This window comes from Centroberyx gerrardi, chromosome 18, assembly GCF_048128805.1.
Source record: "Centroberyx gerrardi isolate f3 chromosome 18, fCenGer3.hap1.cur.20231027, whole genome shotgun sequence".
Classification (NCBI taxonomy): Eukaryota; Metazoa; Chordata; class Actinopteri; order Beryciformes; family Berycidae; genus Centroberyx; species Centroberyx gerrardi.
This window is the reverse complement of record NC_136014.1, coordinates 23881462-23953550: the sequence shown is the minus strand read 5'-3', so window position 1 is coordinate 23953550 and position 72089 is coordinate 23881462. Positions and strand designations below refer to the sequence as shown.

General features: G+C 41.6%; 3 protein-coding genes across 6 annotated transcripts in view; 1 reads left to right on the top strand and 2 right to left on the bottom strand.

The window, feature by feature from the left end:
* meis2b (Meis homeobox 2b) overlaps nucleotides 1-10348 on the bottom strand; it is a 20205-nt gene extending 9857 nt beyond the window's left edge. For 2 of the 4 annotated variants that reach the window (XM_071908645.1, XM_071908646.1), the window contains exons 1-7: nucleotides 10337-10348; nucleotides 9650-9882; nucleotides 8724-8865; nucleotides 8246-8296; nucleotides 7878-7928; nucleotides 7521-7667; nucleotides 3399-3513 (exon numbers count right to left, since the gene is read on the bottom strand). In XM_071908645.1, the coding sequence (XP_071764746.1) occupies nucleotides 3399-3513; nucleotides 7521-7667; nucleotides 7878-7928; nucleotides 8246-8296; nucleotides 8724-8865; nucleotides 9650-9882; nucleotides 10337-10348 (751 nt within the window). Of the gene's footprint in view, nucleotides 1-3398; nucleotides 3514-7284; nucleotides 7297-7516; nucleotides 7668-7877; nucleotides 7929-8245; nucleotides 8297-8723; nucleotides 8866-9649; nucleotides 9883-10336 lie in introns of all 4 variants that reach the window. The other 2 variants (XM_071908647.1, XM_071908648.1) reach the window with 2 other exon arrangements.
* Nucleotides 10349-29435: 19087 nt separating this feature from the next.
* kcnk10a (potassium channel, subfamily K, member 10a) lies at nucleotides 29436-51013 on the top strand. The gene is made up of 7 exons (XM_071908652.2): nucleotides 29436-29490; nucleotides 32007-32392; nucleotides 42418-42535; nucleotides 45777-45937; nucleotides 47684-47876; nucleotides 49253-49395; nucleotides 50336-51013. Exons 1-7 carry the CDS (start codon nucleotides 29436-29438, stop codon nucleotides 51011-51013), a joined length of 1734 nt encoding a protein of 577 aa, XP_071764753.1.
* Nucleotides 51014-66902: 15889 nt separating this feature from the next.
* LOC139919056 (B2 bradykinin receptor) lies at nucleotides 66903-67988 on the bottom strand. Its single transcript, XM_071908643.2, has one exon. The coding sequence runs from the start codon at nucleotides 67986-67988 to the stop codon at nucleotides 66903-66905; it is 1086 nt and encodes a 361-aa protein (XP_071764744.1).
* Between the last annotated feature and the right edge of the window lie 4101 nt (nucleotides 67989-72089).

The following is a 72089-nucleotide window of genomic DNA, read 5'->3' as shown; positions in this document are numbered from 1 at the left end:
CGTCTCAATTAGGGACGATATAGCAGCCCAGCTTTGTGATCCAAGCTGATAAGATGGGTGTGTTTTTACATAAGAATCTTGACTAGTGCAGCTTTAAGAGCAAAAATGAACAGAGCACTGAACCCTCTCCAACAATATACACTACTATATCTCTCTCTCTACCTCTACATACATATTATCTTTCTCTCTCTGCCCTCCCTCTGTCCTCTCTCTGTTTCTCCCTCTCTCTCCTCCCACCTCCCCTTTTTTTTTACATTTTATTTCTGAGATCCACGGCATGACAGATGCTAAAGGGACATTAGCCCGCGGTGTCACTGAGCTGTGATGTCATTGGCATGTCACCACCTCCACCTCCACCTCCACCACATTCCTCCTCCCTGTGGACTCCCCGGCTGTGGACGGATGCGACAAAAAAGATGCAACACATCCTGTTCTTCGCATTCCGTTTTTTTTTCCCAGCACAAGTGCACAGGGATCTTTTTCCGAGTCATTCCCGCTCTCTTTTGTTTTATTTCTGTCTTTGTGATGGACATACCAAGCCTCCCCCGACCCCCCCCCCCCATCCCCCATCCAAACATTCCTTGGATAGCTCAACCCCTTTAGCTGCGGTCAACAGCAGTCACCCCGGGGGTTGAGGTATCAAAGAGAGCCCTCTGCATATCACACAGCTTACAAGGCAACAACCAAAGACTATAAGCCTATTGGTTAACTCCACAGAGGGAAAGACACCCATAACCCAAACCGCCAGCCACACGGTGTATGGTATCAACTACCTGTGGTTACGCCAAGCCGCCACTTTAGCGCTCCCATAAGACAGTGGATTTTAAAATGTTCCATCAGACCGGGGAGGCGTGACTAATGACCGTCCCGCTACAGTCAGGACAGCAGAGTCGCTCCCTATCTTCTGTTGGAATCTGAAAACTCATCTCTTCATAAAAAACTTCACATACCCCCCCCCCCCCCCCCCCTCATATCTTCCTCCAGCACTTGCTTTATCTAATATGCTCTTTTCTGAAGTTCTACAAAATCATTTTACCTCTGTCCTTGGCTGTTATTTCTGTTATTTATTTCCCTTACACCTCTCTCTATCTTACATGATCATTTTAGAGTCGCAGGAATATTATCAGGACAGTACGACTCTGATGCTTCCACTTCTTTCTGGTGGTTGCTTGTAATGTTGGAGCTCTAGAAATTTAAGTACATCAATGAAAAGTGCATAGAGCTTGAGTCAGCCTGGATAACAGTGTCGGCTAAAAGCCCTGCAGTGTAACTCACACTCACAGTAGCAGGTGCTTTGAAGAGCATTGGTCATCTCCAGGCTCAGTGTTGCTAACATAAGATCCCGGTTTCCTTCTTATAGTATAAGTGTTTACTTTACAGAACTTACAGCTACACAAGGCAAAAGTTTTATATAAAAATACACCCATATCTTCAGCTCAAGTGGGGCTGCAGCAGAGAAGAGCGTCCCATCCCCCCTGATTGAGACGTTGTAGATTCGCTCTATTTGCTTAAATGAAATTCTGGTGTCGGGTAAAGTCACTTCTCTGCCCACAGGCAAGCAAAATACAACCACTTAAGAGCAAAATATAAACAGCCTGTTGCCATGCAGTTTACTGACGGCATGTTACATGATTTCTGGTTATTGAAGTTCAAATCTTTCAAACGAGTCACCTCTCATTGCCATTTGGAGTTGCTTAGTAAATAAAACGAATGGAAATTCCCTTTCAAAATCATCTTGCTTGTTGTCGTTTGGCACTTAAAATTGGCACCGTAGATATAATGTTGTCATGGAGATGAGGTTTGGCTTGGTGTATGAGACGCAGACAGCTCATGTGTTACCATGGCAAAGGCATCATTTGGCAGTTTGAGTGGCAGCTGTTTTGAACATACAAGTGCAACGTACTGTATACATAGAAAACAAATCCTGATATCTGAATGACAACATTATTAAAATTCTATGGGGGCCATCTTAGCTGCACCAAATGAGATTAGCATGATATGCCAGTAAGTGCCCTTTCTATCCATTCAAGTTCTTTGGTTTACTTTACTCTTCCCTAGAATGAGAATAGGCTGGAAACAAGGCAAAGAGGCCCAGGGAGAAGCAGCAGGTAGCATGCCACAAATCCTGGACCAGCAACCAGAGCTCTGATCATTCTGGCCTCCTCTTTTCCTTTGTTCCTCATACATAAAGTGCTCTGTCCTTCCATCCCCACGGGGGGCATTCTGCACCCCCCCATCCTCTATGCATTCTCTCCCAGGTCAAAAGGGCATGGACCTTGGGTTTTCCCCCCACTGTTGTTTAAAAAAAGCCTAAAGGAAAGAAGCTATTCACACCGTGGCCTTTCTCAGCTCTCATCGACATACAACTTAGGGCCACGCACTGAACGGGTGAATTCGGATGTACCATAACACACACACATCACACTCTCTATGAAGCAGACTCGGAGTTAACTGAGATGATTTCAAAAGCGCCGGGTGTAAAATCAAAGGAAGAAGCCTTGATCTGTTTCTGATTGTCTCTTAATCCTCTGAGTTTCTCTTGTCTTGCAAAGCATCCTCCTATTGTTCTCATCAATGCTCTGGTCATTGATGCCTGATGGGCAGAGGGTGGAAAGTTGCTTTAAAGTCTATTCTATTTTTACTGCGGCCATAGGGGAGAAAAACAAAAACAAGCCATAAAACCCTTATAGCCTCCAATTAGCACATCAGAAATCACATTAACTGCAGGAACACCAGGGCAACACAAGAAGGCCAGGGCCGGGCTGCATCACAGAAAAACAGCAGCAGACAATAATACCCACCAATCAGACAACTTGAATAAACTCACAAGATCTCTCCATTACTGGTAAGTGAACTGTAATTAAGAAGTCCAACCCACACTAACTATAAAGCTGAGAGCTACTAATCCAACTGGAGCCACACATTTTGCTGCTGTCATGGAAAATCCACATAATTGCACTTTTGGTGTTCTTACTTGAACTGAAAGTTTACATTGTGATTTATCCAATGAGTGAGTTTAACGACGCTTGAGCACTTAAAATCTGTTAAAACCTCACTGTATATTAAAAAAATGCATGGGTATCAATAAGCAAACAAGATAAATCTTTTCTGAAAACCTCTGTTTTGTAGATACATGAATTTCCCCCCAAAAAACAGCAACTCAACATGAGGTAATGCCTGCAGGAGCTACCCTCTTTAACCGTAGATTATCTTCTTTATCAATGCAATTAAGATAAAATGATTAGATGAGGTAAGCGCATGCCCTTTATTTTTTTTTTTTTTTTTGAAAGAACCCCCAAAACACCAGGCAGGCACGGCCCATGCCTTGGAGTAAAGGTCACCGGCGAGTCAAACCTTTGATATGGAGGAGGACGCAGGAGGGCTGCGGGGTCTCTTACCGAGTTCACTGGTGTTGTCTCCACTCTGGGAGACGTGTCCCCCGCTGGACGGTCCCGGGGTGCCCACTGAGGGCGTGGAGTGGGCGTCATCCATGTCTCTCCAGGACGCCGGGTTCTGGGAGGTCAGGGAGAGGTCCACACACCAGGAGACAGGAGATAAGGAAGCGGAGAAGAAGAGAGAAGAGGGAAGAGAAAAAAAAACAGATGAGGAAGGGTCCAGTAGATCCAGTATGAGGTCCATTATGCAGTTTCCCCAACGCGACAAAGACACAAAGACAGCAGTGTGGTATGATTAGCATAGAAGGGATGCAACTAAATCGTCAAAAATGAAATTCTACAAAAAAAAAAGAACTGAGAAAAACACATAACTACATTACCATTCTCTCTAAATTTTCTCTTTAAATATATCTGGCGCAAAGAGTTGTTTCGCAGCAAGATGTTTAGCAGCAAGAGGTAAGGCAATGGATCAGAAACCGAGCAGCATGTGAACCCTCCGGTGTCTTGGCTGCTTCTGCGACTCAGTATTGGGGAGAAACCCTCTATTTATTGGGCCGGTTGGTCAGGGCCACTCAGACTGCCATAAGCCCAAGCCAAACAGCAGATCTCCCTCTTCAACCTCTTTGCGTCAGCTGTTTGCCGGATGGTGATCAGATGAAGAGCTCAGCAAATGACAAGAATAAGCACAGGAACAATGGCGCAGTGTGAATGAGGCCTCTCAACGACGGTCCCTCTTTTTTATCCAGGCGCACAGTAATTACAACTTCTCTGTGTACCCAGCTATTCAAAGAGGTGCCATGTGTTTCCACGTTTATCAAGCTAATGAAGGTCTTATTTCGTAACACCCCATCTGTTAAAATCCAATTAACCGGAATGGAGTGCACACTGTATAGCCGGGATCGGTGTGTGTCGTGGACATGAAGTTCGTACAGGAGTGCAGAGAAATCTAGAAAACATTTTTCACATGTATGTTTGCATTGTAGGCATTTAGCAGCTACTAAGATTAAATTCCTACACCACCAACACGGCAAATAACAAGTAGTATGGAGCGCAAGGTAAAGACGGATATCAAAATGTACACAAGGATTACATTTTTCTTAACATGGCAAATAGTCTGAATGAAAGGGTATTTGCTCAGCACAGGCAGATCAAACTGGGTTTTATTACTCCATAATCTGTCAGTTGTGCCCATTTTCTCAGCTAAACTACACTGTGGACTCACTGCTCACCAAGAGTTTTGTGTTGCATTATAACAGGAAATGTTTCTGTGTTATCAGGAAAAACACATACTAGACCACTCTGAGTACTCTGGCATTACGTTTACATTTGAGGCGTTCAGCCAGAGGATCTTATTTTACCACAGCGACTTATAATGGGTGACTAGACCAGATGCTTTTTGCAGGACAAATGGCTTCTGTGGGGATCAAACCTGTGACTTTTCAGGTACAGGAGGGTCTAACTAACTACTGCCATCCTGCCACGACACAATATGTCTTTAAGTTAGACGAGGCTGTGAAAGTTTTACTATAGGAGTCATTTTGGGGTGGAGATTAGGGGTAAACCAATATATCGGTTAGCTGATATTATCCTATTATTATTATTATAAAAATTGGATGTCAGTGGAAGAGAGGATATGATTTTAGGGGTGTCCGTCTGTAAAAACCTACAATGAAGCCTGCCTCACCCTGCCTTCAGGAGCTGCTAAACCACCTAAAAACTCCATTATTATGGGTTTCAATGGAGAGTTTTAGAGTCTCATCATGGTCAAAATGCTGTTTCAGAGGTTTTTTACACCTTGAGATGAATAAAACTCTAGGGGAAACGCGGAATCCTTGTCAATTTTTGGATTCTTTTTGTGAGAAAATTGACTCATTTAAGTATACAGAATGTTGGAAAGAAATGTCAACTATCGGCAGCTTCAATCCAAAAATATTGGTATCAGTATCGCCCTTCAAAAACCCATATCAGTCGAACACTAGAGGAGATTGCTATAGATATAGAATGGGTACAGTGAATGTAACGCTGAATCGAATGAGACTATTTCACAGACAAAACTCGCAACAACGGAGCCACTCTGCTTTTAGCCCTCACGAATGATAAACAGGTCCTGGTACGCTGGTACACTTAGTGGTTAACATTCATGTAGGTTACACAGCTGTGCATGTCTTTGTACCCAGAGGAGTGCAACGCATCCATTATGCAGCAGCTGCAGGAGGAAGGCATTACAGGAGAAGCAGCAGGAGAATGTCCTGTCACATCAACTGGTGGGCAATGAACAAGGCTCACACACACACATGCAAAGTGTGTTTTGTCGCTCGGAAATGCAGAAGGTATGATCCAGATATAGAATTGTAGTCACTAGGTATATGCACAAGGGTTAGACCGCTATCCTGTGGGTTTTTGAAGGCCGAGGCTGATATTTTTAGAGTGAAGCTGCCGGTCGCCAATATTTTCTGCTCAATATCTTTAAATTTGACTAATTTCATGCAAAATGATGACAACATTTCAGTGTTTTCTGGAGAATTTTTTTTCTTCTCAGGGTGGAAAAGTCTCTGAAACAGCATTTAGACCATCATGGGACACTAAAACTCTCCACTGAAACCCAGACTAATTAAATTCTTATAGTATTAGCAGCTCTGTAAGGCAGGCTCAATGGTAGGTGAAACTGTGGGATAGATTAGGCCTTTAAATGAACAATTAATTTACCAAAAACATTATTGAACAATTAAACGAGTAAATAAAACGTGCAAAGACAATAAAATTTCATTGCAGGTTTTATAGACTGGTTTTAGCTGTGGTCAGGGAGGCGGTGGCGGTGGACGACATGACTTGCTGATATCTGATATTTAATAAAAGGCTGATATCGGCAAACCAATAAATCGCTCCAACCCTAATATGCACCACATATAGAGCTATAAAGTAGAGAGGATGCTCTGTAAGATTTGGTCTAACGGTTTCTCCATATTTTCAATATGAATTCGCCAAGGAGACGTCTCAGTAGATCAGTATTTACATGACGTTGCTGCTACACTGTAACTTTGAATCACTTCTCCATCTGAATTTGCTTCTTTGTAAATGAGCACAGGTGCCAAAAATAGGAAGAGCCTCTGTAAAGGACGCAGCAGGGGGGAGCGGCCTGACAAAGACCCCCTCCTCAACAACAATAATAATCCTATTGGCTCAGCACTCCAGTGAAACTCCAGGCTGAGAGGGACTGGAGAAGCCTAAGACCAAACACAACACTGGCAGCTGCACTTTGCACTGGGAGGGATCATCATCACCATCACCATCATCTTCATCACTGTCTATTTTTCATCAATGTTTTCATTTTATCAGTGAAAACATTAAAATGCAGATGGGAAAAAAAAGTCAAAATGGACTGCTCCGTTCTTTCTTGTCATGCATATATTGCTAAAAAAAAAGTGTGATTTACAGGCAAAATATAATTTATACAACAAAGTTGAACTGTCCATCTTTTGATTATTCTCAACAAAGCAGCCTCTCTCATGCTTTATGGAAGCTTCCTCTGCGGGCCCGCACAGCGCCCCCAGCAGGACAGCACGCCATCAAACAGCAAACATAATTAGCCCTAGGCTGTGTTAACACCGCCATAAATCAGTAATGGACTTTCACCAAAATAAATAACTTTAATCAACTTCTGTCCATTTTGTTTGAAGCGCTGCTGATTTATTTACTTTGGTTAGAAAGCCCGATATGAAAGCCTACTCGAATTAAATTCTGTGAAATTCTGCCAGTTTTTGGGACACTTTATAGTGGCAGTTGTAAGGAAAATATCTTCTAATAAAACGTGAAAAGAAGGAATCCTGGGTGCTGAGAAATGCATGAGTCCACGCCATATTACCCACTTGCAATTGTGCATAACCTAGACCTGCATGCCAACCTTTTTATATTGGGAATAACGATGACAGGCAAGCATATGGAAACACAACTGATCTTAAGTTACTGCCTTGTTTTTTTTTTAATCTGTTTTTCTCTCGGCTTATGAAAGAAAACACATCTATTCCCTATATTCCGGATTTCTGGAAATAAAGAGTGCATCGACATAACCTTTCCATGACTTTTCATCGAGCATGGGGAAATCTCAATAACTGGACAGACACTCACATGATCTGCGAGGTTCGTGGAGGATCCTGAGAGGTCGTCGAAGTCAGATTTGCAGCCGTCTCGTTCGTCTATGACCAGGTCGATGGGCATTTTGCCTTTCAGACAGCTGATGTACCGGTGGCAGAAGTTGTCGCAGAGCTCGTGCACCTACAAAATACATTTTTATTCGAGGATGCGTCAAGTTTTAATTGAGCGCCAAAGCGTTCTTAATAAGATAAAGTGTCTTTAAGCGTTGCCTGATTATCAGTAAAGTGCTTCATATGGGGTTATTAATGTAAGGGCTCAATTTGGAATAGAAATTGGCACTTGTCGATATCGCTGACAAAATAAATCATCAGCCGTTGAGGGCTTATTTACCTTCTCTAACTCCAGCAGATGAAATCGTAGGACTTGAATCGCTTGAATCATCTGAAAAAATAGAGATAAAAAAAAAAAATCACACAAAACGCCACAGTAAACCAACACGATATGTGTCTATCGAGAGAGTGAATTTAAGAGACGCTCATGGCAGAAGTATAAGGGCCCTAGGTGTATTAGCTAATTACCAACATGATTTAAATCATTATCATTTCTTTTTTTAAATAATTAGATGGTTCCTAGAGGTACAGTGGAGCCCGGGGGCAAGTCTGTGGCGTCCCGCTGCAGAGAGCATCACCGTGCAAAACGCAAGAAAACTCAAGCAGGTGAGAATCAAAGCAGAAGGAAAGAAAGGAGGAAATGCTCACCAAGTTATCCAGCTCTGGATTTGAAGAAAATAAGGGTTTCTCTGCACGGATCTGAAGGGAGAAAGACAAGCAAGAGCGGATTATGGCAAGGTGAATTCAACTGAGATCTTGTAGTTTTTATCATTATAATGGAGAGGAAAGATGAAGCAGAAATGGACACATATGTATTTAGAAGCCATATCTAAAAAGGCGAAATAACACCAGGGGAGTATTCAGGACCAATGTTCCATTCAAGCTGTTTTGGTAACCGATACATCTAAGAATTTATCATTTTGGACAAATTATAGTCTTGTCAGTCATCAGTAATTTCTCCAGTTTTTCCCCCAGAAATTTAGTTGGAAGTTTTTGTGGCGAATGAGACCAGACGCAGAGACTTTGCCATATAGCTGAGGGAGAAACAACCCTCCCTGGTTTCTTCTTCTTATCCCGTACTAAAACATGTCTCGTACCCAAACCAAAACGCCTCTGCTGCTCCTACCTGTTTTGCAAACACAGCTATGTCTTCGTTGAAGGAGTCGGAGGAGCAGACGTCTCCTCCCGCCACCCCAGGCTCTCTGGGCGTGCAGGTCGCCAGCTCGCACTTCTCAAACACCAGAGCCAGCAGAGGGAATAAAGGGTGGCTGCAACACAGGCGAGAGGTTATTGTTATTATGCAGTTATTGCCATCGTTAGGCCTGCAGATTAACTGTTGCCTACATCAAAGCAGCATCAAATAACATTTAAAATTAAGATTGTTGTGTGGAAAAAAATACATCTCGCTTTGTCAGCTGTGTTTCATTTCCCCACTGCAAACATATCTAAGGTTTTTTGCCTTGAATCATGGGATCTTGCTTTTTTAATTCAAGTGCAAAAAATCTGCCACTGCGGTGAGATTATTTCAATTGTTTCTAATGCAAAACAACCTGTTTGGGGCCGTGAATCATTTTCTTGATGCTAGTGAAGCTGCCTTATTTTGTCTTGTTTCGAGATATTGACGCTTGTTTTTGAAAAATCCCTGAAACAAGTGAAACTGCATTGGAAATGTGCAATTATTTCATCCCATCAGCAGGATTTTCACTTGTTTTAAGAAAAACTAAGATTTTATGGGTGATTTTGAGACGAAATTAGTTGTTTTTGCAGTGACAGAGTTGGAGGTCTGTAGCCTTAGTTGAAAGTAAAGCAAGTGATGGTGAGTGATAAATTAATACCATAACCAAATACGTTTAGTAATTGCGTCTATCTTTTATGTTGCTGCTTCTGGGGGGAAAAAACACTATATCAAAAAATCATAAAATATTTGGACTCCTTAAAACACTTTGTAATGCTGCTTTGATTTCTGCTCTACAAATTAAAGTTATTATTATTATTTTTGTTGCTGTTGTTATTATTATTATTATTATTATTATTACTATTATTATGCCACACCCGTAGATTTGGTCCTTGTCTCTTTTCAGTGCGTCGTTGACCGCGCTGCCCATGCTGCTGGGCATGATGTTGTGCGGCGCGTGGGCTCCGTAATGCTGCGTCGGATGAGGCGGCGGTCCGTGGTTCAGGTGGTGGACCTGCGGCAGAGGACGGGGGGCGTGTGGGTCTCCGTACATGGAGGTGGGGACCCCGACTCCGTCCATCGCACCTCCGTAATGGGCCAGCTCATCATACTGGGGTGAAAGTTGAAGCAACGTTATGGTTTGAGCAACTGATGGGACTTAAAGTGGAGAAAAACATGCGAGGAAAACTTTCTCTTCCAAATCAACAAAAGCAGTAAAAGAGTAAAAAATGGGAAAATGGTGGTTTAGGCCTAAAGAAGAATCACTATAATATTCAATAGTTTATATTAATCTTAGACCTGATATCCCTATAATACTCCTGTAGGGACTTCTAGCGTGGCTGTGATATGTGTATAGTATCCTTCTAAAATGTAGTATAGGATTACTATAGTTCTTGTAAGGGCCACATCATATTCTCATGCAGTGTAATCAGTATTTAATTTAAAGAAATTACTTCAGTTTGTCTTTTGGATAGAAATGAATCACTGGGAAAAAAAGGGGAATCAGCCTAGAAAAACGATTTAAAAAGAGAAAATTCAATAATAAATTCTCAAATTAGACGTACCCTTTGCGCCATCACCGTGCGCAATTTCCAGACGCGTAAAATAGAACTTTGGTGTTGTTCAGCAGCGGAGTTGATGACTTTTAAATCCAATTGAGAATTATAATCCGCTCTTCAGAGGCGTCAAGTACGTGTTACTCAACAATAATGACTGAAATCAATGGAAAATCATCAAAAATAGCGAGGAAACACCATCGGTCCTCAGTTACAAGTGTGCCAACTCGCGCACTGGCAACTGTCGGGTTTCCTGCGGTCAGCCGGCGAGAGGATTAGTAATACTCTGGGTGATCTATGTATTTGATATTAGTTCCGGGGGTTTTAATTGGTCTCCGAGCATCAGTTCTCCCTTTTTCATAGGAATGTGATGAGCAGGATCGTCCGGTGATCAGTCCTGTGCTGTCAGTCTGTCCTGGCGTCCATTTCTCTGCGCTCCGACCCGGTGAATGTCCGCAGGTTGGCTGTGAAGGCGCTTATAGGACCGGTCTGCGATCTGCAGGACACGGTGATGACGGAACGTGGAAGAGGGTGGGTGTAACCGGCCCCTGCCTACTGTCAAGCCAGACCGAGTATAATGCGCGACTTCCGGTCAGAACTTTCAAAATAAAACCCACATTGAAGCGGTAAGCTAACAGGAAACCTTATTGGTCCCCGTGGGGAAATTAGGTCGTTGCAGCAGCAAAGGTGATAGGAAAATAGAATATAGGCTAAGCAAGCAAATAAATAAAATAACAAATAAAATATGCAATATGAAAAAATATTAGTAAAAAGATGATAAAACAATAAAAGGAATAAAATATAATATAAAGCTTGTATCTTGCCTACAATTTCAGCAGACAGCAGTGGGAGATATGAAGAGTTTGTATGGATTTACTTACATTGTTACTAACAGATGTTGCTAACTGTCGATTGCTCATTATAATATGGATGAACAGATATGAAATATATGCAGTATAAATACATTAAAACACAAGATTATGTGTTGCAATGTTTTAATACAGAGTTCAAAAGTGAAAATAAAGAAAATTGCAGTTACAATTCAGGCATTTGACACTCTTATCCAGAGTGACTTACAGTGAATAGGCATGTGGGATAAGTGCCTTGCTGAAGGACACTTCGGCTGGACACATGGCAGGTGATGGACACACCATTGCCTGTTACAGGAATCAAACCTGGGACCTTCTGGTGACATCATGGTCTGTGTAACCACTAGGCCACCTTATGGTTCGACTGATGGTTTTTGCAGGCAGACACCCACACTGATTTAATGTAGGCCCTATTGAAGCTGCTCATAGCCAATATTTTGCACCAACGTTCAATATCTTTAAAACTGAGCATTTTTATGCCAAAAAAGGACAAGTAGCTATTCAGTGTTTCCCCCAGAGTTGTATTCTTGTCAGGGTGGAAAAGCTTCTGAAACAGCATTTAGACCATCATGTGACGCAGATAGGAGTTTTTCTGAGGCAGTCTTATAGCCTACTGTAAATAAATCTGTCCCCAGAACAAGTATAAGTCTTATAACCTACTGTAAATAAATCTGCCCACAGAACAAGTATGAGTCTTATAACCTACTGTAAATAAATCTGCCCACAGAACAAGTATGAGTCTTATAACCTACTGTAAATAAATCTGCCCACAGAACAAGTATGAGTCTTATAACCTACTGTAAATAAATCTGCCCACAGAACAAGTATAAGTCTTATAACCTACTGTAAATAAATCTGCCCCCAGAACAAGTATAAGTCTTATAACCTACTGTAAATAAATCTGCCCACAGAACAAGTATGAGTCTTATAACCTACTGTAAATAAATCTGCCCCCAGAACAAGTATAAATCTTATAACCTACTGTAAATAAATCTGCCCACAGAACAAGTATAAATCTTATAACCTACTGTAAATAAATCTGCCCCCAGCCAGAACAAGTATGAGTCTTATAGCCTACTGTGCTCGGGCCAGACAGGACAAGACTGTCTACACATCGGGGGAAAAACAAGGTGAAGGTGTTTTGTTTCTGCCTAAAACTAGTTAAACAAAACTAACTATGCTATGTAGCCAGCTAACGTTAGCTAGCACACAAGCCGCGACCAAAGAATATGTAGCTGGCTACGTCTAACTGATCTCTATGGCCGTGACCATACCAGCTAACGTTAGTAGGCTAACTACTAGCTAACAGCTGACTTGTTTACATAGTCAGCAAACTGTTACACCTGAGCACTTGTCTCTTTCTATTTAACAGGAAAGTTAATAAATTGTGAATGAAATATCTACAAATAAGAAACATTTGTGTTACTTACCTCTGTCTTTGACAATGCCAGCTCTTAGTCACGGTCCCGCTTGACGTTTCAAATTGGCCCGCCTCCTCTCTTTTTTGATTGGTCGCCTGATTGAACCAATCATAACAGTTTCTGGCAGTCTCCACTGAAACTAATGAAATTATTTTTGACCCACCTCGCCTATTGTGTGGTAGGTGAAACTCACTTACTGCCTTTAAATGAAGAATTAATTTACCAAAAACATTATTGAGCAATTTAATGAACATATAAAATGTGGAAAGAAAACAGATTTTCATTGCAAGTTTTGCTGACTGTTTTTATGTAGCTGCGGTCTGGGAAGAACCTCCATGGTAGTGGATGACATGACTTTTTGATATCTGAGATTTAAGAAAAGGTCAATATGGCCCAATATATCTCAATCTAATGTTTACTATTTTAATCCATATATCCGTGTCACAATTGTTCCCATAGAAGCTCCAGTACAATAAGTGACACAGTTTAATGCGTGCTTTTATTTTGAAGGAAAGCTCGCCTTACTTCCGGTCTTAATCTGTCTATCTGTCATCGAACTTGACGCAGCTGCTGTCCCTACTATCCAGCTGAATAAAGGGGGACTGGAGCCTGTGACGCGCCACCGGCACTCAGCGCGGTTTGCATTGGGTGAGGCAGAAGGTGACGCAGAGGAACTGTCAGAATATATGAATATAATGAATAGATCCACCTCAAGTATCCTCTAAAACGAATTTGGCTGTACGCCTCACTATGTACTAGTAGTAGTAGTAGTAGTAATAATAATAATAATAATTATAATTAGGATATAATAATAATAATAATAATAATAATAATACTTTTTTATTGATCTCTGCAGGGCAATTCTCTTTTCTCTGGTCTCAGTCCACAGGGAGGTCAAAGGTCAGGGTCAGGTACAGAGCAGCAGTCCTGGAGCTGGTATAGAGGTTCAGTGTCTTGCTCAATGGCACTTAAGCAGGGTTGATGCTTACCGAGACAGGGGGGTTTGAAATCAGATCGCCCTACACGTGAAGCCACCCTCGTGCCAATATCTCAGCCATTTAAACGGGTCTTACGCCATTTCTTGAATCCAACATTTTCATACAATTGTAATCTTTGCGTGACTTCTGGGGAAAAAACAGGTTTCATCTCATTTGTTTCTTGTTTTGTGGAGGTGATGAGCCAACTAGGTGCGTAAAAAGTGAGGATGGATGCATAAAGGTGTGTCATTTCGTTTTTAATTTACAAGTGAGAGATCATTTTGATTCTGTGCATGAGTTTCATCAACTGTAGGACAGATATCAAGGCTGATATGAGCCATGTTGCCTCTTATTTTACCCCTTAACCGTCCAGTCAGTGGTTAGTAAGAGCCTGGCAGAGACTTGTCAGGCTTAGCGCACCTTTTCCTCGGATAACAACATCGTTTCAGTTGTTTTATGCTGCAGTGGGATAGGTGTTCCTTTAATGTCCGGGGTGTGTTTGCTCCATTATCACGTTTGGACCATTTGTTCTTTGTGCTTGGACCGGACGTAAGTGGACCCAACATCAACTTGGGACAGTTCCAGTTTGCAAAATAAAGTTCAGTCTTGGACAGTCTGATCAGTCAGAATAAGTGGTAATAGGCTATAGGACTGGTTCAAACATTACTGAATTTTAATCACACTTTTGGCACAGAGTTTAAAATCTTACATATTAAATTAAACGGCTTAGTGACACCTCTTTAAGAAGAAAGTTGAAACTAAGAAAGATTGAGAGGTTGGGTTTCTCTCAGATTCTTCTCTTTGATTCTTTCTGTTTGTCTCGATTTATTAAACTGGATGAGCTGCCTGAAGTGAACATCATGCTTTTAACCAGTTCCAGTAAAAAAAACAAAAAGGTAGCCAGATGAAATCAAATTTCCAAAATGTGCCTCCTCTGTAGCCTGCAGGTCTTGGGATTTCGCGATAATGATGGAAAACTGCAGTAGCCTACCACACGAATGGCATGACACACATCTACACCCATAATATATATATTTTATTTTTACAATTTTCCAAAATGCAAACTAAATCCTTTTGACTCAAGCATCCCACACAACCATCATGTTTTTCTGTTTTGTAAAGGCGATTTCATGTCAGGAAAACAACCTGAAAGTATAATAACATGAATTGCATGGTTATGTACAACACCATGGCATGATTTAGCGACATGATTATCTTATAGACTATTACCACCATTCAATATGTGAATAAATCACATATCGATAATACATGGACGACTAAACTTGACTTCTCTTTGTATGCAGTATGAAAACTTAGTAATCCATTTTAGAAGAATACTACAAAAATCACAGCAGAACCACTAGTTCCTACAAGTATATTATAGTAATATTATAAGATATTTTAAAAAGTACCATGAAATGCGATAAGGCCACTATAAATCCAATATTAAGTACTACAGACACTGTAAATAAGTCCATATAGAAATATTATAGAAATATTATAGGAATATTATAGGGATATTATAGCATACTGGGTTCCATTGCCATCTAGTGGCTCCACCAGTTCAGAATGAGTGTTGTCAAGTTATTGTCAATATTTTGGGCTTGTTTCAGTATTGGAGTCTTTCCCACTTGTTGAAATTAATTACAAAGAAAGAAGCAATAAAATAGAAAAAGAGAAGATCCAATCATCTAAATAATCGATATCTCAAATCGACTTTTCATTTTCACTTTCAATAGCAATCCTGTTACAGTGTTTTATCTGATAATCAGTCTTTGCCAAATGTTTTTCTTACTTTGATTCTTTCTTATTCCCATTGATAAAGCCTTTGCTTAAAAAGTAGAACATTTCCTTGAGTAAAAAAAAAATATATATTGCACATTATTATTTTTTACATCAAAAAAATCTTACACACTTTCCTTTGATATGCCCCGCTTGTGAATTATTAAAGGCATATATTTGAATTATAAATATACTAACTATACGGAAACAGGCAAAACATGCACCATGCCCCGGGCTAAATTTCTCCCATCGCATATTATTTCCGTGGACTTTCCTCCGCTCCCTGGTTCTCCTCCTTTGTGTTTACCTCCCACCCCACCTCCCCCCGCCCCCACCCATGCCCCCCTCACCCCACCCCACCCTCCCACCACCTCAGCCAGCCAATGATCTGAATGGAGGCTGATTCAGGGTGTCAGGCCTGTCTTAAATGTAATAAATTACCATCTAGCCGGGAACGGAGCATCCTCCGACGCATCACCAGAGAGAGGGCCTGCGCACCACCATCCTTGACCTCCTCTTCTACCCGGTAACCCCCCCCCAGCCCCCTCCCTCACCCTCCAATTCCCCATCTACAGCCCCCCACCCCACCCCACCCCCCTTCCCTCCATCCTCAGCCAGCCCTGGTCTGGCTGGCTCTGTCACCCGTCATCCTGTGCCCCAGTGAGAATCATTAGCGTTGTCAGGACTGGCTGGGAAAGGAGGCCAGCAGAGACCTGGGTGGTGTGTGTGTGGGGAGGGAGGGGGGGGTGTATATGTGTGTGTGTGTGTGTGTGTGTGTGTGCAAGAGAGAGAGATGAGAGAGTGTGTAGCAGCATGCAAGTATGCATAGATGTGTATTTGCATGCTTGTTCGCATGTGTGTAAGAGAGAAAGTGCGAGTGCCATTCCTAGTTTTATGCAAGTATGCACGGATGTGTGTTTGCGTGCTTGCATGTGAGTGTGTGTACGCGTGTATGTGTGAGTGTTTTTGTGTATGTGTGTGTTTGACGTAGAGGAATAGCAGCAAGCTGGTGATGTATGCAGAGAGAGGAAGGGATGGTGAGGGTGGGTGATGAATGATAAACAGTATGCATGTGGCAGGTCTCAGCGTTCGCCTGAGCGGAGCTGCTGTGTGTGTTGAGATGTGTTGATGAAATGTGCAGAGATGCTGCGTTGGTTAAGACTCCCAACTACCGAACCACTTGTGCTGCTACTGGTGTAGGTTGGAATTAGGGTTAGACCGATATATCGCTTTGCTGATACATCGGGCCGATATCAGGCTTTTAATGAATTTCGGCCTGTTGGTATTGTTCACTCTCCTTGTGACAGAGGTGAGGATCAGCCTGGTTTCATGAAAATTGGTGAAATGAGAGCGATGTCTTAAAATGCAAAAAACGTGCATGAAAAGTGAGAGAAATCTGTTTCCCCACCATAAAAGAATTAGATGGAGGAGACACGACTAGAAACAGGAAGTAGTTTGACATTGAAATAAGGCAGTGGAAAGTGAGGGTGTGGAGGACATTTATCTGCAACTCTGATGACCTGAGTTCAATTACCAACTCATACACAAAAGGCATACTGAGCAGGATTTTCCCCTGTGAAATAGCATGAACTCATCAAAAACGTATCCTACTCAATCATTACTTATGGCCCATTGGTAGTAACAGTGTGTGTGTCTGCAGTCTGCTTTCTTATTTCTGAAAGTTCAGGATGTTTCTTTGCCTACAACCAAAACTAGTGCTGAATCGTTTTATATTTAAAAGCCTCGCTGGCTACGGTAGCGATCCTGAAATCCTCTAAAACAGTGACTGGAGTTCTGGTCAGAGCGAGTGTTTGTGTGAGCTGGCAGCTAGCTACTGTTGTTAGCGTAGCTTCGTTGTAGAAAAGCTGATACCTTGAGTTTGGTTTGAGTTTTACCTGTCCTTGTGTGTAAGCTAACCGGCAGCTACCTGTCCAACAGAAAACAGGCCAACACTGTCGCTCTTCATCCCCATCCTCTCCTTCAATACTCACCAACGGGTGAAAGCCAACCCCAGATTCACTCTTGTTTTGGAACAAGTCTTGTCTGCTTGAGCTTGGAAGATCAGCAGCTAGCTAACTAGCTTACCTAGATAGCTATAGGCTAGTATGGCTAGTTTGAACTTGGAAGGTCAGGTAGCATAACTGTTAGGCTTCATAATATTAGCTTTCTCCTCTCTTACCCAATTGTCTTTTTCACTGGGCTTCAGTCTAATGTTACTTACCCTGAAATAACTGTGGATTTTTTACCTCAACCACTGATGTTTAACTAAACCAATCAGATTATTTCTGCTTTCAGAGCAGCTCTGCCTCTGAGAAATGCTAATTTTAACTAAAACTACAACCTGCATGGAAGATCCTGAACACAGACGCTGGATCCTCTGACAAGATGTGGCACTGGGCCTCCCACCTTGATTTATCAATCTTAGTACAGCATCACCTCATTTTCCTGCGGGGCCCCCTCCAGTTTATCCCTCCCTGAAAGTAATCCCCCGGTTCCCTCCCACCAGCGGCACCCCGGTCCTGACAAAGCCGTATGATCATCAGTCTGTTAAGACATGCCATCACCCAGATGTGCAAACCTCTCACAGAGTTTAAGGCAGTAATTGTTGAGCTTTGAGGAGAGGTAGCCTTCATCATTTCCATAAACCATAAATCAAAGCTTACCTATTATAAATCGCACAGCTAATGCAACCCATACACGTCATTAATCACTCTCATAATCAATCCAATGCATGCTATTAGTCATTAAGCGCAGCTACATACTCCGTCTACACCCCCTACTCTACTGTGGTGGATTTGTGAAAACCCTGAGTAGCACATGGTAATTGTGTGTGTGCATACTGTGTGTGTGTGTGTGTGTGTGTGTGTGTGAGGGTTTGACCAATATATTAGTTTGCTGATATAGCAGGCTGATATTGGGCTTTTATTAAATATTGGAAATCGATGGAGGTTCCTCCCTGACCACTGCTCTATAAAAACAGTCTGTAAAACCTATGAAATTTTATTTTGTTTACATATTTCTTCATTTAATTGCTCAATAATGTTTTTTACAAATGAATTCTTCATTTAAAGGTCTAATGTATCCAAGATTTTCACCTACCATTGAATAAGTTTCCATCCTGACAAGACTAATATTCTAGGGGGAAACACTGAAACGTTGCAATTTTGGGGGCACAAATATGGTCAGATTTGAAGATATTGCATATCGGAACAAAATTATGGCTTTCGGTAGCTTCAGTACAAAAATATCAGTATCAGCCACCTAAAACCCATATCAGTCGTATCCTATATGTGTGTGAGTGTGTATACGCAGGAGTCTAATCTTATGGCAGGACTCAAACTAGCCAGGAAGAAAGAAGAAATAAATCCCTATTTACACTGAGAGCACTATACGTCAATATAACCGCTGTAAAATAAAACAAGAAATAAAAAATCCATAAGAAAGCAGGGAGAAGGGAAGCCAGCGAAGGTGAGAAGTCAAAGATGTGCAGGTTATTTACTGCTTCACTCACAGACCATGATTGCTTTGTCTTGCACCCATGGGTCACTGATCACTGTGTGGTCGCCGCATTCAACTCTACATGAGCGAAGACACACAATAAGATCCTGTGTGTTTCCCTCTAATGATTAGCCTGTCATTGTTCTGAGTGGTGCGCCAAGGTGGCAGACCAGAGCCCCCTTAAGTCCTGTGTGTGTGTGTGTGTACGCCTGTGTATTCATGTGTGGATGTGTGTGTGTGTGTGCATGAGAATGAGACGCCCCAGACTTGCGCGCGCGCACGCGTGTGTGTGTGTGTGTGTGTACTCTTCCCCCAGTCTGGGTGTCAGTATTAATGAGCCCAGATTTCATTTCCGATGAGCGATTATTTGACTGTTCATTTGGCTAAGATTTATGACGAGGCCCTATATCTGTAGCCTGCAGCGCTGGTCTAGTCTTTAATAATGGGAAATGAACACATTAATCACCCTGTAGCAGTCAGCCACAGAAAGCCGAGCACGGGATCCAATCTGCAACACTGGAGGAGAGAGAGAGGGAGAGAGAGAGAGAGAGAGCGAGAGAGAGAGAGAATATCATCTCATATTCATTCAAAACCCTTATCTAGTACATCGTGGTAGGAAAAATTACCTGTCTAATTGAATATGATTTAACATCCTAAAAATTGAACAAGAGTCTCACACACACACACACCTACACACACACACACACACACACACACACACACACACACACACACACACACAGAGTCCTTGTTGCCCTGCCGTGATCAAAGCCGTCCTGGGCGCTTACCCAAACTCAGGTCTGTTTGCCTGGTCAGTTTATCGGCCAGCGAGGGATAAACACGGTAACCACAACAAACCCACAGGCTTTACCCAAGGAGGTGCAGAGGCCCGCTGACAAGAAAACCCCATGAGTCACCGGGCCACCTATCGCTGGCCACACCTCACGCTGGGCTAGAGGTCTGAGAGCTTTGGGCCGCCTAACAAAAGATCACAGGGAGCGCTGGCTTTTAACCGCTTTCGCCTATCGGGAACGGCACACACAGCTGAGGAATAACAGTGACTTCACAACCGGAGAGATTACATTAAGTATGAGCTTAATGACTGGAGCAGATTCTGTAGAAAAAGCTTTAATATAGCTTAGCCTCGCTTTAACGCGGCAATGTGTGAGGTTCTTAGTTAGTTTGATTTTTAGCGACATCTTTGGTGCAAAGCGCTCCTTGCTGTGCTCACTTCCGAGAGATCACCTGTCAATCAAACAGTGTGGGCGGAGCTTGGATTTTCTGTTGATGCAGTTTGAGTTTCTGTAGGTGGCGCTCTTGTTTGTCTGTTCATGATGGCTATCGCTGCTCATGCTAACTACCCAGTTCTTCTTCTTCTGTTTATTCCAAACAAACTGGAAATGTAAAACGCATCTGTGCAGCAAAGGATTTTTCCCAGGAAAGAGCTACCAGACACCAAGTGTTTGGAACAGCAAATGTAAAAGCTTTCATAACTGGGTATAGGTTGAGTCCCTATTGTGTTATATCAATCGGTGATGGAGCGTATAGCAAAACAGAATAATTGTATGCATAAGAAAGCTCCACTGAGCTTATTGTCCTCCAGAAACAGATTTAGAAAAGGGCCGGAGGAAGAGCGAGACAGATATCTCGGTCATTCCGTTCTTTTTTTAGCTCTGAAAACTCATAATGCGAAGACTTTATGTATAATTCACGATAATTTGTGTACTGTATGTTTTTGTTTTCTGCTCGAGATATGAAAGTTACACAATGAAGAAAAATGCCCAGAGTTTATTGTTCTATGCCTAGGAGAACTCCACATATAGAGAATGATTCATCATCTACGTGTCCTTATATCTTTCCTCGATATTACTCATGTTTTGCCTCCAGTGCCGATCTCATAATATAAAATACAAACAAATAAAAAAACACAAAAAACACTAAGTCCACATCTTTCATTACTTTTGGGGCCTGCTCTGTACTGTCAGTAAGGATCTGGTTGGTCATTAACCATTCAAAGCACTGGAGTGTGTGTGTGTGTGTGTGTGTGTGTGCGTGTGTGTGTGTGTGTGTGTTTTCATTCCCTTGGGCATTCTGGACAGAAGCCAGCTAGCTCATTATGTCTCCTTTGGAGGATTTTAATTGTTAAATCTGAACAAAGACTTGGACTCAGTGGCCACTTCTGCGCCACATCCCACTATATGTGTGTGTGTGTGTGTGTGTGTGTGTGTGTGTGTGTGTGTGTGTGTGCACCTCACCCTGCAACAATAAGGAGCTGCTGAGGGTGTGGAGTTGCTGATAGCATTATTCCCATTGCAGCCTACTTCTTTTTTTTTTTTGCGGAGAACCTGAGGCTCTACTTCATTCAACTGGCTCTACTGAACATATGATTTGCCATTTTTAGCATTCATATAGGTGGCTCCGATGGGAATGGAACCCCTAACCCTGCTAGTGTTAGTGCCTTGCTCTACCCATTGAGCTATACAGAGGGAATTGAACCCCTAACCTCAGCAGTGTTGGTGCATTGAGCAACACGGGACCACCTCACAAAAAAAGACGACCAGATGTCTTCATTTATCTTTGCAAGAAAAATAATTGGTGTAAAGTTGTTACAGGAGCTGTCTGTTTACATCTGAGATTAGCCGGTCAGATAAAAGTGATTTTAAAGACGCAATTCATTCTGCAACAATGAAGCTGCGCTGGTCCATATAACTTTATTGGACACGGTTACATCATGTTGTAAAATTGTTCTTCTACTGACACAGCAGCTCACGTTAAACGATTTGACGACTTACGATGACTGCACAGTGTATATACCTACTATATATAGATAAGTCCTTGAAAAAATAATTGATTTGGGACTGGTCAATCATAATGTTATAGGGGAGAGCAGTAAATGTCATTGGCTCAAAGAAACATACTTAAAAGCTCATAATCGTTTCCAGCCTCTGGCACAGAGCTGGGCATAAATTCAGTGCTATCAAAACCTGACCTCTGCCTTGCATCTTAATGGGATGAATGGATGCAGCTGCAGTGTTGGGTCGACACGCCCCCTGCTGGCTGAGCTGAGAACCGCCATCTCCCGGCTTTATGGCTAGACAGCGCCATCTGCTGGACTTAAGGCTGTACTACATCAATAGAAGGCAACGCACTCAGGTCGTAAATTCTAAATTCTAAGTTCTGTAAATTCTAAATTCTAAGGTCTGCAAATTCTAAAATCTAAGTTCTAAATTCGTAGTAAAATAACAGTGCAATAACATGACATTAAATAAAACTCTTACAGTACTATTATTAAATAACTATATTCTTATGCAGAAATAATACTGGAGGATTTCAAATCTACTGGACTGGACTACATCTATTGGACTTAGGACCGTACTTCCGCAATAGAAGGAAAAATGGTGTTCGTAAATTCAAAATTTTAAGTTCTAAGTTCTAAATTCGTAGTAAAATAACAGTGCAATAACATGAGAATAAACTAAAACTCTGCCAGTACCATTATTAAACAATTATATTCTTATGCAGAAATAACACTGGAGGATTTCAAAGCAAGGTCCGTGGACATCATGTTTTTTTTTTGTTTTTTTTATGGAAAAAGCATACATGTATTACATACATGTATATAAGCAAATACACATGTAAACAGACATGCACAAATAAACTATCTAACAAGAAAATATACACATATGCCTACAAACCTACGTCTGAACATGTGCAAAAAGAAAAAGAAAGAAAAAGGTTCAGGTGGGTAATTAATGGGCTCCAGGTTTTATTGAAAACAATTACAGGTATTGTGGTTTGTTCTATGCTGTATGTATTCACTGATAAGATACCATTGCTGTATAGAAGTGTGCTTTTTGTTAGTATGCATTTTTTTTTAGCTAGAACAAGAAGGATCCAGAGTGATTTGCTCTGACATGCACTTACATCTCTGTGATTATATGGACACGTCTTGTTCTGTTTTGTTCATGTTTTGTTCTAAATAATATCTAATCAATTGACTCAGCTACAGGTGGACTCACACCAAGTTGAAGAAACATCTCAACAACATTCAAATGAATTTGGATGGATCTTAGCTCATTTTGTCACAGCAAATGGGCTGAATACTTCCTGAAGCATTTTAGCTTCTCATTTTTAATTAATGTGCAAAACTGTGTAAATACAAAAATCCACTTTGCCTTTATGGATATTTTGTGTAGGCATAAAAAGTGATAAAGAAATACCAATTTAATCCATTTTGAATTTAGGCTGTAACACCACAACATGCCAAAAAGTGAAGGCGGTTGAATACTTTCTAAAGTCCCTGCATGTACAGTATAGTATGTTTTGTACCGATGTCACCAAGACAAATTCCTGGACATTTCTATTGTTCTTTACCGTTAAAGGGATTCTGATGTGCCAGTTGTCAGAGTGACTTTGCTGTGATCCAGACGAGCTTCGCCCTGAGCGGATCCGGATCAGACCTCCAGGTGGAAGCCTCTCCATGTCGCCAAATTAAGGTGTCAGGTTGGCTGCATGTCTCTGAAGGCAAGTGAAAAAAAAAATCTTGTTGGAATAGGTGAATGTTGCCAGTGGCCTGACCCAACACACACTAATGCAAACCAAATGCTGGTAAAAAAAAAAAAAACATGTTAGTGAGTAAATTGGTCTTGGTTCTAATTTTCAAAATGCAGCTATAATAAAGATTTGATCCTGTTTGGGGTTTTATGTGTTATTGCCTCAGTTAAATAATGTGTTGGGTCAAATTGGGCAGTAGACCATAATTCACTGGTTCTCGTCATCCTGGCCCAAGACAGCTGAGCCAATCGACTCTCATGTTAATACATTACTTCTGATTGGTCCGAGCTAACCACAGGCCAGTGTTACATTACTTCTGATTGGTGGAGCTGACTACAGGTCCTTTGGGACTCATGTACCCGATCTGTCACTGATGTGGGTGGCAGGAAACAAACTTGGCAAGAACACAGAAGTAGTGAAGAAAATTGTGATCTTCAAGCTGCTTTAGGAACAAACAGATATATTTTTTTATTCATAATAATGTGCTAAAGTCCCCTTGCAGGTCATGATATCAGGATATTACCATCTAACTCAGTGCTCAACCTGTGCTACCAAGACAAAATCTTGTACATCATTATTGCACATGACAGTGCAAGTGACCTTGAATTAAACTGAAACATAGCAAGACATTAGAGTCCAAGCTGAGGCCAAAAACAAAACACATTACCAGTAAATCTCAACTAAGATAAAATAAACAAACGAGCAAAACACACATTTGAAATGGTAAAGTAATAACCTGTGACATTTTCATATGAATAAGGTTCTGCTTTTCTACTCTCTATTGCAGATTAGTATAACACAATAGTGATTCAACCCATAGCCAGTTCATGAAAGCTTTAATATTTGAGTCTGTTAGGTCTTTCCCGGGAAAAATCCTCCGCCGCACAGGAAGTGATGCGTTTTACACTCCCAGCAGCAGCAACAGCAGTTTGTTTGGAATAAAGGTCAGGCTCATGTTAGCAGCGTGAGCAGCGAGAGCCACCATGGCTGAACAGAAAAAGAAAAGAGCGCCACCTACAGAAACTCAAACCTCATCAACAGAAAATCCAAGCTCCGCCCACACTGTTTGATTGACAGGTGATCTCTGGGAAGTGCAGTGCAGAAACACCACAGCGATGAGCGCTTAGCAACAAAGACGTCACCAACATAGAAAAATAATAAAAACATGGATCTAATTGATTACTACTTTAAATGATCTTGTGTATTATGAACATGACAATCATATCTTGGCATTGTTCCACTGTCTCTCTCTCCAGGTTTAGCCTTTATATATATCTTTGTTTTCAATTTCCCTGCCCTGTGATGATGCGGCCCGGGTGATACCAGTGGGACCAATTCAAATGTCTAAATGGGGTGCCAGTCTGCCCAGCAGGCCCAGAGGCTGAGGCTGCTGCTTCACTGGCCATGGTAGTGGCAGATGCCCTAATTAGGTAAATGGGAAGCACAGTGTCACTGTCCTGCCATGTTTAACTGTCTGAACAAGCGTGAATGATCTACATGTTAACATACAGAGCCGGGGTCAGGGGAGCGGCCCTAAGCTATGTGTTTTAGTGTGGAGATGTGTGAATGTGTGTGTGTGTGTGTGTGTGTGTGTGTGTGTGTGTATCTAACAACGACTGAGACTTCATGAGGGCTAAAATGCCATTGGTTTTCCTGAGGCATTTTTCCTTGTCACACATGAATTTTCTCTCCTCTGTGATTACGTTAATTAATTAGAAAACAGCATTTATTAACACCTAATTATGTTTCGATGTAGGTCTATTGTTTGTAATAAAATTGTACTCTGGACTTGACATTTTGGAAACTAAACAGTTATTCTTCCAGTTCAATAAAATCAAGCATCATGTATCCCCACTTATATAACAGATGGACACTTTTATCCACCAAATGTGTTTTCAGCAAGGATGAAAACTGACCCCCTAACACTGATATGGTTAGTGCCTCCATCTGTCTGCTGAGCTGTACACATCTAATGTCTATCTTAACAAGTCATTTAGTCTTATTTTTGTCTTAAAATCTAATGTTTTAAAGTAGAAAGCACAGTGCAAAGAATTGTTCAGGAATGACCAGTCCTGTTACACTGGACTGGTCATTCCTGTCACTTAAATTTTAAGCTAAATTGGTTTCTTGACCATGCAAACAGACCCTTAGGATTTCGAATTAATCTCTGTCTCTGTTAGCTTCATAGGTAGGCAAAGGCTAAAAAACGACAATTGTGTATTTGCGGAAATCAATCTGGATCACCTCCAAAATGTAATGAATCGTTCCCTGGCCCAAGGCCGATCTGATGACCATATTTCATGGAAATCTGCTCATAAGTTTCCGAGAAATCCTGCTGGCAGACAGACAACAAACTAACTGACAGGGGCAGGAACATAACCCCATTTGGCAGAGGTAACAAGTGAAAAATAAAGGTTAACAAAATTGCCAATAGGGTGAAATAATTCCACTTTCAAATGCAGTTTCACTTGTGTCAGTATCTTGAAACAAGGCAGATCACTCCACTAGTATCAAGAAATGACACTTGATTCACAATTCTTAAAACAAGTTGATTTGCATGGGAAACAAATGAAATTATCTCACATCTGTCATATCTTTTCCACTTGTTTTAAGAAAAATTTCAAGACTCAATACTTGACTAAATGACTGTTAAAATGGATACTTTTTGCAGCGTTCAAGAGGTCCATGCATACTTTACAGCTATTCATCATGAGTCTGTGATAAAAACCTACTATACAGTATTTCCCTGATCATCCCATGATGCCAGCTGCTCCTCTCTGGATGTCCTGAAGGGGGCGTCCTCACTTCTCTCTACATTCACTGAACACCTTGTTATGGCTTGGACAGGCCACAGGAGGGCGCTGCTCCACAACTAAGAGAAGAACGTAAACGTTTCCTACCAAATAAGAACTTAATAATTGTGCAAAGAGGCTTATTAACAACACAACCAACACAAATGGCGGTCCTTCATTATTCTTGCTTCTCCTCCCATCTTTTTCCATTTTATACCATAGATTTGCATCTTTTGCCACATGTGGAGAAACGTCCATGCTCACCAAGATAAAAGTGGTGTCACTTTTCACTGAATAGTTACTGCATTAATTAATGTAATAATTAATACAGCATATGTACAGGGCTTCATGTAAGGCACAAACAAAATGTTGCTTTAGGGAGGATTGTGTCTCCTGACCATTAAACTATTAACAGATTTGGGCTTATTTACTATTCAGAATGAATGATGTTAGAGAAAAGATGCATCTAGCCACTTAGAAGATGAAACTTTATTGATCCCCTTTGGGAAATTGGGTCTTTGCAGCAGAAATAGAATATAAAAATAAGCAATAACAATCAGTAGAGTCAACATGTTAGGTAGACAGTAAAAGTGGGAACTGGGAATGGGAATGTGTAGATTACGATTGTGCTTACTTCACTATGGATTCTGACATGAGATATATGTTGTGTAAGTATAAATTAATAAATGTATGAACACTGTGGTATTGTTTACTGTTGTTTATTGTTTATCATTGTTTATTGTTATTCTGTATTGTTGTATTGTCACAGGAGTTGTGCCTGCATGGTCGGGAAAGCACACTAAACAAAATCTACACAAGCGCCACCTCAATAATTAACTAAATTAGCATTAATTGATCCCACAGGAAGAATTTTCCTCCACCAAGAGGACAACATTGTGCATGTTATTCTTAAACCCACCGGCAGAGGGCGACAGCCAAGCTTGAAGCATGGCGCTGTCCGCGGTGCTGAAACCCAAAATAACTTCATCACTGATCCATTCTGTAGAGACACATTCAAAATCCACATAATTCGGCCTTTTGCAGATATATCTAAGCTTTCAATTATATTTTTTATTATCTACACATCTGGACTTTTATATTGTGCATGTTTTTTGTGATAACACATAATACATACATACATACATACATACAAACGTATTGCAAGAGCATGACAGACACAGCATATTGTGAAATTTCAGAAAAAAACATAAAATACACAAATTGACCAAAGCAACATACATTAGGTGAGTTCAGACATAGCTGGGTCACACACTTATATTAGTGTGTGTGTGTGTGTGTGTGTGTGTGTGTGTGTGTGTGTGTGTGTGTCTGTGTGCGTGTGTGTGTGTGTGTGTGTGTGTGTGTGTGTGTTTCTTTGGTGGCTGAGATACACTGAACAACACAGAGGGGCGGCGTTCTCAAAATAGAAAACAAATGCGACTTGTGTAACCAATGCAATCAGTTGTAATCAATGCAACAATTCTGAGGCAACTCCTAACAAAGTTGCCCGCATCAAAGTTGCCTGTGCATCACTGCACACTTTCAAAATTGACGTTTTCAGAAATTGTTAAACATTAGACATACTGTATACTGTAGTCTAATGGTTAGAGGGTTCTTGGTGTGAATCCCGGATGGAGAGTCAGGGAGGAGGGGTGAACGTGACATGCCCCCCCTCCCCCTCAGTTGCTAGTGGAGCTGTTCAGTAATAATATTGGATAGTAGATAAACTTTTCTTGTTCTTTACAGATTTCAGAGACTATCAAAGACATAAAATCAATGAAACATATTTTGAAGTTGGGGGAAAGGTTTGGGCCCTTTCAAAGAGTTTGAACCCAGTCGTGATGAATTGCAATTTTAGACTGCCTTATAGGCTCTGTGTGGCACAAAACTATACATTTTGTTCAGAAAATGGCTCTATGTATGCCTACAGCTATATTTGTTGGATGCTTTGCCGTGTATTTGATTGAGTAGCAGAAGCTATCCACAGTGTCTTTCCTCTGCCAGTCAGATGATGTAATGCTATTAGGCTTAATGGTGCGTCCTGGCCCACTAGTTATGATCAATGTTTGCCGCAGCAAGGATCACTTGTCATCACACCCGCCTGCATTCTGCTCCTCGAGTCCTTTCACAAGCCCAAAGGAGATTTAGCATAGTGAAGGCTGGAAAACCATTTCCTTTCCTTTCCTTTCCTTTCCTTTCCATTCCTTTCCTTTCCTTTCCTTTGCATTATCTCATCTCCCCCTTTCTCTTCCCCTTTCTTCTCCTCTCCTTTCCCTTTCCGTTATCTCCATTCCTCTCCTCTCCTGTTTTTTCCTTTCCTTTCTTTCCTTTCCTATGCGTTATCTCTTCTCCCCCTCTCTTCTCTTCTCCTTTCCTTTCCTTTGCAATATCTCCTCTCCCCCTTTCTCTTCTCCTTTCTTCTGCTCTCCATTTCCTTTCCATTATCTCCATTCCTCTCCTCTTCTGTTTTCTCCTTTCCTTTCCTTTCCTTTCCTATGCGTTATATTCTCCCCTTTCTCTTCTCCTTTCCTTTCCTCTCTCCCTTTCTCTTCTCTTCTCTTCTCTTCTCTTCTCTTCTCTTCTCTTCTCTTCTCTTCTCTTCTCTTCTCTTCTCCTCTCCTCTCCCCTCCTCTCTGTGGTTGGTGGCAAACTGCTCGGTTTCAATAATTGACGTCGTGCCTTGCAGTACGCAGCCGCCTGGCACACCGGTGCGCCGCGGCGTGGAGAGACAACCAAAACGCACCAAAAAGCGTCGTGCGCGTCGGAGGAGCAGGTGGTTTCGCCGCCGCGGAGCAGGGCGGGCAGATCCTGTAGACTCGCAGTGCAGAACGCCTCGGCTGTTGCACCCTATACGTGCAAAAAAAATCCATCACAATGTAAGCGTGAAGTTCCTCAATGGAGCTTCGTCTCCTGCTGCCTGCGTCCACGGTGTTTTACTACAGCGCAATGCAAAGCGCCCAGCAGACAGTGGTGCAGCGAGCAGTGGGTGTGCGCTCCTGAAGACCGCCGTGGGTGAAGAAGAGCTGGGAATTACGCATTTAGCCCGACTACAGCAAAACAAGCCGCGGATGATGTGTTTTTATTCCCTTCCGTTCTCCATCCTCTCTCGGTTAAAGTCGACGGATTCGACCGAAAGGGCGCCGAGAAATTCCCCATAAACACGTTTAAAAAAAAAAAAAAAAAAAAATCCAGCAGCAACAACCAGGAGAATCAACATGAAATTTCCGACGGAGAATCCAAGAAAACCGGGGAACTCGAACCCTCCACCAGGTTGTAAGGCTCTTTGTATTTGTATTGTCCTTAATAGAAAACAATAACAGAACACTGCAATAATTCTTGAGGCAGCATCTAATTAATGGCTGATTAGTATCGAGTCCCAATTGATTTTGCACTGAATTTACATTATTATGGTCAAAGTTCATCTCAAGTTCTCATTAATGTGGCGCAACCTGTGCTGCTTATTGTAGAAACTATTATTCTCCTTTAATCAGCGTCTTATGCAATACAGCCCTTAACTGCTCTCCTGGCTGTAAACTGTGATTGTTTCCACCGTGCAGCCCCGGCAGGCTTACCAATAAAAGATTTATGCTGACCAGAATTTGACTTCCCAGAGAAATAGAGGCTATAATGCTGCATGAGCATCGTTATTACCCCGCTGAAGTTCCTACTATGGGAGAGTAGGCTACCCAACCATTTTCATGACTGCTATCAATATGAGTGTAGTCCAGGAACGACCGTTTGCTGCAGCCGAATCACTTTGGCATCCCCAGTGCTCAAAACACGAGGGGAACATGTGTTGAGTTGTTTTCTGTACATGGGAGGTTAGAAATGATTCAGAGAGAGAAGGGAGGAAGACTTCCCGGTGAGCCAATTATGCCCACAACATGATTTTGCACAAAAATCGAATGGGAACCTGCCAATCAGCAATGCCATAACAGAAGATCCGCTTCAGTTTGATGCAGTGGACTGATGCACGAGTCTGGTTGAAACATTACCTCATCCCGGGTAGATTCCCCCCTCAATCCCGCATGTGTGTCACGTCCCTCACACACACACACACACACACACCACATCATCACATGTTTACCCAGCCGTTTCAGCCAATGCAGGTGATTTATGTGCCCGTCTGCTTTCAATGCACGACCTTCTGAGGAGAAATGGCAACCTTGTTTTATGTGCTACTTCCACTCAAGTGTTGGTCCCACACCATTATTCCCGAAGCATGCAGCGCTGCTCATCAAAATGCATCGCACCTGCCAGACCAGTGTAAGGAATGTAATTTTCTGCATATTGCGGCTGATTGGTTACATAAATCAAAAGCGCCCAATTCTATTGGTTTTTACAAGTCGGGTCTTTGTGAGTGAGATGTGGCACAGCCGTCACGATTCCCTAAAACAGTGTTGCATAATATTATTTACTGAATGTTTAGGATTAGGAAATGGAAGATGAGTGCTGCTGAATAAACAATACACCAATCTGTTTTGCTGCTGGTGTCTTTCACACTGAAAGACACCAGCAGAAAGACAGAGCTAATCAACACATTGTAGTCTAATCAACAGAGTCAACACCCTTTTTTTCCTCTAAGAGATAATTTGCAGCAAGAGAGTAACATTTACCAATATATCTTCTATATTGGCTATACACTGAAAGAACAAGATATTAGGGACACTTATTGTTTCATGAAGAACACTGATGGGGTGAATCTAGGTGAAAGCCTTGATCCCTTATTGATTTCCCTTATTAAATCTATACAAATCACATGGGAGGAGATGCAGATGAAGAGAAGCAGACGAGTTAGAGAAGGATTTTTAAGCAAACTGAGATGTGGATTGTGCATAAGGGAGCTGCAGCTCAATATCAGGAAGATGCCCCTAATGTTTTGGACATTCAGTGTAGACCTGCTGTTTTGAAAAGATACTGCATCTTCCACGAACTGTTGTTTTTGTCCGGCGTTGGAGGTTGTCCAGGGTTTGTGAACAGAGTGGCTGATGGAAACAGCCAGGTGGAGCACATCTTTGCTCTCTCACATAGCTGGGCTTAATAGCTTTTGGTAAAAGGCACAAAGACATTAGAGGTTCGATGTTTTCTCTGCTGCCTGTCTGCTGCACAGCCTGCAGACCCATCAGTCGCCTCGCTGAAACACACTCTGCCTTTCTATCAAATAGGCAAATATGACTCATGGAAAAACCTGGTATAAATAAATAAGGACAGCGATAGTCACCATATGGACTGTGGTCTTTGTGCCCTATGGACGTTCTCTATCTTTCTTTCTTTCTTTCTTGCTCTCTCTGGGCCTTTTTTTGCCCACAGCGATCATGAAAAACTTGGTTTTAGAAATTATTTAGCCTGCCTGTGACGACTGTTTATAGTCGCCATACAGACTGTGGTCTCTTAATGGTCTCTTAAAATACTCTTGCCCTGTGGACTCATCTATCTCTCTCTCTCTCTCTCTTTCTCCCTCTGTCTCTCTCTCTTTTTCCTTCTCCCTCTGTCTCTATCTCTCTCTCTTTCTCCCTCTGTCTCTCTCTCTTTCTCCCTCTCCCTCTGTCTCTCTCTCTCTCTCTTGCTCTCTCTCTCTCTCTCCCCCATCTTATTTAGGCCCTTAGGGATTATCAAACGTCTTAAAATGAATTGAATTGTCCTTGCCAATTCTCATACAAAAAAAACCTGTGTTGGCTGTGCATGCAGTTCACCTGTTGCATATCGCAGCAATCATCGGCAGTAAACATCATTGTATGGTGCTGACATTGCAGCACACATTAATTGTTCGTTTTTCTTGGTTACAGTAGCAGTCCAGACCAACCTGGTTCCTCCCAAAAAGGTGCAGCCAGGCATGTTGCAGTCCAGCCTTGTGCACGCCAGCGTGGCCACCATGCAGAACCCCATGGGCTGCAGCGTGACGCGGCTCTCCGTCGCCTCCCGCCCGGCCAGCATGGTGGCCAGCATGGAGGGGGTCGCCGACGGCTCGGCCCCCTTCACGGTGATGAAGTGGAAGACGGTGCTGGCGGTGTTCGTGGTGGTGGTGGCCTTCCTGGTGGCTGGAGGCCTGGTGTTCCAGGCGCTGGAGCAGCCCTTCGAGAGCAACCAGAAAATCACCATCACTGCAGAGAAAGCAGCCTTCTTGCAGAAGCATCCCTGTGTGTCACCGGCCGAGCTGGAGGCTCTCATCAAGGTAAGACACGCTCTGTCTCGCCAGCTGCTGGTCGATACTCCAGCTTTTCCTCAGCTCTGGATACGGTCCCTAGCGGGGACTCAGGTCTACTGAAACCTGAGCTTCGTATTGATCTGACGCCATTCAAGCCCCACACATACTCCAAACACTGCCAGCCACCCTGGAATCGGATACAAACCACACTAAACTGGCCAGTATATACAAAAGTGTAGATTTAGTCTGAAGGGCTCCCACACACATTGAATGTCCTTGAAGTTGTGTGAAATTGAAAAAAAAACCCATCAAAACATGTCGCTTGGAGATAGATGGAAAGCCTTAAATAGACTTAAAAATGTATTGCAAAGTATATGGTGCTCTGTCATTAATTGGCACTAATTTCAGCTTCATGCTCCATGCTGAACTCTCCATCCAACAGACATATGACAGATTCTGGGGTTTTGTCTTATAGCATATGCATTGAAGCAACAGTCTACAAACAACTTTTAACGAACCGATAAATTTTTTTTGGTTGTTTGCTGTAACTGTTGTGATTAATGTACCATGTCCTCTTGTATGTTGTGTTTGTGTTTTTGCCCTCTACTGCAAATCAAATTTCCCCTTGAGGGACAATAAAGATCTGAACTGAACTGAACTGAACTGAAACAGTCATACAATGTTGTATGATTGTTTTTTTTCCACAATTAGTAAACTCAACAAGACCCTGAATGACAAAATATGCCATAACTGCAAACCCTGAAACATGCTTAATTCCAGTCCTTAGGTTTGGCCGGAGAAGATTTTGATAGTTATTGACAAATCCTTGAATTTGATGTCTGTGGAGGTGTGGGAACAGTGAGTCTGTTTGTCTGTCAGACTGAGCTGCAGGCTGCTGCCCTGTGGGTGGTGGTGTTCTCTGATTGATAATAAACTAGGTGCGTGCTTGTTATGTCCGCACATGCCATGCCAAGAAGTGACATCCTTCAGGTTCTGGCAGGTGCCACCAGACGCTCCCCATGGTGATGCTTAATGACACTATTATTACCCGTGTGTCAGTGGAAACGTGTTGAATTAAAACAAAAAAAGTTGAAGTAAATTGACAGAGAAAGGCAGATTTACACAGATACAAACAGCACTACTCTATTCCCACGAATCACGTAGGAGGAAAATAAAGGTTGTCATTCAAAGAAGAGCTTTTGAACAATGTTTTTTGTGAGTCATGGTTTAGCAATAAGCAGTATTGCATTTAAATGAGAGAAATGTTGTGTAACGTCCCCACTGATCTCCCCTCCTCTCCTTTGTAGCTGGCAAAGACCCCTAGCTGCAATCCTACTTCCTTTTACATTAAGCATTTCTGGAAAGCTCCTTATTTATTCCTTGACTGGGTGGAGTTTGAGTGTAGCCTGCCAAACCTTTAAATCCATCTTTCCATCTTTTGGTTGTTACGAGGCAAACCTCTCAGACTCCGTTCGAGAAAACAGCAGTTCCACGAATTGCCAGAAGGCAGACCTTGAAGATTAAAGCCAGAGAACATGAATCTGGACTTGGCGTGAAAAGCCACGTCTCATAAACAGATCTTAATGTGACTTGTGCTGCAGCACTCTCGCTTCTGCAACCACCAGGGGTTTTCATGGCCAAACGATCACAGCCACTCGTAAAGCAGTGTAGTAACACCCAATTGTTTGGACCGGACAGTTATTGACCTCGCGGCTGTGAAACCCTGTATGATAATGGACAGGATAATGCAGCGCACAGCTGCAGCTGAGCTGAGAAAGCTGCTATGGATCAGTGCCATGGCCATTTCTCTACCTAACACATCTAACAGTACACAACAGAAACACATAAACCCACAGTTGAATAGTAAACGCTCCCATCTTAATAACTAACAGCTCTTATATAAGCCACAATTGGAAGCGAGTGCTGTAATTGCTTGCCTTAGCTCTAAAAGCAAACATTGCGGTGGTCATTTATCTTGCTTAGGCAAACTAGGGAAATGGGCTAAACCAGAAGGCTATTGAGTATAAGATCAATTCCCTCTCTGGAAAACCCCATACAGCAGAGTGGGATGACGGCTGCAGCCTGTGAGGAGTGAGAATGGGAATGCAGTTGCTAAGGCTCACTGACTTCATATGATCATGCTGGGAGCTGTGATGCTGCTACAGCAGATGTGTCTCCTCATGCAGTGAAAGTAGGTAAAAAATGAGCAGCTCTGCACTTATTTTGATGGCTTCTACCAGACAGACATAGACATCTGAAATCTAAAATGTACTGTGGGTCAGAAAAATCTTATTTAACAATTTTTAAATGGCTGTTAGCTGATATGGGAATGCTACTGTACAGAGGTTGTTTTTCTTTTTTTTCTGCACATATCTCGGGGATCCTAGGTGGCATTTTCTACGCATCAAATCATTAAAACAAAAGCCTTATCTCAAGCTTAGCAAGCGCGCTTTCATTTTGCTATGGCTCCTTAGGCATGCTAACGCTGCTGTGGCCTGACTGATATATGCAGTAATAATTGCCCACATTTTTAGAACAGAGAGGTTAAATCAAGTCTTCAGGTCTTAAAAGCATCTGCTGGGGAATCAATTATTCATTGTTTGGTCCAGCAGTGGTAGCGCCAACAGCAGAAATGGCAGCATAGCGATAGCATTTGGGCCAACAGAGGGGTGTGGCCAGAGGGGATGTTGACTACTCCCTGGGTCCCTGCTGTGATTACTGTTGGTTGGTATCACACTGTTTCCCATGAGAGTACACAAGTAATCAAGTTGATCATTAACTCATTCAGAGATGCCTGTCCTGCATAATAGACACATCTCTATAAGTGTGTATTTGCATTAGATACTGAAATTAAGCGACTTAAAGCTGTATCATCCTCTCTGGAGAAGCTTCTTTTGTCCTGACTCATTGGGTTTGTAGTGAACATGAGCAGCTTGCCTTGTTGTAGGCAGTAGTAAAAGGTAGGCAGGTTGCAGCATGCAGACATCGTAGAACGCAGTGTGTGTTCACAGTGTGTGTTCGCAGTGTGTGGTCCTGTGTAACTATGAGCAGCAACTCTGCCAAAGGAAGGGGATCGTTTTCCAACTGGGGCCATCTATGCTAAAAGTATATGCGCTTATTGCACTGTAAGGCGCTTTGGGTAAAAATGTGTTGAATGTTATGCAATGGTGCACGAGCGGGGAGTGTGTGTGCGGTCTGCTCTTATCGGGATCCTGCTACGGTGCTTTTCTTCATCTTCCAAAAACTAGGAGCAGCGTGTTTTAGGGGTGCAGCGTGTGGCTGTGCAGTGACTCACCTACCCTGCTGACTGTTCCCGTCTCCCTCTTTCTATTTCTTGGAGAGAATGCGGTAAGGATTTTTTTTTGTGTGTGTGTTTGTGCTGCTGGTGACGCACATCTTACAGTTAGCCTGGAGAAAAAGAATCAAAATCAGCAATTCCATGGTTGGTGGAAGGTTGTCGTTGCAAATCTTGCAATAAAGATATGGGTTCTGATACTTCAAATTTGATGCCACTGTAAAACTGCCTTTTTTCATACCTTTCTTAAATGAAAGCACATTTCACCATGCAATATTTTATTTTTATTCGTATTATTTTCTATATAACATTACTTACATGCTATCTGCTTCAAAACAGAACCATGCTCAAATGATTTACACATTTACAAGAAGAAAACTTGAGTTTGCATTGTAAAAATATAATATCATGACATTTTTCAATACCTTTTGATGCCTTAATACTGATACTGATTGTTGTTATGGTACGGTTATTGATTTCCTATGCCCAGCCCTTTCTGCGGCTTAATATTTAGCATCAATGGGAACTACCATAAACATACAGACTATGTATAATTTAGTTCTTACAGTAAATCTGAGTTATAAATTAAGGAATTGCTCATTTCATCAATGTCTTTACATTTACATTTTAGGCATTAAGTTGATTCTCCTACCCAGAGCTTCTTACAATGAATGCAACAGTAGAATACGCTTCAATTCATCGATCACCAACAGTACAAGCAACCGAAAATAAGGAGCATCAGCGCCTTTGAAATATTCCAGCGAACAAAGAACAATCACGTGAGAGCAAAGTGCTACGGGAAACAAATTGGATAAGAGCTAAGGACAGAGATTTTTTTAGAGACCAATTAGAGTGAGTAGATGGGGATATCTGAGTTTTTAGCCTACGATACAAGACAGGGAGTGACTCTGCTGTTCTGACTGGAGTGAGAATGTCAAGCCAGGAGGGAGAAGAGGCGAGACAGAGAGGGATGACCAGGTCACTGCAAGGGAAGGAAAGGCCAAGCAGCGGAGGCAGGAAGCAGGCGTTTAGGGCTGGACCATGGCCTCGGGGTATGGGGGTAGTGGATCTGTTTGCAGTCTTGCATGCTAACACCAGGGTTCTGAATCGGATATGAACAGCTAGCAGAGGGAGTGTAGGAGGGGGAGTGACATGGGAGAAATGGGAGAGGTTGAAGTCTAGGTGGGCTGCAGCGTTCTGGATGAGCGGTAGCATCTCGGGAGGCAGGCGAGGAGGAGGGGAGATGCAGAAGTCCAGACGGGAGATGACTAAAACTTCAACTAGGAGCTGGGGCTGTGTCCCTGGTGAGGAAGGGCCTGATTCAATGGATGATGCACAGCAGTGGCTCTCAGTGTGGGGTACGGGGGTCTTTGAGGGGGTTCCAATTGTTACACTTCATTATTTCATTAGAGAATGTAGAAGAATGATTATTTTGATCATAGTTTCACTGTTATCTCTCTATCTACAATACAGATAGTCATGGAATTCTGGACAAAATCATATCTAACAATAAAAATATTCTCAGATTTGGGCACAAGAGACAAAATCTCATCAAATGGGGGGGTCCGTGGCCCTAATGTGGACTAAATTAGGGGTCCTTGATATGAAAAAGGTTGAGCATCACTGATGTACAGGATAAGGTTGTGGCTGCAATGTGGGTCTAGCAGGACAGTTACTTGTCCTGAATCATTACAGGATCCTTGGCAGCCTGGGCCAGGAGTCACTGTGATTTTGTCAATAGTGATGGAGAGGTCTTGTAGAGGGCAGAGTTTTCGGGGGACAAAGCAGCTCAGACTTGTCGAGTTTGAGTTTGAGATGGCGGGCAGACGTCCAATTGGAAACGTCAGTGGGGCGAGCAGAAATACACGGCTCAACCCAAGTGTCAGAGGATGGGAAATAAAAGTCGAGTTGAGTGTCATTGCCATAGCAATGGTTAGAAGCTGTGGGATGGGATGACAGGCCCAAGCAATCAAGTGTAGAGAGAGAAGAGGATTGGGGCCCAGGACTGAGCCTTCAGCCCAGTGGGGCCCCCAGGGGCCCCAGTGGAGAGCGTGTCCAGTAAACAGCTGCTCACCCTAAAATAATTTCATTAGTTTGGGTTTCAATGGAGTGTTTTAGTTCCCCGTGGTTTAAATGCTGTTTCAGAGGGTATTTCACGCTGCCAAGAATAGAAACTCTGGGGGAAACACTGAATACTTTAGATTTTTTGGCCTGAAAATGGAAAAAAATTAAGATATATTGGCACCAGCTTCAGTACAAATACATGTCAGGCCTCTAAATCCCATATCGGTTGAGCACTAGTTGTGGTACCTTGTACATTTAGAAAACCTTGCTGCTCTTTTACCCTGAGAACTGCAGACTCCCTGCTCAAATCAAACATGAAAGGTGATTTCATGGTCGCGAGGGAGAGAGGGAAGCTGATAAACACAACCAGGAGAAGTGCCAGCTGCTCTACCGTCTCAGCCCAGCGGTGGAAGCTATAGGACAGGCAGGCCAGCGCCAAAGTCAAGGATCTGGGAAGAGATGAATATCACTTCAGCCCTCTCTGTCTGTTCCAGGAGGGAGATAGTGACAGCCTCCTCTGGCGACATTTCCAAAGCCAGCTTTCCTTTTGATCTAAATGGGGGTAGAGAGTGGCTATTGAACTCCCTCAACTATATAATGCGCTCTGTGCTGACTGAGGCAATAGTTTTGCTTACAAATCTCTGCCTGAATCTGTATTGCTCAAATGGAAATAACAAAATGCAACTCCTGCATGGCTGCATTTTACTTCAGGAGGTTTCAGGTCTGCATATAAGAGTCTGTATGGGTTTGGGAGATACATTGGTGTTCGGTCTTCTGCCATGGAATAGTATGCAGTTTTCCATTCTAGCCAAATACCACATGAGTTGATTTTATTAGCATACCTTCAGCCAGAGAGGGAGGAACTAATTCGTGAAATCAGCTGGTTGTAGTGTTTGGTTGGAATGAAAACCTTCATATTCTTCCATGGCACAAGACTGGACACCACTGGCTTAGAGGGAATATTATATAGGAGTGCTGTATACTAAAGTGATCAGATATAAAGTGTTTTCAATATAGAAGATGAATCAGTGGAGTTCCCTATAGTGTGTGGGCTTTACTCTTTCCTACAGTGACTTACCCAGCCTCACCTTACTCTCAGCACCTATCACCTCACACTACCAATTTAGCTTAATTTGAATAAGTGTACCAATATATCCTTAATCCTGATCATCCTTAACGTATCAGTATTGTCTTTGGTATTGGTAAATCATATGGGGATGCTACATAAACTGTCACACACATAGAGGGACTCAAAAACAGATGCAGCAGGTACAAGACTGATTGATCTGAATTGACATATTGGTGAGGCTGAGTCATAAGCCATAAGCCTAATTAAATATACAATCCAGAGTTAATTTGACCATTTAAATGTATATATGTTCCTGAAGATGTTGAGTTGTAGATGGAAAATAAGCTTTTTAGACAATCATTACTCAAAATACATGTCTTCTAGCCATGTGCTTAACGGTATGAATGGCGTAAGATGATGCAGATCTTTCTTTTTTTTTATTTGGTGTGTCTTAGAGCTAAATTCGTTACTACATCAGCCAACCATATGGCACAATAATAGTCTGCTTTAACAAAATGAGAAGGACAAGGCAGGGGAAATTACTGCGGGGAAAAGGCTGCAGAGTTTATAATGTCAAAGGTCTTAGTCAGAGTAATAGGTTATGTAATTACAATAAAAAACAAATCCCAAAGTTATTCTGATTCACATATGCAGCAAGAGAAGTGTTGACAGTACTGTCAGTTGGGAGAGAGGAGGTTATTTCGGTGCAGGCTGTACCTGTCAAACATGGTCATGTTTTGAGACGATCAAGATGCCATGAGTAGGTTGTTTTCAAGGCCAATAAGAGTTAAGTGTCCTGTGCACAGCTGTAGTTCTTAGAAGTGCAAGCTAAATGCAGGAAAACAGTTGTCATAAAACTGTAGGTTAGACTTTGCTTTTTCACTTACTTATCTGCTCTAAACTGTGGAACGCTCTTCCATTAGATATTAGAGATCTGCGGACTCTGTTGACACTTTCAAAAAGCAGCTAAAGACTCATCTGTTCAGACTGGACTTCGTTTAGCCTCTGTGTCTGTAATTCTGTGTTTTTATGTCTTATTGTTTTTGTGTCTTATTGTTTTTTTGTTTTTTTACTGTTTTCTGGTCTTATTTTAACGATTTTACTCTTGTGAAGTACTTTGTGACTTTGCTCTGTGAAAGTTGCTATATAAATAAACTTTACTAACTTACTATTGATTTTTCACAATACAAGTAAAAACATTTGCACAAATGACACATTTTGCATCGCTGCTTCATCAGGTTTGCTCATCGTGACTAACGCTATATTATGCAACTTATCGCCTTTAGGCAGCAAAGTGTATTGTTAGTCCCGCCCTCCTCTCCTCAGTTCAAGTTCCTGCCCCAACACTTGTCACTCATGTTGATGAGCTATCTACCTTGACGCAGCATCTAGCCCGAGGCTGAGGTAACCGACATCCATAAAGCCTCCACAGGCAGGAAGCAGACGGCAAACACTGGCAATCTGCAGTACAAAAAGCAATACTGATCTTCACTGTGTTTTTGAAAGGGCCTTGAATACTGTAGGCTTGGCTTTGCTGTTCATGTGTTTCTTAATGCTTTCCGCCATTGTTGCTATGAATTCCCTCTAGTGTGGCCACTAGCCTCACTTTGATAGTCACAACTCTGGCCACGCCCATATGACACTTGCCCACAGCAAATGCTAAACACCCCAAAACATCATTAAAAAGCCAATTTCAGACAAATGGGGGGACTTACGCATGTACACACAGGGTCACAGACAGATATTATATACTAATAATGTATGTATATCCTCGTGGCAGTGTGTGGTTGGAGCACAGGCTGGAGAGACGAGGGGCAGCGCTGTCAATCAGCAGGTGCAGCTGCAAGGAGTTAGACTAATGAGTTGGCAGTGTGTTTATGTGCTCTCTTGCAGTGAGACGGGGTCTGACGCACAGACACCACCACCTGCCGTCTGAAAACACATAGCAGACTGTTCTTGGTTATTTGAGTTTATGGGAGCTTTGACTCTGGACTCAAGTGTTTTGTGTTCTTGGTAATAAAGGTGGTGTCCGATAGGGATGGGACGAAACGCTTATGTCACGATACAATTCGATATGTGATATGGGGTTCACGATTCGATACAATCGCGATATGATGTAATAGATAAAAGTTCAATGGCAACAAAGTCTGACTGCAGATTTATGTTTATTTCTGAGCCACAGATCTTTCTAGCAATGCCATTGTCTTGCTAGAATGTAAACAACAATTTAAAAATGTCATTACAAAGTGCAAATAATATAATTTGGATGGAGAGCTTGTGAAATTGTGATGGGCAAGCTGTCTCATTTGTGATAAAAAATAACAGCAGAATAAAATAACACTGCGATTTATTTTTCTGCCCCACGATACGTATTGTCACATTTTTGTATTGCAATATATTGACTTTCGATATATATTGTCTCATAGCTAGTAGGGCTGAAAGATATTGACAAAAAATCGAATTGTGATTGACAGAATATTGCAATTGCGATTTAAACTGCGATTCATATCATCAAGTTTTTCTTATCATACATTTTTTAGAACTTTAAAATTGTTTAAAGAATATTGATTTTGTTGATGTCAGTGTGCAGGATTTACCGAGTTTGAGTCACCAATATTCACCAATATTGTACTTGATTCATGGACCAAAGATTACCCGGAGCTCTACAACACCTTGTTTTGCAAGGTGCAACCTTGTTTTCACCCTGTTGCACTAATCCCAAGCAAAAGTCATCCTCAGCATTTGTATGTGCGTTGCTGAAAAAAGTTTTATATTGCAGCTTGAAGTCTGTGGCAAGCCTAGAGTTTCCCCATTGTTTTGCTCCCTCTGGATGAGGTAGACCAGTTGTGTCCTTGCCGCTTTGCCCTTCAGCCGGCCACACACCTATCCCTCACGCCCTGAGAGCGGCTCCGTACACTGAGGCTCCATCTGCTGCGACGGCCGCTCGCAGGGCAGACTGGCGCTGAGTGTGACGGCTGCTCCGGACATCAGCCCCGCCTGCCCTGCCTCCTCCATGCCCTCCCAGTCCCTCTGTCGAGCTGATTCACTGTGCAGAGGCAGCGTCTGCAGTGAAGCAGCCATAACGTCACGTAGCTGGATCAACAAATGTAATGGATTGGAAAAGTCTGATGAATCTTGTGTTGTTGTACACCTGGTGTAGCGATGAGGCATCGTGTGTTCATATTATGCTAATTGTAGCCCCGCAATTATAGTAGCGGTTCATTACGGATAAAAAAGCAATTATATTATAACCTGATGCAGTGTCTAATGGGTCTAGACTTGTGTGTGTGACTCCAGGTATGTGAGTAATGCTCACTACAGACATAACTACACAGCTGCAGCAGCAGCAGCAATAACCGCTACAGCAACATTATCAGCAACAACAACAGCAGTAAATATAAAGCGGTTGAAACCACTTGGTCATGCAAACTCACTCCTTAGCTGAAATACTAATGCTTTGCTACTTGAACTGAATCCTTTTGAAACCAATAGACCTTGAAAAGTAGGGGGTTGGTGTTTCAGCAGCAGATGCTGAAAGCAAAATGCCTTCCATCCGTTATAGACAAGATCATCAAAACCTTAAGCAGCGCAGGAAGACCAATGTGCCTCTCTGTCTGTTCGCAGCACTCTGTGGATGCGGTGAATGCCGGGGTGAATCCCATCGGTGATACGTCCTACAACTCCAGCCACTGGGATCTGGGCAGTGCCTTCTTCTTCGCTGGAACTGTCATCACAACTATAGGTACTGTAATTAATTTATTATCTATCTATCTTATCTATCTTATCTATCTATGAAAATGGTCTACACAAGATAGGGGAGTTGCACTTTCTAACCAAATGTGATAAATACAATAAAATTAGACAATTTATTCCCAAAATAAAGCTTTATGATACCTATAATGTTTCAACTGGAACTTTGGCAATATGAAGTTTGCTGCACTTTCATGCCAATAAAGCATTGTTTTACTGAAATGAACTGAACTGAATGTGTTGTCCATGATATACGCTACCAGTCAAAAGTTTGGACACACCTGATTGAATGTACTGTGTTTTTCATTCTCTTAAAGCCATTTTGATCTAAAGGCTTCTGCTTAAACGCTTGAAATTAGTTTGTTAGACAAACATAAATAGTGAAGTTGATCCTATGTATGAATTTCTTTCCAAAGCCTTTGCCTTTCCATCAAGGCAAAGGGCGGCTACTTTAAAGAATCTAAAATATAAGATAGTTTTGATTTTTGTGTTGTTTCATAGTTTTGATGTCTTTACTATTATTCTAAAATATGGAAAATAGTAAAAATAAAGAAAAATGTGGTGTGTCCAAACTTTTGGCTGGTAGTGTATGATGCACAATGTTCTCTGTGCTGGCCATGCAAAATGAATTTCCCTGTACTGAATCTCGTATCTATCAATTTGTGCCACTGGGAATTTATTGACTTCCTATTATCTGCTCTTCTACACCATTCAACCCTTTGTTAATTGATTTTCAGAGGAAGAAGAACTAAGATTTTTCTGTCCCAAACAGTGATAGTAGTTGACCGTCTCTTTCCGACGATAGATTTGGAAATAGTTTGTAAGCATTACTCATCCATCAAATAAAATAAAGTGAGCTGCCTGGCTCCTCCTAGCCTCATAATCTACTGTCAAAGTGAAAGATGGTCCACATCATCTCCCTAATTACTGTCAAATGTGGACAAAACTGATATATCACCTCCACTTTCTTTAAGCTATTTATTATGTGTACATTATATATTTTAGGCATTTAGCCAATGCCCTTATCCAGACTGACTTTCTATGAGTGGAATAAGCTTCAATCCCTAGATCACCATCATCATGGGCAGCTAATAGTATAGTACTCAGAGTGCAAGGGTCAGAGTTCACTGACAATAGATGTAACTAAACATTCATATAACCCTATATAAGGATCATTTATGATAGAGAAGTGCTAGGAAAAGAAATGAGAGCTGAGGAGAGAGGGAGATTTGTTTTACTTCAAGACAGGAGCATATTATAGCAAGTAGAGGAGTAAAGGGGATGTGATTCAGAGGATATGGGTGGGTCGACGTTAAGTATTTCTCGAAAAGATGAGTTTTCCGGTTACAACGGAATTATTAAAGCTGCACTAAATGAGATTTTAATGTAAAATACACCCATCTAATCAGACAGTGTGGCTGCGAGACAGAAGATCCCATCCCTCCTAATTGATTTGCCCTATTTGGCCAAATTAAATTCTTGTGTTGGGTATTTACACTTCTCCGTCCAATGTTAGATCTTTTGCCTCTCTCATCTCTTTGGTATCTGTTGGTATAAAGCATCACAAACTGGCCGGGTTGGTGAACATGAGCGATACTGTGTGCGGTTTACTGAGGTCACCTTACAGGATTTTGGGGGTTTTGAAGTCCGCAAAATCCAAACAGTTACCTCTCGCTGCCATTTGGGGCCGCCAATGTGCAAAGTTGCACAGGACGATTTAGACAAGTGATTCGGAAAGTAAAATGAAATATCTAGGATCCCTGCACATGCATTTCAGTGGGGTCTTCTATCGGTATTACTGCACAAAACGCTATAAGCCATACCTTTAAAAAATTCTGTGAGCGTCCCAGAGCCAAAATAATTCAAATGGAGTGCTGGCTTGTGTTTCGTTATCACCTAATGCTTCCCCTGCTTCCTTGTGCCAGTTATTGAGTCCATGTGGCACGCTGCTCAGGCCGTGCCGTACAGAGTGAGAAAAACGTGGGAGGGTGAAACTATCACTCAGGGAAAATACTTCATATCGCATACTTAAAATATGTCAATGGTCACAATAGTCCTAATGGTCGATTATTTCGATCCACGCTATACTTCGAAGCTTGTGGGGAAACAGAGACTACACTTTTCTTCGGTCACACTTCACACCCGTTTCTTACATCGAGTTTCATCATCCATTGTTCCGCCTTTGAGCCTTCTGAGTCAGAATAGCCTGCTGTCCCCAGTTTGACGGATGGCATGAAGTGTTTCCCTCCCAGAGCTTCTTCTAAAAAGGAATATACTGTTATTGTAAAATTCTTTCATATTCATTTCCAATCGTAGCAATAACATGGAGTAGATTACAGTATTACATCCTGGAGAGAGTAGAGTAGAGTGTCCTGGTACATTTTTATAGTACATTTCTTTTTACGGGCACCCTCAAGTGATTTTTGTTAACCAGGCAACCGTCTCTTTCCGCTCAGATTGCTCAAAGTAATTGGCACCATGGATACATTTTGGCTGCAGTTTTGTATTCATAATTGATTTTGCTGTAATTACTTTTAACCCTCCCTATTGTAATTACTTTTGAACCTCCCCCGCTTGTTATTATTGTAGCTTTTGCTGTAACTACATGTTTTACAGTGTATTAAGCATTTTAATTTAAATGCTTTTTATTTTTTATTGTTTATTGTTTTACTGTGTCCACTCTTGTTTTATCTTTATGCAAAACACGACTGCTTCGACTTATGCATTGCTTACTGTGTGTATTGTTTTTATTGTTTTTGTGTAATGGACATTGTAAACGCCACTTTTTTAAAAGTGCTATACAAATACAAAGTTACAAAGTTTTATTATTATTATTATTATTATTTTATTTTCAAGTGATGGTGTTTATTGGTTATTATCTGTCACTAAAAAGAGAAACTTCATGGGAATGATTGACTATTTTTAAGAGATTATTGATTATACTTTATAGAATTTATGGGCATTTTCTTTGCTGGAGTATTGTCAGACAAGATTTGTGTATCTTTAATTCCTTTTTCTTCGGTTTCATTATATCGGTACAGCCCACTGAGGTTTATCTTAACCAAAGAGATTATTTCTGCCTCCGAGAACTTTTTGTTTATCTAAAACTTCAAGCTGCCAACTGCTCAGCTGTTTCATCTCCACATATCAGACTATGAAATATGTCCTGATCCAATCACCACGGTGTGAAAACCCTGTAAAAACTCCCCTCTCGTTCTCTCTCTCTCCTCTAGGTTATGGAAACATCGCCCCGAGCACCGAGGGAGGGAAGATTTTCTGTATTCTGTATGCAATATTCGGCATCCCACTGTTTGGATTCCTCCTAGCGGGCGTCGGGGACCAGCTGGGGACCATATTTGTTAAAAGCATTGCCAAGGTGGAGAAGATGTTCAGGGTGAGTCATTAATAACACGAGTGCTTCAGCTTCTTGGAGATATTACAGTTATGTAATTAATTCTTTTGACTTTTTAATATGTCTATTTGTATTCTAACATGGATTTTTTTTATCCTGGGTGGGGAATTAAGGTCGTTAAGACAGCAAATGTAATATTATTCAGCAGGGAAAAAAGACAGAATAAAAGTGCAAAAAATATTAAATATGTAATAGAAACAGTAGAAATTAACATATACTGTTGAAATTTTCAGTTTCAGTTAGAGACCACAGGGGTGGAAATATGGGGAAAACCAGAAAATAACCAGAAATATGGGGAAACCATAAATTACTTACATATATGGATTAAGTTACAGTCGTTACTATAGTTACTCACAGTTGTTACTAGCACTTGTGGATGATGAGGCATTTAAACCACTTTTGACCCACACCAGACAGTGTACACACACACTGACAGCCTACTAAAAGACAACATTTACCGCTATCAGTTTTACAACTGCCATTTGGAGTTTGAGTGTGTCCCCCATGTTGATGTTGAATAAAACTCACACAGATTCACAGGCTTGCACACAGCTAAAGATTTGGCTGCCGAATGCAGTGATATGTTCCAGGGTTGGAGCGCTTCCGAAAGAGAAAGTTCATGTGATACTGCAAACAATATGATGAAGGCAATGAAGGATGCTGACCTACCTAGTCTACCATTTGAATAAGCTTGTAGTGAATGGAGGAGTCCTGTCACAGCGCACCAAAAATGTGTCACTTGCTTTTTGTCAGATGGAAGAACATTTGGAGCGCTAAGTCATGAGTTGTGTTTTATGGTAGACAACATTCATGTAGGCTATATATCTAGGCAACAAATGTGAAATGAAACAGTAACATGGGTGACACTTTACTATTATTAAAAGGACTCAGCAGGCTAGAGTGAGTGTCAATAAAGATTTAAAAAATAAGAAAAGAAACTAGGTGATTACATGAAATCGGTGATCAGTATCAGCCCCAAAAAAAGACTAACATAACAAAATGAACTGAGGGCAAACTGCAGTCTGGACTGATGCTCATATTCAGCTATTTCTTTATGTGTTCTTAATTGGTATGAACACCAGAGAAGGTTAATTACTGCAAAAAGCTCAGACACGTTCATCATGCTTAGCTAAACGCTTACAGGGACTGGAATCAGATTTGTTTTGACTCTGCTCTCCGCTGCCAAAATCTCGAAGGACTCTGCTCAACAAGTGCGACCTACTTGTGAGTCTGTGTGATTTTTGTTTACAAGTCCGGGTTCGCTTGTAATTGGGCAGTGTGAATCTAGATCAGCAAATACAAAGAAGGCAACAAAGTAAAGTTTTCCACTATGACTCGGACCAAAGAAAATGAACTGCAGGTGTGATTGCACCCTATGCTTCCACTCCTTCACTTCTGCCTTATCAGCGGGGCGACAGACAAACAGGAACACCTGTGGAGGCAGTTGGCTTTTAACTAATGAACTTCCTTCTCCTACCCAAATTTAGCTGATAGAGTATTCTCATCATAATCTGTGGTCACGCTGATGAGTTAATAACGCCACCTTGCCTGAGTCACGAAAGTCCTCTCTCAAACTCTGTGGGGTCACCGCCAAGGAGTGAAAACACAATTAACACCCCGCTGAAGATTGCATTGGTATTGTGGCTTCCATTGCTCACTGTTTGTGTGTGTGTGTGTGTGTGTGTGTGCGTGTGTGTTTGCGTTTGTCTCTGTCGCTTCCCCTCGCAGCGTAAACACAACCAGATCAGTCAGACTAAAATCCGCGTGGCCTCCACTCTCCTCTTCATCCTGGCTGGCTGCATCCTCTTCGTCACCATCCCAGCCGTCATCTTCAAACATATTGAAGGCTGGACGGCACTGGAGGCGATCTACTTTGTTGTCATCACTCTGACGACTGTTGGAATAGGTGACTATGTGGCAGGTGAGAGCTCATCGTTCATTATTTTGTTCATTACTGGGTTGTTGATGCTGATTTTGAAGCATTCAACCACACACAGAAAGACTTAACACCTGTTTCATTTCATACACCCTAACCCTTTAACCCTTTAACCCTTTAACCCTAACATTAATCAACAACAAATACACTACTAGTCAAACGTTTGGACACACCTGATTGAATGTATTATGTTTTTCATTATCTTAAAGCCATTTTGATCTAAAGGCTTATTCCCATCAAGGCAAAGGGCGGCTACTTTAAAGAATCTAAAATATAAGATAGTTTGGATTTATTTAACACTTTTTTGGTCACTGCATAATTCCATTTGTGTTATTTGATAGTTTTGATGTCTTTACTATTATTCTAAAATGTGGAAAATAGTAAAAATAAAGAAAAATATGAAAGATGTTTGACTGGTAGTGTACATCAGAGCAAATATCAAAAAACAATTTCAGAATAGTCAAATCAAGGCTTTATAGTCCTACAAGACGAAATTTGGTTGCAGTCAGGACCAGAAAACAACACAACCGACACATTAGAAAAACAATAAAACACAATAAAGAAACAATAAACAGAAAGAGACAATAAAAAGTAAGACAGTGGGACAAAAACCGAACATTACTTGAGATCATTAAAAATGCAATGCAGATTAATAAGAAAAACAAACAAAAAATGTTGAATAATAAAATAATAATAGGGGCATTTGGGCCTCTTGTATCTCGGATCCAAATGATAACCTCACTACCAAGAATTTAGGTTTTACTATTTTTACACATGCAAATGATTAACAAACATCTCATCTCACCTTCCAGTCAATGATTTGGTGTTTTATTATGTGTTCCCCTGTAGCAGCACTCTCCTGTCATTTGCTTTCTGGTAGTAATATTCTGCACAACAGCTGCTACACACAGTCAATATTCAGGAAGAGGAAAGCCTGTATCACATGCGGCGGCTGGGCTCAGGACCAGTTTGGGCTTTCTTTCAATCTTGTGTGATGAGGTTTCCACAGTGGGTGGGTTTTATGTGTGATGGATGAAGGTCTCTCTGCGGTCTTGTGACGTTCGCTTAATGTGAAAAGCGCTTGTTGTTTATTGCTTTATTGAAATGGAATCCATTAATAGACTTACACAGCCCGCACTTGCTGGCAGTGTCTGCACCTTAAAGATGATTTCTGACTTGACTTTGACTGCAGAGCGAAAAAAATTAAATCGCCTGTCAGAGAAATACAGTATATCTGTCATTGTCTGCGTCTGGGCTTCATCCCTTGAAATGTTCAGGTGGAAATTGTAGAATGAAAAAGGCAATGCATGCCGGCTGCTGCAAAATGATGAATATTTCATCATTTTTATTTTCCCAAACAGGGGGAGACCGCAGGATTGAGTACCGTAAGTGGTACAGACCGCTAGTGTGGTTCTGGATCCTGGTTGGTTTGGCCTACTTTGCTGCGGTGCTGAGCATGATTGGCGACTGGCTGAGGGTCCTGTCCAAGAAGACAAAAGAAGAGGTATGCTTCCATATTTCTGGGTAATGTAATGACGATTGTGTGTGCCATTTGGCGGGATGCATTTATCCAAACCGCCCTACATTTCCACGATGCCGTACATTTTCAGTGTGGGTGGCCCCTGCGGGAATCAAACCCTTGACCCTGGCATGTTCTACAGGGAATGGGACCTCTTCCCACAGCTGTGCTAGTTACACGCTCTATCTGTTTGAGGTATATGGAACCACATTGTGTTTTCAGTTCAACTGTGAAATGGGCAGCACTCTTGTTTAAGCTGGACCCTCTTTTGATTTGATCATATACCATCGTGAGAGTTTATTATTATGTATTTTCCAAGCCTAGTGTTTATGATGTGCTTCACATCCGAAATACATACATTTTAATACATACAAATAGCTTTGGGCTGGTGTAAATAAATTAAAACCAGTTTGATATATGGCCGAATACCGATTTACACTGGTAATACCGATTTAGACCACTGGGTGGCGGATGCAAGTTCCTCCTGAGCAACAGCGGTTTGTTTTAAATGAATAGAAGAAGAACTCAGAAGCCGTTATAGCTGTGCAGCACGCAGCCTGTGAACATTTTTCGTGCTCAGAGAAAACTTGAAGCTCCGTTTATGAACAAAAAGAATCCCGTTTACCTGTTGCATATTACCCAGGGTTTTTCCTGCATAGGGAATATTCTGGCGGCCACCAATTTGATTTTCTGGACATTTTTAAGATGACCCTAACCCTATTACAGTAGTATTTTGCATCATGATATATTGTGTGCCAGGGACTTGAGTAGGAGGAGAAAAGTTCTATCGTTGTTGTTGCAATTCCTACTAGTTGCCAGGGTCGATAAAGGTCATGGGTGATAATTCCCCTTTAATTTATTCATTATGGAAAGGACCTTGTGCCTAGTTATACGATGATTAAAGCAATTATGATCTGTGTCCCAGGTTGGAGAGATAAAAGCCCATGCAGCAGAATGGAAAGCTAACGTGCGAGCAGAGTTCCGGGAGACGCGTCGGCGTATGAGCGTGGAGGTTCACGACAAGCTCCAGCGAGCCGCCACCATCCGCAGCATGGAGCGACGCCAGCTGGGCCTGGACCAGCGCGCCGTGTCCCTGGACATGCTTTCCCCCGAGCGCCGCGCCGTCTTCAACAGCCTGGACACCAACCGCTACAAGACGTCGTCCCAGGAGAGCATCGACACCAAGCTGAACAATCTGCGTCTACGGGGGGCTGAGCAGTGTGAGCGGCGCTCCAGCCACCAGACCACATCCGAGGACAACATTTTCAACCGCCTGGGCTCCGTCACCAAGCTGACCAAGCGCAACAGAAATCGAGACCTGAAGAAGAACATCCCCGACGAGGCTCGCCGGCCGCACAGCGAGGCCTACGGCTGCAGCACGCCCACTTTTGGCTGCAGCACGCCCACCACGGATGAAGGGAAAAGGAAGGATGAAGGGGAGGATGAGAATGAAGACAAGGAGTGCAACACTAGTCTGTCTGATTTCCCGCTGTTTGTGGAAGTGTGCAAGCCCCAGAATGGGTTTATACCGGCGCAGACCAAAGAAAATGAGAGCGAGAAAACACTTGAAGAAACAGAGCTGCATATTCAGATGGGCCCATAGACCGTCCATTACTCCTAGAAAAAGGAGGTTTTAAATCCCACCATTAAGTGCCTTATCTCTCTCTTATTCCTGTGTGTGCTTAAGCAGGGGCAACACCTGTCCCTTTGTGCTATATACTGTAATGTTCAAGTATTCACTGTGCCCTATTGATCTGAAGGAAGGACATTGTGTTGGCTTCATCACTATCCACTATATGCTGGTAAGACTTGGTGAGATTTTGTGCATTTTTGCTATACCAAATGATGGTCATATTCTTTGAACTAAGAGGAAGTTTATTTAAAAGGCTAGTTTGTTAGCCACACCCGGTGTATTAGCTGTTAGCTGTATTAGCTGTGAGATGCGGGGGCTTGATGAAAGCAGACAATGCAATAAATTATCTTCTAAATTCGAACCGTGCAGGTCGCTTTGGAAATCGTTCAAAAAATGTCATAAATTAGAATGACAGTCTGTGATAACTCTACTGGATCTGACGTTGACTTCTGCTCCCTGTAAGAAGAGTCAGGATTTATGGCTGCCAGTGAGATGAGGCAAAATTCACGCAGTGGCAGACTTCAAGAAGTGTTTTGAATTGTTTTAAATTGACTCATGCATGTGGATCTACAACTTGGTGCTGTGCTTCAATATATGGTTGAAGTCAGACGATAACAAAAAAAAAAAAAAAAAGCCGCTGCGGAAGAGTAGAACAGCGAAAACACCAGAGAAGTTCTTGTTAAATGTAACACTTCAACTATGTGTTTGTTCTCATGTTTTTCCCATTTTGACTCAAAAACTAAAAATGCATTTGAAAATGAATGAAAATGATTAAAAACATGCCACATGTTGTCTGTGCATGGTCCCAGAGCTAAGCTGTTGTCTGAGTACAATGTACCAATACGCTACCTAGATCATGACCTCTTCTAACACTATCTCAGGGCTTGTTGTCCTAACGTTTGTTGTTGACATGTATGTCTGAGGAGTGCTGCATTCACACTTTAAAAAGACGAGGGACTTTGGTTGCACTTGTGCTCTATGAAAGTGACATTGTACGACAATAGAACGGAAGATAAGCCATAATGCAAGAGGAGGGACTATCCTATATTGCGTACAGAATATCAGTGACGTGATGGACAACTTTGAGATTATAAGAGGCGATGCTGGTCAACAGAGAAATTTTGGCTCATCAATTAGAGTGGTAAGGTTGAATGCAGTGTGTTGAGCTATACTTGAATTGAGTGTACCATTTTATGCCCACAAAGTACAGTACATTTTCATACCTGTCTTGCACCATTAAGGGGAATGACACTTTGTGCATAAACTATGTGAGCTTTGTCACTGATTGTACTACACTAATATCACATGAATAACTTTCTCTTTTTCACATACAGACTTCCCCATCCTCATATGAACGTACTCACACCGTAACTCCTTCATCTATGTACACTGTCTCTCCGATCCCACTGTTCACATTACTATGGGTGCAGCGTTAGCCTAGTGTGAATGCAGCAAAGGACTAGCAATGTGTGTTTTGAAAACGCTTCTAAGAATTACACAAAAAAAAAAAGAGTCTTCAGCTTAAAAAAGAAATTCAAGACATGGAACAAAAAAGCATGCTATATTGCAGAAATATATTATGATGTATATGGTATTGATTGTATACCACCACATGCTTCAGAGGACAATGCTTACCATAGCATTTTGTTTTCTTACCTGCCTGTGTTGAGGCGGCACAGGCAGCACGTGCTCAGTATTTGGACGTTGTTCACAGTATTACTTGTGCAACCATTACATTAAATGTAGTGATTGCCTTTTTTGGAAATAAAGATCACTGAACGAAGTGCTATTTCTGAGTTTCTCGTCAGTGTGTGGCGGTGCATTTTGATTTCCTCGGGTGATTTTGTGTCTCGTGTGCCCCTCTCTCTCTCTCTCTCCCAGCGATATACTTATCAGAAACTTTCATCAAGACGGAAAAAGGATGTATCGCTTTCAGTGTCATTGCCTGTGACCTCTCTTACGCTGAAATAATCCCCCGTTTTTGGCCATTCTTTCCTGTGTCTGCCTCCTGGGAAAACTCCTGGGAGAACTTCCACAGAACTGTATCACCTTCAGACGCACTTCCTGACTCGATATCCGATATAGAAACCTCACTGGTTTAAACAGATCAACACCTCCACTCACACCAGCAAGGTGTAATCGTTAGATACTGAGGTGAAACAGCGTTGCATCAGAATTCAGTCTGAACTTTCTTGAGGACTTTTCATATGGATTACAAAGATCTGCCTTTTGTTCCTTTTTATCATGAGTCTAGCGTTACTATTTTTAAAGTAAAAATCCACCCTTAAACACTGTAACACTTAAAAAACAGCTATTGGTGATGCATTACCTTACATTTCTGGGTCCATTTTGTTGTTTGATGGTGTATTTTTATTTTTTCTATAAGTCTGTCTGGTGCATGGCGTCATTTTTGGGGGGTGGCTGTCGTCGCCCAATCTCCATTGGGATTGGCCAGCATACATCGCAATTGGCTGTCAATCATCCAATTTCAATGAGGCAAATCACTTGTTGTGGTTGGCTGTTTGAGAGAGGGGTGGGAGTTGGTCACACAGTTTTTAAGCAAGCTGCTTACAATGGCCGTCAATCGGCCAATCAGAGCCCATATTCCCACTGCACTTCTCTCTCCACTTCAAGTGGCAGAAAAAACAAAACAGAGCAATGACTGAGCCTACTTTAAAAGCGTCTCGGTCTTCAGCGGTCTCAGTTTGAACACAGTTTATTTCTTTGTCTTAATGTCCATCCAGCTAATTTAATTTTAGCCGAGGCTGTGCGGAGAGTTTGGCTAATTGTTGGTTTGACTCTAGCTGGAGCCACCGCGGGCTCTGGCCACTTGTCTAGCAGTGTTTCCCATACATAGGCTTTACCTGGGCAGCCCGCCTAGGAAGACTGACATTGACATCAAATTCACATCAAAAAGATAAAAATTGACATCAGATCCATTACTGACAGTCACCTCAATAGACCAGAATGCAAAGCAGCCACAAGACATGTTGCGTTTACGTTACAGTCTTCTGCTGCTGGCCACTAAGCAGCTCCAATGGGGTAATTGGGGGTTAAGTGCCTTGCTTAAGGGGACCTTGGCGGTAGTTGTTGAGAGGAGAACATTAATCATGCACAGTTCCAACCCAAATTTTCCCAGCTGGTCTGTGGATTTGCACTGGCAGCACTCCAGTCAGAAACTTGCTCCTCTAATCCTTAGGCTACTGCCACCTGCTTATGGTATGGTAACCAAGATGTTTTATTTACCTGAACCAAACTGTAACCTTAACCCTAACCTTAAATACAGTTGTTTTAGTTTCCTAACCTTAACCCAAATCTTAACCAAAGTTGTTTCAGTTGCCTATAACGTTAGCCAACAAGTGAAAATGCTGAGTCCAATTTGTGTTATTGTCACAAAATACAATTTGTGTATTATATGTAATCTTCACAAAATTTGTGTCCACAACACGTTATCAGCGTTTCATACTTCGTACTCATTTCATGAAATTTTATGAGATCACGTTCATCCTCGAGCAAGACGCTGAATCACTGACTCAAACCTGCTTTCCTCATTTCAAGTCACTGAATAGGAACATCAGCTAAATGCTTAAGATAGAAAACATATTTGGCTTTACTCCTGCCGAACTTTGAACATAGGCCAATGTGCTAACCTCAGACTTCATGCTGATCAATTACAAGTTAATTGAAGAGGCGTACAGCCAGTGTTTCATAGACTTTACAGTGCCTTCAACACAGGGACATCTCCAAAACAAACGGCTCCAATATCTGTCTTGGCAGTAGCTTTTGTTATTGAGCAATGAAAAGCTCCCAGACGCTGCAGCCTGTCAGCACTGGCGTCCATTGCCTCCATTAAAGCTGAAAAAGATATAGATTAGTATTAACGTGTAGATTTCCTTCTCAGGTCAAGACAATTTTATTTATAAAGTGCTTTTAAAGAAACAGGTTCACCACAAAGGCAACAGAAGACTTTAGATAAACAGATAAAAATAACAGTAGCAGATATTGATGACAGGAGCCCCATAACCATGACTTTGATTTTATATTAAATGGTGGAATACAGTATGCAACACAGAGGGAAAAGTTTGGTAGTTTGACTGAAGTTTCACAGGATTAAACTTTAAGGACACTGAAGTTAGCACATTTGATCAGCTGACAGCTTGACACGAGCCTGCAGTTGTAGTATGCCTCATAATTAACAGCTTCGGAGGTGCGGAAACACCAGAAATGTTTTCCTGGGCCCGCATCACATTGGTTTCACATGCACGTGTTTTCTGAATTCACTTCCTCTGCTTGAGTCATTTCCCCATGTCTGTACTTGGAGCGGCGATAGCCTAGAGCAGTGATTCTCAACTTTTTTCATTTCAAGGACCCTAATTCAGTCACTGACCCCTATTTGATGAGATTTTGTCTCTTTGACCCAAATCTGAGAATATTTTTATTGTTAGATATGATTTTTTGTCAGATAACAGTGAAGCTATGATCAAAACAGTCATTCTTCTACATTCTCTAATTGTGTTAACTTCTTGTAAATGAAATAATGGTGAAGTTTAACAATTCATCAATTTGTTGGGGACCCCCTCGAACCCCCTCAAGGACCCCATGTTGAGAACCACTGGCCTAGAGGTTAGAGAAGCAAGCTTGTCGGCTTAAAGTGATGTTGAACTTTGGTAGTATCTTGGGTTGGGTTGGGCTTCCTGGACATGATAAAACCCCAAAATCAGCGATTCTCTGTTATCTGATGCTCCGGTAGAGGAGATTGGAGAATTTCACACTTCTAGCATATAAACACCTGAAAACAAAGCCGATTCTGACAATATATAAAAAAAACTTTCTGCTGATTTTAAGTGAATCACTTTCTTTATGGTTTTTAAACCTTTCAGTTAGAACAAGTTAGAAATTCCTCTGACTGGGTTTTGGTGTTATAGTTGTTGTTTTAATAACTAAATTAAAAAATCACTCGTTTTTTTTTAATATATTGTCAGAATCTGCTTTGTTCGCTTTCATTTACTAATCTTCCTGGTGTGAATGTGTGTAACTGTGTGAATATAACAAAGAATGCTGCTTGTTTAAAGCTGCACTCGTTAACTTTGCACAGCGGCTTTAAAATAAAATAAAAAAAAATTGTTTGGATGAGATGATAAATCTTCTGACTGCTTCAGACTCCTACAGTGTGACCTCTGAAACTGTCAGTCATTGTATGATGATGCTTTCTGCAGGTCAACTAGTGTTGCTGCTGAGCTTCTCTCGGTACACAGTTGCATTGTAAATGTGTCACGACCAAAACTGCCCAACACAATATAGGGTATAATCTCAAGAAAATCAATTAAACTGTTACATCCTATCATTCATAGGCATAGATGTGGGGGGAGACAGGGAGACATGTCCCCCTCGAAATTAGGGGAAGAATGAATTGTCCCTCTGCAATTCTGCATTAGAAGCATACACTGTATTTCTGCTTTTAGAAGCACAGTCGAGTTTTACCAAAGTACATTGTGTGGTTGGCCTTGGTCAGAAGCATAAACACCCTTTTCCCTTGAAACTCCTTTTAATAATGCATTTGGATAACACATTAGACGGCCATGTCTCATATTTTGATTAATGTTTGCCCTTAAGATCATGGGTTCAGTTCAGCAACGTCTCCCCACTCTCTCTCGTACCTGCATACTTTTCTCATGTAAATGTGTTTTGTTTCAATCTTGCCAGTGAAGTGAGGGAAAACATCGTATACCATCATGTGTCAGTGTGATCTGCTGCAAAGAGTTTGATCGACAGCTGAAGTGAATCTTACCACCAAGTCTGAATTTGTCGACAGCAAGTTCTAAATGCAGCGCAGAACTTAAAAGAGAAACACAGTCCAGCCAACCTTGTCTGTTTCTCCTTCAGCCCCTCTCCCCTCATATCCGTCACAGTGGCCACTGCTTGCCAGACAGGCTGATGGCCAGCTGTGATTGGCTACACAGCCATATGGTCGCCACAGGCCTCAGACTCCATTGACGCTCCAACGTTTCATGGTGATGAATGATTCATAATCTTTACCGCATTGGACCCATGGGTGTCTTCACCAGTCGACGAACTTAAAACTAATGGAATCGCATCTTTACTTACTTTTAAAATGTCATCTTTTATGGAATTTATCAACCTAAATGTCAAATTTGACCATAAAAAAGGGTGGACAAACACATAGCTACATGTGATTGCACATAACACACAAACACACACACACACACACACACACACACACACACACATCTTCAAGAAGTACCTCACGTCACCTCCCTACTGAATGATTCCCCTTTGTACTTTAGCTGCTTAGAAACATATTAAAAATACATAAACTACAAAAAAATATTGCGACTGACTGAACTAAAACACAGAAAAAGTCCTTGAGAGGATCCACCAAGCGAATCACATGACGTGTGGTGTGGTGCTGTGTGGTTTCCATGGAAACCTTTGTCTGTGTAATATCTCCCCATGTAAATCTCAGCCAATTGGGTCTGGTGAGCGTCTGTCCATGACTGGCCTAAAAAATTCAGGATCCACCTCCTCAGCTAAAAGTGGTTTCATTCCAAAATGGTTTATCTTATCTGTTGTTTAAAGTTCATGCCTGATTGTCATTGCACAAATACACCAATAATACAAATAATTACATCTCTAATGTGTCACAATTTTGTCGGCTAAGCAAATGTCTTCAGATACCTAAAAGCTTTAAGTGTATTCTATAATGAGTTTTACTGTCATTCATTCCGCAATCATTTTTACATTTCATTTTGAAGAAACAGTGGATGTCATTTGTTTTTCAAATGAAACACTTTTACTGTTTTCCCTTCAGTTCACGGAGGTTTTTCAAGTTTTATCACAAGGACCGAAACACTGATTCAAAGCCAGTTAATTTGCCAGCTACGGCTACATTTAGAGAGAGATAGAGACAGAGAGAGAGAGAGAGAGAGAGAGAGAGAGAGAGAGAGAGAGAGAGAGATAAACAGTAGCACAGCCCCCCAATCTTTTGATTTACTGCGGTGGATTGAAGTCTCATGAGAGTTGACAGACAAGCAAACAACACACAGGCGTGCACGCATATACTCACACACACACACACACACACACACACACACACACCTTATATGTCTTATATGTTTATTACAAAGTACAGTATGTGATATTTTATCACATATTTTATCATTGATGAAAATGATTTGGCAAATCAATATACAAATTTTATGCAATGATGTGATGTGATGCGGAGTGGTTTAATGTATTTTATTTTGCCTTTCCAGGAAATTTAATTAATTTATCCATGATTAATTATTGGAAAAGGAGTTTAGAAATGTTCTTTATTTGACAACAAAAAGACATTTATATTTATTTCCAATGGGCTCCAGTCTTCTGTGACCTCGAAAAGGAATAAGCGGGTAAAGAAAATGAATGAATGAATGAATGAGATATTAATGGCAAGGGTTAAAAACATGATCTGTAATTTGTATATTAGAGATATATTAGAGATACATCTTTTCACATTCCACATCATGTCGAGACCCCTCACCAAATAACTGCAAGACCTCCCGAGGAGTCCCTAACCCTAATGTTGAGAACCACCAGAAAGCCTAGAAAGTTGTGTGAGATGTGTGTGTGAAAAGTCTGTTTGCACGGTGTTAGCTTACTGCAACAGTGTCATCCCTCTTATAGACCAGGATAACAGCATGCAAATGGAAGTACTAAATTGTACACCCACCCCCTGGATGTTGGATGCTGCAGTACGAAGTGGAGGCACGGCATGTGACACACACTGTCTATGAATAGTCAGAGAATGGAGGGTAAGGAAAAGTTCATCCCTTCCTGGGCTCAAACACAGAAGCCGCTTCTCTGTCGTAAGCCGTTTTAGGAGAGAGGAAACAAGAGCAAGTGATTTGACATTTCAGAAAAAAGAAAAAAAAAACTTCAAAGCCGAAACGACGCCGTCAGCAGGATGAAGGAAGAGGTTTAGGAAGAGGGCCAAAAAAACTCTGTAACAATGATGGGGAGAAGGAGGGGAGGAGGGGAGGAGGGGGGGAGATGGAAGAGGTCCACAACAGAACAGCAGAGAGAAGAATGAAAACTCGATCCGTCCAACTCTCCTGCCAGAATGGCTGAGCCGATTCTGTCGGAGTATAAACGGTGACTAAAGGACTTTATGTGTGAAAGATTATGCAAGCAGGGAAGGAATTTTTGTGAATGGGATTTTGGTACAACTCATGATATCATGTGGTCCAGTGAAGCTCGATGGGTAGAGCGCCGCAATATCATTTCCAAGTGAAGGAGTACAAAAAATATCCATTCATAGCACTATAAGGAGCTGTATGATTCTCATTTTGCTGCTTTATTAATTAGAATCACAATTAAGGCCATGCAAATTTAATTAGGCGTTTGATGGATTCCTGTTTGAAAAAAAATGAAGCGAGTGAGCAGGGGAAAAAAGGACTTGTCATCAGTCTCTACGGCAGATTTTAAGGCACCATGCAGGTTTTTGCTCTTTGGATATTACCAGAACATGCAAACGGTGATGGAAATTCAAATGAAACACATGGAGAAGTCTACATCTTCCCTTTGACATTCTGTATTCTAACCACTTTCTGTCATCTATCGCCAAATGATCAGTCTGATTAAATATATCTCACAAGCATCTCACCTCCCAAAAACACACACTCTCTATAAAATCTTTCTCTCTCTCTCTAGAACACAATCATGCAGGATCTCTCTGTCACTTACATAGTACACTCACTCTGTCTCTCTCACACACACATGCACACCCACACACACACGCACACACACACACACACACACACACACGCGTGCACACACACACACACACACACACGCACACACACACACACACACACACACACACACACACACTTACCGCATCCCCCGTCGGTTACTTCGTCTAGTTGCCAGAAGTGATTACTCTCTTGCAGCAGATCTATCACATCATTGAACAGCTCCTGGTCATTGATTGACAGACAGCAAATTGAAACATGCCCAAGTGCATTTGATCAGTCCAATCTCAAACTTCATATTAAACTTTGTTGAGCTACATCAGGATTCCAGCTACATCAAGGACTGGAATGTCCACCGACTAAGTGTTTATTGAGACTGCGCAAAAACTTGCAGAAGATGGGACGAAAGTGACACGTGACATCCGTTAAACATGTTGTATGGCCTAATATAATAATAATAATACACATTAATTGTACAGCATCTTTACAAAAAACACATTTTTCAAAGCACTTTACAGTACATATACATACATCAGACAAAAACAAGAGATTACATTCAATTAGTCAATAATAAATTAGTCAAAACAAAGAATTAAAAATCTAAGAATCGTTACAGAAAGCAAGTTTGTTATCAGTTCATACAATACTAACAGTAGCAGGATTCATTGATTCATTGATTGATTCATGGCAGATTAGACAACAAATTCGTTGTCTAATCAGCCACCAGTCATATCTTCAACTGAGCATTGTCCTTACTTGCATGTTGCATACCCGGCTAACAGCAACCATATCTGCATATTTAACTTCTGCAGAGAGAAGCCTCTCGGCTAACCGGCTAACAGCCAATGAGCAGCCTGCAGTGAGTGACAACAAAGCCGGGTAATCGATAAAAAGTCAGGGTGAAATCCAGCCCATCTGAGAAATCTAGTAGAATCCAAGCAAGATCAAATAGTAGTAATCAAAAGTATAAAAAAAACCCAGCTAAACTTTAACATCTTTGTCCAATGTACCATGAGGACGTTACATTGAATAGAATGAGAGGCATAAAGTGTAAACAAGACCACAGATCACCTCACCTCACCTGTGTCATGTGTGTCACCCCAGCTTATGCTGCTGGACACGTCAAAATGAATTTGAGCTGCCTTTGATGAATGTTGTCCACCTGAGCCGCTGCGGCCAGGAACAGCCTCAATTGTGCTCGATTATGGTGTCTTGTCATCTTGTGGTTTCAGTGTCAAGTTTCCTCTCCTGTCTCTGGATGAGCGCCCATCTTCCATAGTCATGTCTTGCCAGCTGCCCCCCCCCCCCCCCCCCCCCGCCTGGGGTTAGGATGAAGAACCCATCATGACTCACATCACTGCTGACAAAAAAACAAAAAAAAAAAACAAGCCAAAAACAACCCAGGCTGCAGATATCCATATTAATAACTGCATCATAATCTTTTCCCTTGCTGGGAGGCTGTTGTATATTAATGAAGGAGCCCACAGCATATGTTGTGAAACAGAGGCGAAGAGGACAACAGCGGATCATGGTTTACAAGATACAGGGATTGTTCTGGGTTTTACCTGAGGGCGTTTTTGTAAGAGGGCTGGATCACTTTTTTGCTGAAAATCAAATTTGCAGTCTAAAAATATCCCAGCATATACAGAACGTGGAACCATTACATCTGTTTATGAATTAAGAAATCCGTGCTAATTTAGCCCTGTGATCGACTGACGACCTGTCTGGTGTATTTGCCAGTGCATGCTGGGATACGCTCCAGGCCTCCATGACCCTGAATGCGGGTAAAGAAAATGAATGAACGAATGAATGATTGTTCTAATCTACATAGAGTGAATAAAATACTAGGAACGCCTGCTCTTCCCATAAAATACAGCAGCTGGGTGAATCCAGGTGAAAGCTTTGATCCCTCACTGATTTCACATATTAAATCTACTTCAATGATGAAAGGGATATCTGCAGTAGATAGAGGGGAGGAGACAGTTTAAAGACAGATTTAAACTTGAGATAACTGAGACATGGATTGTGCAAAATGACTTAATACAAGGAAGGGTGTTCTAATATTGTGTACGCCCAACATTTAAGAAAAGAATAGAAGTGCAGAAAAGGGGAAATTACATTTTATTCATCCAGCCAACTCTGAGGGGAAATAGAAACTAAAAGATAACAAGTGACACAGTACTGCAGGTTTGCCAGCTGTCTGCAGCCACTTTCACAGCCTAGACCTGTTTACGGAGCTCAGCCAGACATCAGTGTATCGTCTCCAAGGCAACTGCATCCCTGGAGTCTGGCAGCATCTTTGTGGCAACATCAACATCCAACACTGAACGAGAGGCTGCGGCTGGACCGATTGTTTATTTGCTCGTTTAACCTTCATTTACACCGGCGTGTCTGCTGGCAACACATCCTTACTCCAAATACGGACACCTGTAAAGCAGTAAACAAGAACAGATCAATGAAAATAACACTGATACAATGATAACTGAGGTATATTTTCGAATCAATAACAAAGCAACAGTTTAACAAGAGCAAGAAGAATCAAGACATACGGGAGAAAGATACTAGAAACTAAGATACCCTTTAGAATACAGATTAATATGTCCATATATAGAATGGTCTTCAATAGATGTGAAAGCTTCTAACAAAATATTTGACAAAAAAATCATGGAGTTTATTCTAGTCGAAGAAGAAGAACAGACGTACACATAAAAAATAACATGCATAAAAACACATGAGAGTTTAAGAGTGAATTTAACAGATTCCTAATTATATTACATTGTAATTTATATCTTAAGCTGTAATGACAGCTTTAGTAGCATTAGACATGTAGAGAAGGGGATTTAAATTGTTTTTCATAGAGTAGACCACAAGAGGGCGGTATCTGCTGTTAAAAGAGCATTTAGAGCTTTAAATACAGGAGCACCTAGAGTCTTGTAAGCCTGATGCATTGTAGAATCATATACAGTAATCATTTATTTTATTTGACAAGTTTATTACATACACATATTGTTATTTGCCATGGCTGTGGCTGAGATAGAGAATGGCTGTACTAGACCCCCTTACCCAGAATAGTAAGAGTGGATCTCCAGTGATTTTCCAAACTTTGGTGTTGTTGATTGATTTTGTAATCACCCCCAATTAAGCCTTGTAATCCAATTTGAATCTATGACGGTTGGCACAATTACAAGAAATATTTGCCTTTCTATACTGGTATAATGTATCATGTCCATGCCATGTTCTTGCTTTCCAAAGACCTCTGTGGCATTATGTTATCACAGCTGGTGAAAAAGCTTGATTTCACAGGATTTTGCACTCTGTCTCAACTTCTTGTCATTAGTGGGAACAATAAGTCTGCACTCTATGTCAGTGCAAAAACTTGTAAAATATCTTGTGCTGTTGCATTTGTGGTATCTGAGACCAATTCTCCAACAAACTGAAAGTATTGGGGGACTTCTAAGCTAAATATCACAATTCAGTAATAAAAACTCTTAAACTCTGCATCAGGCAAGCAGGAGGGATAAATACTGACTTATGCAGGCAGACATTTTAAGCAGTTTTCAATATGATGAAGCCACAGACTGAGCCATATTTGTATGCATTGAATATCTCTGTGACACTCAGCTGGAAGCAGTGAATTATGGTAAGAGACTGCCCTCTGGTGGTTCATTTCTTAACAGCGCAAAGCTTGAAGTTACTACACATCAGGCAGTCCAGCAGGATCAGACAAAACCTGCTGCCTGGATCCTGTCAGTCCAGATCTTCAGTTCACTTCAGAAGCCTGGAGCAATTCAAGGGAGCTGGATCCAGACAAATTAACCTAGTTAGGGGAGTTAGGGAAGTGGGTTTGAAACCAGAAGGTTGCTGATCCAAATCCTCAGACTGGCTGGGAAATTTTTAATGTGGTAGGGGAGTTAGTAATGATTTACCCTACAACTGCTTCAGTTCAGCTCCTCCATTACAGCAGCACCAGACTCTGGTAGTACTGGCAGCTTCCAGGTGTCACAACACTCCCTCCAACTGGAACTACGAAAAGGAATGTGTTCTTAGCTTTAAAGGGGCAATAAGTAAGATTTTTACTGCCTTATACCAGTGATTCTCAACCTTTTTCATATCAAAGACCCCTAATTTAATACACATTAGAGCCATGGACCCCCATTTAATGACAATTTTGTCTCGGACACAAATCTGAAAATATTTCTATTTCTAGATGATTTTGTCCAGAATTCCATGACTATCTGTATTGTAGGTAGAGAGATATCAGTGAAACTATGATCAAAACAGTCATTCTTCTACATTCTCTAATTGTATTAACTTCTTGTAAATTAAATAATGGTGAAGTTTAACAATTCATCAATGTGCTGGGGACCCCCTGGAACCCCCTCAAGGACCCCTGGTGGTCCCCGGACCCCATGTTGAGAACCACTGCCTTATACCTTTATATATGTGCAGGGGATTGATACGGTTGTTGATCAATACCAACGACTGAACGATTACTTCACCAGGTGAGATTTATGGATTTCAAAACTCACTTTCTGGCCTCGTGTTTTGGAACGACAACTCCCAGCCAATTGGCATTTCAAAACACTCCAAATCATTTCAGTGGCTGAGGTTAAAAGCCTCATTCTCAAGCCAAAAAATGACAAAGCAGCATTATTATTCCAGTATTTTGCAATATGATTTATTACCTCTTCACTAGATGTTTCTGTTGGATCTCTGCTGTAGTTTACTCATCTTTAAGTGTGTGACTTTATTGTTTGTGTCAGTTATATACTACAACGGGACAGAAGGGCTGAAGTGAGTTGTGCGAGAGACTTGTGTAGGAGAAAGAAAGAAAACTTCAGTTGATGCTGCAGTTCCTACTGGTCACAGATAGAGGTCGATAAAGCTCATGGATTACTTAACGGCCCTTTAAATAAGGGTTAAAATGATGTCATTGGATGAGTTAATTGCCGTGGCTCAGACAGGATGAACCCTAGAAAATAACCTTTTACTCACCAGGAACATAATCCAACCACAGGCTGAGTGATGCCCCATAGATCACAGATTGCTCTGCAGGGATTATAATGAGCGATGTGGATGCATTGCATACATTCATTATGATAATCAGGGGAAGACCATGACTCAAAGGCCTCAACGCCCCGTTTTAAACAACTTTCTTTGCATAAGACCACTTCCTATGTGTTTGTGCTGATATTCAATACCTTTAAACTGAACCATTGTCATGCCAAATAATTACAAGTATTGAGTGTTTCCTCCAGAACTGGCAACACTAAGTAGGGTTAGCAGCTCTTTAACTAATTAGGTTGCTGCCCTTTAGCAGATCTTCACTTCTATCAACAAGAGAATCTCAACATGCCACTGACTGATACAAGGAATTACACAACATTTGAAAAAAATGTAAAATGATTGCTGGCATGAAAGTAAAGCTCATTATGTTTACTAATTAAATGGAGTCGTTTTAATATTTTTGTTTACAAAGTTGTTCTGTTTTTCAGGATGGAATCATCTGCAGTTTCAAAACATGACTGATGGATTCCAGGTAGCAAAAAGTGAATATTTGGGTTTGGTTTTTTTTGGGGGGGAATTAAAATCTTCATAGACATACCCACACACTGCCATCAATGTGCTCTCCATTCTCAATTAGGTTTCTAGTTGTTGCAACAGGGGGAAAGACCTTTCTTATAATTGTTTCCTGACCTCTTCAAAAGCAGTTTTGAAACAGTAAGATTTCTCCGCTCGGGCACCAAGAGAGAGAGAGGAGTGAGTTTCATTACATGCATCAATAATTGCGTCACATAATACTAAAGCGGACTGCTTGATAGGTAATTTATTTTCTCTCTTATCTATATTTCAAAAGTTTTGGTCCAAAATGGTAGAAAGATAGCCACGATTCAAATAAAGTGACACCTATTCTCACATAATGTTTGATAGCACGATTTAAAACAAATAGAAGAAGAGTTGAGGATAGAAGATAAATTAAGTCCTTGGTTGACAAAGTAATGACACTTTTACAAACTGGAACCTCAGTATTTTAGAGATGATGAATGATGAATTTCAGGTATTTTTACAACTTGGATAAGTACTGTTTTAGGATAGGATGTTTAATTTAATCTTCATAAAGTCTACATCATGAATAAGTCCTTTGTTTCAAACAGTGGAGGATGTATCTATACACAGTTTAATCTATTATAGCATTAAGGCCTATTGTACTGAAATAATTATTCTGGTTCTTGAAACTATGCATTGAAATTTAGAGGTTTTTACACTTAAAACTGTCAAAACTGTTGATCTTAAACTGCATTAATTTCATACTTCATAAAACATTTCTGTTGTTGGAAAACTAATTCTACAAGTTGTGTTTTTCCGTAGAGGACTGGAGTCATACTGGGCAGCTCCTGGATGTGAATTTGTGTAATTGTATGAAAAACCCATACCTTGATAAATAAAGAACCAATAAGACAAATTCTACCTTTAACAAACTATTTCTATTAAGAGGGCAAACAGTATAAGCACCACAACCTTTTCAAGCGACGATACGACCTTTTCTTCTTTAAGTTTGATCGCATTGCAATAATTCCCCTTTATAGTTCAGGTCTCAAATACTTAGCCTTCATAATGACGCACTCCATCATCGACAGAAGAAGCTCAGTGACAATGAAAGTCTTTATAGATCACATTTAGATTAATCTTCAACACTTGACAGCAGTTATTTAGTGCATAGATTATGGCATAAATCTTCACGATTTTGCACCCGAACTGAGTCTGTTGTAAGATCCCAATATTTCTTGGTGCGTCAACAAAATGATGACAAAAGCAATAAGAAAAGGCAAGGGGAAGGATAGCACACAGAGAGCCAAGTACACTATTTGTGGTAATAAATCCCTTGGCAATACGGAGCCAGATGGCCACCGGTAATTACGACTCAACAAGAATCATCTGGAACATCCCAGATCAATTCATACCTCGTTTGGTCACAAGAAAACTAAATTAAGGTAAAACTGAGAAGAAAATAGTAAATATTTTGAAAAAAAGTTTGATATTTGTATTGATTCAAGTTTATCACAGCAGTTTCACAAGGTTAATACTGTTGCAGACGTTTCATCAGGCGGTCAAGATACAGTTCGTTTTTGTTCAAGTTTTTCAGTGCATATATGCTGTGTCTCATTTAATCTATTTGTTGAGGTGAAAATGACGGTCAAGTAAGTCGTGTCTTTTGAGCAGGGGTTCAGAGTTTTCCCAAACACCTCTTTCGCCCTTTTCCTGAAATGCTTCCCCACGATGACGAACAGGAAGGGGTTAATGGAGCTGTTGCTGTACGCAAGATACGTAGAAAGCTGTATGCCGATGTCCAGGATGTGGCCCCAGAGGCAGCCGGGCGTCACCTGGAAGTAATCCAGAGTGTCGAGGAATCTCATCACCTGGTACGGCGTCCAGCAGAAGAGGAAGACGGCCAGGACGGCGAGGACCAGGTAGGTGGGCTTCCTCTCCGCCCGAACCCCGGGGATTCTTCTTGCTCGCCCGTCGTTCAGCGCCGCCACAATGTGGCGGCTGCAGTAAGTCACCACCAGGACGGGAACCAGAAAGCCCAGAACGTTCCTGGTGATGTTGTGCTGGACGCTCCAGGCCGGGTGAGGGTAGGCCAGGATGCAGGCGTCCACCCCGGGATCCGGCACGTAACTCACCGTCCGGAAGAACAGGACGGGCAGACTGAGAAGGAAACCCAGGGTCCAGATCCCCAGGCAGATCCGCTTGGCCCAGGCTGCTCTCCTCAGCCGGCTGGGGCTCATGGGCTTCACCAGGGCCAGGTAGCGGTCCACGCTCACCAGCACCAGGAAAAGCACGCTACAGTAGTAGTTCATAGAGATGGCCACGTTGACCAGCTTACAGAGCGCCTCCCCGAAGTTCCACTGGTAGCCTTGGGCGATGGTGACGGCCCAGAAGGGAAGGCAGAACATCATGACCAGGTCGGCCGCAGCCAGGTTCCCCAGGTAGACGTCAGCCACGGTGCAGGGCTTCCTCTGTAGGCAGAGCACACAGAGAACCAGGCCGTTCCCCACCACACCCACCGCAATTACCAGACCCAGGTAGGACGGCTGGAGGGAGGAGAGCCACAGCCAGGCTTCTGTGTAGTTACTGCAGGGGTCCAGGTCTGGGTCCACAGTGGGGACCAACCAGTCCGACGCATTCACAACCATTGGAGCCATTGGAAGCACTGGAAGCTGAAAGTAAAAATGATAGTGATATGTGGTCAAATCACTGCCGTCAGAAGAAGTATTATTGCATAAATTTGGAAGAACACAGCTCCAGCATGCCTGGTAGAAGACGTTATGAAATCATCGATACTTTGATGGAATGCCTCTGCCTCCGCACAGAGGTTCTTGCGGAAATGAGAAATGTTTCATCACTAATGAGAAACAGATACCATCGCAGTGTTTCACTATTTGCAGAATGGCTCAGCAATCTACTCTCCCTTTCTTACTCATAGCAAAAGCCTGATTTATTGTGGAATAGTCCTGTGATACCTGGCGTTGTCATAAATGGACTGCGAGTCTCCCTTTGTTTGGATGTTTTTTTGGCAAAACCTATTGAGATTGTCTAGGGTTTACATTATTTATAGCTTTCTTGGAGCACATATGCCAAAAATGGCCTGATCACCATGCGCTCTTTAGTAAAGGTTATTATGAAGTGAGTATAAACATGGTTCAGGTCCAAAGCGGCTGTAAGTGAATCTGGTTCTTGGCTTAACTTTTGCCTAGTTTGCGTCCTCTCTATCCAGACAGTTCACGCTGGAAATAAATGGCCGTTAACTCACCGAGAAATACACTTTCCCTCTTATCTGCTTCGTGGAATGGAGATGCCAGTCAGCCTCTGAACCACTCACCTTATCTCCGTGGCTCTGCCCTTTCCATCCAGATGTGCTTCGTGTTCATTCCAAGCGGATTATCGTCATGGTGATCTAGCCTCCACTGCAGCGCGCACTGGGAGACCGGCCACTTTTATATGTGCAGACCCAGGGATCATCACCGTGTCGTCACTCAGAACTCACATCTGTTTTTCCCCCAAGCTACTGTTGCTTTCTCTGGCTCACCATAATGGTATCCACTGTCCAATAGCGTTATGTTTTCACTTTTTATCCTTGACTCAGTGACAGGTGATAAATAGCCTGCTAGGGTTTAGTAACAAATGTGTCTATTCTTGGCTCATGTATCGGAAGCGTCAGCCACAAACGTCCACCCAAAGTGTGATTTAATGGCACCTGTATTGAGATAAACCTCTCCCTGTATTTTTGAGATTAATATCACTCAAAACAGGAAGCAGCAAGTGCTTGCCTGAATCAATATAGTGTCCGTTGAGACTATTTCTTCTCCATACATCATATTTGTGTTTGATGAATGGGGGCAGCGGTAGCCTAAAGGTGAGAGAAGCAGGTTTGCGGCCTGAAGGTTGTGGTTCAAATTCCCTGGACTGGCAAGGAAAGTTTGAGTGAGAAAAATAAATGATTAACTCTCTCCCCTCCCTCGGCAGCTGTTGTTGAGGTGCCACTCAGCAAGGCACTTAGCCCCCAGTCGCTCCAGAGTTGGTCAGTGGCCAAGACTAGAGGAGTGTGGTTGTATTGGGCGGCTGCCAGATATCGATGTGTGTAACTGTTTGAATGTGAAGCAGGGCAGTGCTAAAATAGAGCATGTGTGCTCAGCAAAACCCTTTCCTGGCTAAAAAAAAAAAAGGTTTAAGAAAATCCAACAAGAAACACGCACACTGACAAAAAAGGAAGAAATCCAAAAGAGGCCAACTGATGCAAAAAAGGAGTGATGTTTATTTACATAAGGTGCAAAAAATATAGACAAAAATACAGACCCTTAGACCCTCATCAGTTCTGAATACACAAAGCCACACCTGACTATAGCTGCCATCAATTACTCAAAGGCGAAGAGAATAATGATCCAATCATCCAACCACAAGAGTGTAGATGAGAAGAAATAACCTTAAATGAAAATAGATACCTAATATAAGAACCTAATATTTCGTCAGTATTTTATGGCACTGTTTTGTTCATTTTCACTGTTACTATTCCTTAAGGGTTGCCCCCGCTTGGCTTTTATAAGCTCATATTGCTGCTGAAGTTAGATTGTACTGAAGCCTCCTGGACCCGCGGCAACACTGGCCTTTCTTACTCTGTGAATCCTCAAGGCCTTCAGGCTTGTTCAGCCTAATCTTATAAAGTAGCCTACCAGCCACCCAGATAAGCGTCCTCACATAGGAGTACTATTAAGTTAAGGGAACATTAGCTTTTCCATTTTACTGTAAATTGTCACCATGTGTACATCACATCCAGGACCTGGGTGAAATAATACTGCTATGGTTTTGTATGTTTGTTTTAGTAGAGGTTTGCCACCTAGGATAATAAAACGAGAACAATAAATCTTGGACAATCTCAGGAAAGTATTTGAAAGTCAATTTGGTTTACTTTTCCATGATTGACTGTATGAATTGCTGTAATGTAGTAACTCCCACCCATCTGGTGCCTCTAACAGCTTAAAACAAACGCTTAGAGTTATTTGCAAAAGCTATTTGATCCAGATCTGATGAAATACTTTGCATATGACTTACACAAAATTAAATCTCTTAAATCTCTATGAAAACAGAGGTTCTACTTAGCCAGGTACAAAAATGTTGATTAAGAGGCAAACACTGCATGCTATAAAAGATTCATAAATATTCAGATCACAAATAAGATACAAATAAGATACAGGATTTCAGTACTGTAACATATTCCATCTATTATTGTATAAACTGAATGTACAAAACATTCAGTATACGCAATATCTTCCTGATATTGAGTTGCAGCCCTTTTTACACAATCTGCATCTCAATTGTCTTAAAGCGTAAAAACCTTATCCAACTCATCTGCTTCTCTTTATCTACATCTCCTCCTTTGTGATTGGTATAGATTTAACCTCTTCCACCCTGCCGGTCCCGACAGCAGGACCATCATTACAAACGCATGTTGTTCGGCAACGCTTTGTTCAAACCCACAGAGTTTTATTTTAAATTCTAGTCAAGATCCCGAGGTTTCCAAACATACCAAATATGTCATGTTGAATGATGCACAAGCACAGATTTTTTCCATCTGATGTAATGCAGCAGCCATAAGAAATGACGTCTTGAGTTTGATAATTTCACTCAATATAAACAGCTATAGCTTCAATGAAGCGTTGGAACGAGCAGAATATGGATGTGACGTTTTCTCTAACTTTGAAGCCACTTAAAGGAAAATTGAAGGGGAAAATCAGGGAGAAAAGGGTTAATAAGGGAAATCAATAAGGGATAGTGGCTTTTATCTGGTTTCACCTCTTCAGTGTTCTTCATGAAAAGAGTAAGTTTCTCTAATATTGTGAACATTCAGTGTATATTCTATGTGTGCAAAACTGTAGAATGGACATGGCGTTTAATAAAGGCTTGTCACCCAAAACTTAGATAACAATGAAATATTGATGAGATGAAAGAAATCTGATTCCAGTTCCTGTAACTTTAGCTAAACAGGATGGACTGATCTGTGCATTTTGGCATAATTTACCTTCTCTCCACACTACAGTTTGCCCTTGGTTCATTTTGTTATGCTCGGTTTTCTAATCATGAGTAATTGCTGGCTATCTGATGTCAACATCTGTTTCCTTATACTCATAATACCTTGTATTTCGGGGTCATTTCCTGTAATTGGTTCGGATTATGTTGTCACTCCTAACAAATCGCACCGCAGTTCGCTTGGAATAAGACAGAGTCTCGCATTTTTTAGGCTTTTCGGTGCCGTTATTTGGTTCAAATTTGTCTTTGCTCTCACCTGCTCAAACAAGGTAAAGGCTGCAGAGTTCAAATAAGCGGCTCCAAACATGCTTGGTGTGAATGTGCTCTCAGTCACCGCATAGACCAGTCCTCTCTCTCTCTCTCTCTCTCTCTCTCTCTCTCTCTCTCTCTCTTCCCTTCCTTCTCTCTCTCTTTCTCTCAAATTCAAATATGCTTTATTGGCATGACAAGAAAAAAGAAGATGGGGTAAGATTGCAACATTGACTAGACAACATAGACAGTAATCTAATGAACATCAACAACCATATCAACAACAGCATAATCAAAAAGCAGTTCAGAGTTCCTCTCTCTCGCTCTCCCTCGTTCTCTCTACTTTCTTTTCCTCTTTCTTTCTTTCCTTCTTTCTCTTTCTTTCTCTCTCTCTCTCTCTCTCTCTCTCTCTCTCTCTCTTTCTTTCTCAAATCAGGTCACGCAGTAGCACGCAGGGAGGCCGG

Excerpts from the sequence above, each read along its gene's own strand:
- kcnk10a (XM_071908652.2), top strand. The coding sequence starts at position 29,436 with ATGAAATTTCCGACGGAGAATCCAAGAAAACCGGGGAACTCGAACCCT. Across the intron at positions 32,393-42,417 it reads AGCTGGAGGCTCTCATCAAG|CACTCTGTGGATGCGGTGAA; the intron begins GTAAGACACGCT and ends GTCTGTTCGCAG. Across the intron at positions 47,877-49,252 it reads AATAGGTGACTATGTGGCAG|GGGGAGACCGCAGGATTGAG; the intron begins GTGAGAGCTCAT and ends TTTCCCAAACAG.
- LOC139919056 (XM_071908643.2), bottom strand. The coding sequence starts at position 67,988 with ATGGTTGTGAATGCGTCGGACTGGTTGGTCCCCACTGTGGACCCAGAC.